Genomic DNA, 72,089 nt, shown 5'->3' on the forward strand with positions numbered 1-72,089 from the left:
CAATCGATATTGGATTTTCTCATCTACATCTTTAGGGAACAACACCAGGAAGTATCAAGAGCTAGAATTTGGATTTCAATAACTCTGCACTGAAGACCTAGATTTGATTGTTATTCTTAAATATTTGCTGGAGTTAGTATTTAAGTCTTCTGAGAATAAGATAAGATAAAGCATAGTACCTTAAAGATACTAAGATACCATAGTATCTTAAAATAAGATAAGCATAGTACCAGATCACAGAAACAGGGACAGAAATAGACATCTTTGGCTATGCCTTTGATAAATGCCAAATAAGCTAACAAGTACTAAATAAATATTGTATGTGTGTTTGTGTGTGTGTGTGTGAAAGTCTCTCAGTCATGTCCAGCTCTTTACGGCCCCATGGACTGTACAGTCCACGCAATTTTCCAGGCCAGAATACTGGAGTGGGTAGCCATTCTCTTCTTCAGGAGATCTTCCTAACCCAGGGATCAAACCCAGGGCTCCTGCATTGCAGGAAGATTCTTTATCATCTGAGCCACCAAGAAACACACAAAAGGTGCAAGGTAAATTTTTTATATTAATAACTGGTAAGGATTACAAAGACATGATGTCACCAAGGAGACTCTGACTCCCCAAGTCCTGTGCACAGAAGGTTTATAGTGGAACTGAAAAATGGTTCCATATTAAAATGTTCTCCCCTCTGGAAGTTGCTAGTTCAGATTCCTGAACATGTAATTCAAACCAAAAATATTAAATGGATATGATTGATGAGAATTGTGGTTATGTACCTTTAAGTTCCTATTGAAAATAATTATAAATTAAGATAGAATATTTTTAAGATGTAGGAATAAAAACAAGAAAATCCTACTTGATTAAGAGATATAATGTGTACACACTGCTATAATTAAAATGGATAACCAACAAGCACCTATTGGATAGCACAGGGAACTCTGGTCAATGTTATGTGGCAGGCTGGGTGCAAGGGGAATCTGGGGGAGAAGGGATACATGTATATGTATGGCTGAGTCTCTTTGCTGTCCACTTGAAATTGTCACAACATTGTTTATTGGTTATACTCCAATGCAAAATAAACAGATTTTTAAAAAAATGGTGTAGGGAAAGTGATCAAGATAGCAGAGCAGGGAGAACTGAGCTCCTCTCCTCCCATGAGCACATCAAAATTACAACTATTTACAAAGCAGCTATCGATGAGAATGATCTGAGGACTACCAGAAAATACATGGGGTCACAAAGAGTTGGACACGATTGAGCGACTGAACTGAACTGAACTGAACTGAAAGATATAAAAAAAGGAACAACAAGACAGGAAGGAGGAGTGAAGATGTGGTATAATCAAAACCCACACCCCTGCGTAGGTGACCCACTTAAAAATACACTTAGAAACATATTAAGAGGGTAAATCTTACTTTAAGTGTCCTTACCACAATAAGAGAATATGGTATCACACTGCAAGAATGAATCGTTAGCAGATCTGCATAACAAGAAATATTCAACTCAGTTCATAGTGAGAAGAAAAATAAGACAGAGAAAAATGATGAAATAAGACACAGGATTTCTCGAGTGTCTAACCAAAGAAAAAAATAATGATAATGGTAATAATAATAATCCATTATTAATAATAACAGTAGTGGTTTGCCACTGCTGATAGCAAATGACCACAAATTTAGTGATTTAAAACAATATTTATTATCTCACTTTCTTTGGTCGGTAGTTCAGGTATGGCATAGTTAGGTCCTCTGCTCCAGGTCTCACTGGTTCACAAGCTGCAATCCAGGTGTTAGACAGACTGCTTTCTCAACAAGAGGCTGAACTAGGAAAGAGTGGACTCCCAAGCTCATTCAGGTTTTAGGCAGAATTCTTTTTCTCTTGCAAAGTCCCAATTCTTTGCAAGTTATCAGCTGGAGGCCACCTGCAGATCCTAGAAGCCATATATGGTTTCTTCCCACATTTGTTTGCCTTATTAAGCCAACAAGGAGAATCTCGTGCTCTAGTTTGCTAAAATGGATTCTTATATAATAGACTGCAATTAGGGGATGACATCCCATCACCTTTGCCAATTCTCCTGTCTAGAAGCAAGCCTCAGGTCCCTCCCACACTCAACGGGAAAGGATTGCATAAATTTGTGGTTCCTGGGTGGACCACAGATTATTGGAGGGGTTACCTTAGAGTCTGTGTACCACATTCTTATGACTAAAATCCACTTCTTTAGAGAAAGGAAAGTGTATTTAATTTTACAACCATTCCTCCACCATTCTAATTAGGTCTTGGTAAATTTCAACGGGTGCATCCTGTCCAAGGTAAAAATCCACATGATTGTAGTGTGGAATTAACTTGTAATAAATGAGCCTGGTAATTGTAGGGAGTAAATTCTCAACATCTTTGAGATCAGCCACGCAGTCCTGTCCACCACTCCACACTGCTGTTGGCACTTCCATATTAGAAACGTTGTATAAAGGAGGTGTAAGCTAAATAAAATTAAAGAGAGAGAAAAATAGTTTTCACAGAAAATCATATTATAGAAGGAACATCAATTATCAGTTGTTAAGCAAGTTCTGTCTGTTCTAAATGTTACTGTGTATTATGTACATATATTTACCATTGTAGTACTATCTTAGACATAGTCTGAAAATGTAAGCAGCACTTGCAAGCAGAATTGAGAGAGAGTGACAGGGAGAAAAAGAGAGCCTGATGATTGTGTATATTCCTGGCTATTGTGAGCTTATCATTATACTTCATATTTCAGTAAAAACCAAACCATATTTTTTATAAAATTTAAAATAAAGTAATTTTTACTACTTGCATTGTAAAGACCTATAAATTCTATGGACTAAATTGTGTTCCCCGCAAATTTATATGCTGAAACCTTAACCCCAAGGTGATTGTATTCAGAGTAAAGGCTTTTAGGAAGTAATTAAGGTTAAATGAGGTCGTAAGGTTTGGATCCTAATCCAACAGGATTGGTGGCCTTGTAGGAAGGGGAAGTGAGAGACAGACCTCTTTCTTCAACCAGACACAAAGAGGTAAGGCTATGTGGACATGCATGGAGAAGGGGGCTGTTTATAATCAAGTAAGAAAGCCCTCACTAGAATCTGACCATGCTGGCACCCTTACTCTCGGACTTCCAGCTTCCAGGACTGTTAGAAATATATTTCTGCTGTTTAAGCCACTCATTCTATGGGATTTTTATGGTAGCCAAAGGCGATTAATGCACCATAGGTAATTTCAGCAGAAAGACTAAGAAGAAGAGGTAACATGGACCAACTTATAAATCCTTAGAAAACACTAACTTTGGCCAGGAAGAGGTTTCTAAGACTAGAAATGTGCCTGGGGAGACCCCTGACTCGGTTACTGCACCATGAGTTCTCTTAATAGAGTGATCTGCAGGCGGGGCATTGGTATAAGCATTCCACATGTCACCATCAGTAGATGGTCTTTGCATTAGCAAATAGCTTAAGCATAAGTCTCTTATAATACTGGGAGACCTTGGATATTGGGAGACCAGGTCATGCTGAGAATCAAAAACAATGATATGGCAAGTGGTAAGATCCCCCCAAATAGCATCTGATTTATACAAAGTATCTGGCATAGTGAATGGAGCATAGTGAGTAGGTGCTTGATGAGTAGATACTATTTTTACAAATTTCATTTGCAGTATGAAATTGGTGATTATTATTATTGTACCTGGTGGAAGTGCTTCATGTTCTGATCAGGGTTTCCCCAATCAAAAGCTTGGAACTGACCAGAATTGACAGCCTATAAAAAGATACAAATAATAAACACATTAAAATGATATATGAAAACAACATACATGTAAAGACAGTAAGCAAAAAATATACAAAAAGGATTGCCATAATATCCCATGCTTTAGCACATGAGCTAAAAGTCAAAGTTTAAAAAGTGAAATAATAAAAATGATAAAAATTGATACAAATTCATGGAACTATCTTTTCTTCCCTTTTATACTTTTCCAGTGAAAATCTTTGAGCAGTGATACCTTTAAATAAATTGTATGCTGTTTACATAGACATGTTTTTATTTCATTTTTTATTTTCTAAATATAAATTTATTTATTTTAATTGGAGGCTAATTACTTTACAATATTGTATTGGTTTTGCCATACATCAACAGGGATCCGCTACAGGTATACACATGTACCCTATCCTGAACCCCCCTCCTTCCTCCCTCCCCTTACCATCCCTGTTTTTAAAGATGCTACATTGATTCTTGAACATCTTGGCTTCAAGAATTTTAATATTTTTTAAAAAGCACTAGCTATACATTATAAAATGACTGCTACTATTATTACACTTTATACTTTGTTATCTTCTCAGGTGGTCTAGGATATCATGACTATATTCCTTAATCAAACAGTTTTGCTACATTTGAAAGGAATGCTCACTCAAAGTACATCTTCAAGGCTCTCTGAGGTGTAGTGTCTGCTGTCTCCTGTCTGTATGACCCAGCAGCCTGCCATGTGGTCAGTAACACGGCCACAGGCTGAGTGTCTGAGACACTGTGTGTGCCCTTTTGTTATTTTAAGTTCTAGACTTCAGATATTAGGACAGAAACATTAGCACTTCTAGGGGTTCCTTTTTCTGGTTATTTGCCACCCATTTGGATTGAGGAGAAATAATGTCTACCTTTACCTCAAGCACTTCATTAAATTATTTTCAGACTACTCCAAAGGTTTTTTTCCCTTTAACTTGATTTTTTTCACATGAACTGATTTAATTCTGATTTTTTTGTTTCAAATGTTTCCCATTGTGATTTATGTTCACAGAGGCAGTAGTCTGCTGTGGTTGAAATTCTGTAGGTTTTCAGCAATGAGAGGCAATAGAATGTACTATATAGTTAGGAACTTGGGTTCTAGCATCAAGCAGACCTAGTTTTAATCCAGGCTTAACTGATTATTAAATCTGTGATCCAGGCTGTATATGCATCTTCTCTAAACCTGTTTTCTCATCTGTGCAATGGAAATGACAACAGCATTCTGCTTATAGGGTTACGAAGATTAAGTAATGTATGAAAAGCATGTGGCACCTAGGAACGTCAAGAAATCACTCTTTTTATTGATATTGTTACCATCATGTCATTATCATCATCCTTGCTTTAGCTGTCTACGTAACTTATAACCAAATATTTTATCTCCCCACCCCACTCACTTATTTCTATTCTCAAGAGAACTTTCTATCAAAGGAGAAGAGATGGCTTTAAAAAGAGTCAACTATGAGAGGTAAGGATTGGCTATGACATTTTTAGAGTGTGGAATATCAATGGCATTGAAAGATAGGAGAATTCAAAACGACAATGAGATATATATCTGGAGAATAAGAACACATTGTAAGTGCTCAATGAATATGGAATCAAAGTTGTATTATCTGGAAAACTATGCCTTTCAGAGTCTACCTGTCTCCTCACCAGTAGGAAGCCCTAAATCTGGAATATCTGTCTTCCTTTAGGAACTTGAACGCTTATCTCTTGAAGGTGGAACTCTTCAAAGAATTTCAGAAATCTTCAACTAGTATTTAAGACTATCTATAGCAGTGATTGTCAACTTTGAAGCAGGGAAGAAATTTATCAGGGTGTACGTTAAAATTCAGATTTCTAGGGATTTCAGATTCTTATTCAACTTTTTAAAGTATTTTAAAATTAAGATATTTAATTAAATATTAAATATTAAACCTCCCCCACTTGTACATGTGCACACACTCAGACATAAGTGGCTTAGAAAGCTATACCAACTGAATTTGACTTATTGCTGAGCTTACCAAATACTGAGAAATATAGTAACACACACAAAAAACTTAAATGGAGAGTAAAAACAGAAACCCTTAATCCATTTTAAACCCACTCAAACATTTAATTTCCTCTGAATTAAGCAGTATTTCCACACTCTGAAATCGCCCATATCCCAGTTGGAGGGTAAAAAGATCTTTTTAGAATAGCGTTTATCATATTATGTATAGCTCTGTTAGAGTGAATGATTTCCCGAAAGAAGAAACACAGACTTTTCCTAGACAAGACAATTAGGAGTAATCTGAAGATCAGAATTCAGTCAGAATATCTAGGAATACACAGAGGACCTGGAGAATAGATGAGAGTAAAGAAGATCGACATGAGTTTATCTGACTCCAGAAACATCCCACTGACAGTGGCATAACCCGCAGAGTGAGCTCTCCGGACGTGCTCCGCAGCGATCTTGCAGAGATACGTGTGTGTTATATCAGGAACTGGGAGTACGTACCTGGGCCCAGTGCAGCATGGTCTGAACAGATGTTCCTGCAGAGCTCTGTGCAAAATAAACATCTAAGCGACTCTGCAAAGTAAAAAGATTATTTCATACCTGAAGGCTAATCATGTAATCACACCACAAGTGAATCTGAGTATTTTCTTTCCCTCTCTCACCTGACCCAATCTCTCTCTCTCAGAATAAACATGTACCACATCCTCTGAAGACAAACTAAGCCAAGAAGCCCATCTAAGAATTTTCTTTTCCCTCAGCTCTATTCTCCTGCCTAGGGCAGTGTCTGTGTAAAGCCCACAGAGGACATCCTGTCCTCAAAGACAAACGGCAATGCACTTTTTCTTTCCAGGTCCAAGAATATAGTCAAGAGATATTTAATGAAGCCTCAAATCCTTCTACTCAAGCAGATGGACTCTTAGCTTGGGTTGGAAGCCAAGAACATGCTAGTTGCATTCTAGGAGACAAAAAGACTTTGAAATGTGATTTCCATGCAATTCAGAATGAACTCTCCTTATCTCTGTTCAACAAAACAATTGCTTTCCTAGATCTGACTTCTTACACGTACCATGTTTAAGTTTTTTGGATCAAATCCGCTCAAAGTAAATATAAAGTTGCTGCAAATACGACGAAATATCTTCCGGTTGCATACCTTGGTGGCAATGAATTGATCAAAAAATGTGTGAGGAGAGAACATCTTGTCACCGAATAATACCTGCAAGATTGATTTAAGACGCCATCAACTTTCATGGATGTGAATGTCAAGTGGAAAACGAGTGGCAATTCAGTCAAGCACTGGACATGGGTGACATCTGCTCACTACTAGTCCTCAGTGAAACCACAAAGCCCATTAAACTTTGTCTTTATAGTCCTCCTAACTCAGCTCTTGAAGCTTTTTCTTCCAAGATCCTTTAGTTGAAGTGTTTTATGGAGCATTCCTTAAAAACCTAGGAAATTGGTAAGGCTTTGGGGTCAGTGATATCTTGGTTTGATTCTAAACTCTGTCTCATATTTAGTTTTCTATTATCCTGGATTTCCTCAACTATAAAATAGAAAATCAATGTGCACTAAGAATTTCTGTGTAGATAATAGATTACATGTAAAATACACCTAGTGCAAAGTAGGCAAGGTGGTAGAGTGGAAAGACCCTAAGCTCATCTGCCCCACAGGCACACTAAAATTAGAACTATTTACAGAGCAACTATTGATGAGAAAAACTGGAAGACCAACATTTGGCTAATAGGAGAGGAAAAGAGAGAGAGGAAAAAAAAAAAAAAAACCAAAAATCTTGACTCTCTAAAAGTTTATACCATGCCTATCATTTCATTGTCAAATCCTATAAAGTTTGTCTTCTTTTTGGACAACCCTGGCTCGGTTTCTCAGCTGAAGTGTAACAATAATTCTATAACCATTTCCTTCATCTTTTGCTCTTATATCTTTTACTCTCATTCACTTCCATTTGGTCCCCAAGAGAATTTTTCTAAAAAGAGCATTATGCATGTCATTCCTTTATGTAAATACCTTCCATGATCACCCACCATATATCTAATATGTATCTAATATATCTAGGCTTCTTAACTTGGCATTTAAATCCACATTTCCAATATTCCTACATTTCCTACAGAATCTATTAATATATTTCCAATATTATTTCTCATACCTTTCACAAATTTAAAGCTAAATAAAGTCAATTACATGTGATTTCGCATGGCTTGAGCTTCACCCCTTCAATGGTACTCAGGTTTCCCTCTTAGTTTGGAAAGACTTTCTACAAGACATTGTCAATTGAAATCTTGTCCTTTAGCCCAAACTCAGAAATGCCATCCAGGAAGTCTTCCATGATTCCAATGACTAGAAACATTTTCTCTGAGTTTGTCTGGCAATTTCTTTGATCTATCATTATGATTTTGCTGGAATTTCTATTAGGAATTAGTGAGTTAGTCACATGTGGTAGCTTCTCTATTGGAGTTAAAACAACTTATGGGTAATATATCTAAAACTACAAAACTGACCAATCCTTTTCTCTGTTCAACATTCTTCAATGACTTTGCATCACCAACAGAACAAAACTCTTTAACATGACATAGCTGCTGTCTATAAACTGTCTGTTATTCTCTTCTTGGTCAAGTCTTCCACCATTCATACATGTACCCCAATTTTCAGTCATGCTGACTGGCTGAAAAGTAGCTTTATAGGCATAGCTGTTTCCCGGTGCCATGCTTTTGAAACAGTAGCTCCTAGGTTATCTTTTTTTTTTTTTTTTTTTTACAAAATTCAATTGAACTGCACTACACTATAGGTAGATCAAAACATTGAATGTTGAAGCAGAGTTGTGCAAATTGAGAAAGTGAAGATCCTACCATCTCAAAATATCTCTTAACTTAGTGGGAATGCTGAAATAATTTAACAAGAAGTCTGGTGCTGTTTGCCTGATAATGTAGGACCAGGTTGGACTGAAATATCTGTGGTAAAAGATGCCCATGTACTATGAAGGATCTGTGAGCATTTTTCACATTGTTAAAAGCAGAGACATTACTTTGCCGACTAAGGTCCATCTAGTCAAGGCTATGGTTTTTCCTGTGGTCATGTATGGATGTGAGAGTTGGACTGTGAAGAAAGCTGAGTGCCGAAGAATTGATGCTTTTGAAGTGTGGTGTTGGAGAAGACTCTTGAGAGTCCCTTGGACTGCAAGGAGATCCAACCAGTCCATTCTGAAGGAGATCAGCCCTGGGTGTTCTTTGGAAGGAATGATGCTAAAGCTGAAGCTCCAGTACTTTGGCCACCTCATGCGAAGAGTTGACTCATTGGAAAAGACTCTGATGCTGGGAGGGATTGTGGGCAGGAGGAGAAGGGGATGACAGAGGATGAGATGGCTGGATGGTATCACTGACTCGATGGATGTGAGTCTGAGTGAACTCCGGGAGATGGTGATGGACAGGGAGGCCTGGCGTGCTGCGATTCATGGGGTCGCAAAGAGTCAGACACGACTGAGCGACTGAACTGAACGAACCATAGGTTTGCTGCTACGGTCTTTCTTGGTTGTTTAGGTATGGAATTAAACCACCCTGGGCTAGTTTGCTTATCTCTCACCGATCAGAACTCCTGACTTCTATAAAAATTCTTTCACTTTCATATGCTTTCACTGAAATCACTAAACAGTCTAATCACCTTCTGTCTGTCACAGGAGAAGCCCATATTACTATGTAACAGGAAAACACATCAACTCACATAGAACAATTCTCTCCATTGAGCAAATAATCGTTTAGTTAGCTGGCAGCTAGCAGAAGTCATCTGAGGTCTAGGATACTGCATAGGTTTTGAGGAGTTGACAAACAGAGCTGACGAAGTGTGGGCAACTTTGGACTTTTAGTGTTCTACAGAAATCATGACCACAATAACAATAGCTAGAATTTATTAAAGGCTGACAATGTGTAAAAGATTTACACGTATGTACTCACTTAATCCTCAGAGAAGACCTTCAAGTAGAGACTACTATTATCCTCACTCAATAGATGAATAAAATATTTCCTAGAATTAAGGTCTTGATCAAATTCACCCAGCTATCTAGGATTCAAATTCATGCCATCAGACTCCATACAGTCTGAAATACTACATTATGCTGCCCTTGATACACTAGGGGGCATGGGAGAGAAATTTAACCTACTAAATTAAACCACTGATGCTTTTGAACTATGGTGCTGGAGAAGACTCTTGAGAGTCGCTTGGACTACAAGGAGATCAAATCTGAAGGAAATCAACCCTGAGTATTCATTGGAAGTACTGATGCTGAAGCTGAAGCTCCAATACTTTGGCCACCTGATGCAAAAAGCTGATTCATTAGAAAAGACCCTGATGCTGGGAAAGATTGAGGGCAGGAGGAAAAGGGGATGACAGAGGATGAGATGATTGGATGGCATCATTGACTCAATGGACATTGTTTGAGAAAATTCCAGAAGATGGTGAAGAACAGGGAAGCCTGGTGTATTGCAGTCCACAGGGTCACAAAGAGTCGGACATGACCGAGCAACTGAACAACAACAAATTAAACCAATTAATCAGCCCATCAATCAAATCAGCTCTTGCTATATCTGTGATTGAGGAATCATGTGAGAGAGAAGCCTCTAAATAAAAAATGAAGATGGTAGAGTAGAATGGTATCAGAGTGAGCATCTTGAACTCAATTGGCAAAATTGTGCATCATCAGTAAACCTATGCGTGTACTTCAAGCATCTACTTTATTCTTTCTAGATGCTCAGTTGTGTCAGACTCTGTGTGACCTCAAGGACTGTAGCCTGCTGGGCTCCTCTGTCCATGGAATTCTCCAGGCAAGAATACTGGTGGGGTTAGCCATTTCCTTTTTCAGAGGATCTTCCTGACCCAGGGATTGAACCTGAGTCTTCAGCATTGTAGGCAGGCTCTTTACCACTGATCCACTTGGTAAAACTTTATGTCTCATGTTGTCTTTTCTTGAAATCAGTAGACATAGAGCTAGTTTTAGTTACTACAGGCTGAAACCTGGGGAAAAGTTGTCACATACCTTGACTGCTTTTCTGGAAAGATTTGTTAATTTTTTCATAGGACTTTGGGTGTATTTCACGGTGGTGACTGGAGCCAATGCAAAAAATATCTTAATCCTTTTAGCCAGCTCTGGATTAGTGGAGAATGCTATGAAACCTGAAAGGAAAGAAGATACTAATTCATGGATTTAGAACAATTCTTACTTAACTCATTTTAAGTGATAGTAAAAGTAGTTATATTAAAAAAGAAAACAAAGACACTCAGAGTAAGCACCATTTGGGGTCAATAATTTTTAGATTTCCAAAGATGAAACTGGCTAATTCAGAATAGAGTGAGTTTCCTGTTTCTGAAGGATGCAAATCTACTTACAGAGAATATTACAGAAAGGATTCAAATTCTTTCAAAAGTTAGATTTTATATATATGTAGAGTTTCTAATGGCATTATCAACATTAGAAAGGATTTCTAAGTTCAGCCATTTATGAATATGGATGATAATGCTCTCAGATGTCTGGTGTAAATGCTGTTAGCATTGTCAAGGTCTCTAGCTGAAAAGACAACAGAAAAGAGAATGGAGAGCGTTATGGCACTGCCAACGTGGCCCATCCACATCTAGCCTACCCTAGCACCCACTGGGAACTAACTAAAAGTCACATTGACTGTGGCATATGATCACTGAGATTGGTAATTCTTTGCTTTCTTTTTAGTTTCCCTTACTAGACTGTGAGCTCTTCAAGGGAAAGATGTATACCATATTTATCTTTGATTTCCTGGTATCTAACCCAGCGTCTGGCAAGTGTTTGTTGGATACACAAACGAAGAACTAAATAATTGACTTTCTTACAGTCTTATCCATTAATCTCCAAATTTAGTCCTGAGGGGGCAGGAAAATCCCTTAGTCATCCTCACTTTATTTTCTCTTCAGAAAGACAGCCAGATGTGTTTTTCCAACTCAAAGTTCCCAAGCTAGAGACTGCACAGAGGGAAGAAATCCTGACCCCTTTCATGAATATGAAGAAAATCTCCTGTCACCCTCAGATCACATCTGCCCCAAACACACCAATGGTGGTGCCTTGGGAGTGGCCCACGTAGTAGAGTTGCTCTTGTCTGGTTTTCTCTATGATAAAATTGATTGTGGCTGGAAGGTCATATTTAGCCATCTCATCCAAACTGCCAAAGGAAAAAACAAAGCAAAACAAAACAGAGTTAGAAAAATATCCTTCTCATTGTTAGGCTTGTTTTTTTTTTTTTTTTAGCATTTTTTTTTTAAATTTTTTTTTAAATTTTAAAATCTTTAATTCTTACATGCATTCCCAAACATGAACCCCCCTCCCACCTCCCTCCCCACAACATCTCTCTGGGTCATCCCCATGCACCAGCCCCAAGCATGCTGCACCCTACGTCAGACATGGACTGGCGATTCAATTCTTACATGACCGTATACATGTTAGAATTCCCATTCTCCCAAATCATCCCACCCTCTCCCTCTCCCTCTGAGTCCAAAAGTCCGTTATACACATCTGTGTCTTTTTTCCTGTCTTGCATACAGGGTCGTCATTGCCATCTTCCTAAATTCCATGTATATGTGTTAGCATACTGTATTGGTGTTTTTCTTTCTGGCTTACTTCACTCTGTATAATTGGCTCCAGTTTCATCCATCTCATCAGAACTGATTCAAATGAATTCTTTTTAACTGCTTGTAATACTTAAACATATGCGTTGCAAATCTAGATGCTTAGCTTTTGTTAAATATAAGACTAGAATCAACATATGATGTCAGGCATCTTCTGAGGATCTTGTCTTGATCTAAGAGTAACTTTGTGTTAAGAAACTGAAAAATCTGACTTACAAATCCCGCAGAGTTGTTGTAGTTGTTTGGTCGCTAAGTCATGTCTTTGTGACCCCTTGGTCTACAGCATGTCCTCTGTTCTCTACTGTCTCCCGGAGTTTGCTCAGATTTCTGTCCATTGAGTTGTGATGCTATCTAACCATCTCATCCTCTGCTGCCCTCTTCTCCTTTTGCCTTTGATCTTTCCCAGCATCAGGGGCTTTTTTTAATCCAATCTACAAAGGCTTTTCCACTTAATTCTATAGCAGATTTACCAAACTCCTTTGAAAAGAAAAATTACCTGGAATACTTATTTTACAAACAAAAAGTGAAGAGACTTGCAGATCTCAGCCCAGACAGACTGAATCAACATTTCCAGGGAAGAGGCCTCAGGGGCTTTCTCTCCTGCGTGTAGTCAGGAGCACATTCATCTAGGGAAACAGGATGCTGTTTGCAATGGTGCTATGACACAACTGCACTGGGATGTGGAATCAGGGAATGACAAATGGCTTCCAGGAATGAGGCGGGAATGAGGTCAAGGAACAAGCAACTTTAGTGACCTTCAAGGCACGGTTCTTAGCTTCACTACAAATGCCAGGTTTGCTTCTGTGACTCAGCTGGCCTAACTTCTACGGCAGACAGCACCCCCAGGGACTTCTGGCAGACTGGCTCCACGGAGAGATTTTAGCACCCTCAGTCTATGGAGGACAGAGTTCCTTCACTCCTCAGTGAATAAACATTGGAGTGTCATCTCTGCTCAAGTGCTTGGCTCATTTTGACTTAGCACGAATGTCTGGTTCTCAGGATTTTCAACCAGAACATTGTTTCTGTTCCCATATCTTGATCAGTGTCATTATTCCTCTTCATTAAGCATACCATGTAAATTTCTGGACTGCACACTGACAATGTGATAGTCCTGGAATTTGCATTTTGATTGTTTTTTCCTTTCTTATATACACAGAGGCCAAGTGGGGTGTTTAAAACAACTATCAATGCAATAATAAGGGCATTTCTTTAGAGCTTGTGAAGAAAACCTGGGTAGAGGAAGGTATGTTTATTTCCATCTTGTGGATTCCACAATGTGCAGTTGGACAAAAAGGGAAAATTCAAAAGGCTAGTCATCCATATAAAAAGGTAATGTACACACTTTAGTCATTAGTAGTGTTCTTCTTACCTGAAGGCCCAGAATTCTGGTGATTTGGGTGAAAATTTCAAGTGTTTTCTGGAAAAAGTATTTCCCCGGCTATTCCCCAGCCACACATCATAACCAACATCTGCCAGAAGGAAAGCCAAGCTGTTGTTGGGCAGATTGCAAATCCAATTACTGGCAGATGCAACTAAGCCATGTTGCAAATACACAACAGGCTTTGGAGCTGCAAAACACAGGCAATGAGAATTTTTTATCTGAACTTCCTTGGTGCCTACAAGAAAATTCTCTCTTCTGACTCCCTGTAATACAAAAGAAAGGTTAAGAAAGGAAATTTGACACCACCAGGCAAGTTTAGATTTTAGGATTTTGAACTACTTCTGAAGCTGGTCAAGTTATTTATCTTCTCCACGACTTGTTTTTCTCTCTGTAAAACTGGGATTATGTCCAATGCATTGAATTGTTAAATAGCTGTTGGAGTCAGAGTGCCCTGCTTCAAAAATTTCTTCTGCTATGTATCAACCTCTTTGTGCCTTAGTTAACTTATTTTGTAACAGGGGATAATAAAAAATGTTATCTTATGGTGTAGTTATAAGAATTAAATTAAAATTAAAATACATATAATTTTGTTCAGCCACAATAATTACCTGCTCTATAATTATTCAGATTAATGACAGTTTATTTCTCAAAAAGCATCTGATAACAAAGCTAATATTTTTCCATGATAATAAAGACAATAAAAATTCCATTTGTTAAATATTTCACTGAATGCCAGGTACTATGCTTGTTAATTTGCATTGTCAGAAAGTGAAATGCAAGGTTTTAAGTGAAATGTACACAAGGTAAAATTGTTCATTTGACATAATTCTGCTTACAGTGTAGAACTGGAACAATTTGATTAAAGAAAGAGAAAAGAAAAAGAAGGAAATGGGGAAGTGGTGCTGAAAACATCGAGAAGAGAAAGAGAAGTGACTAGGATATTTTTCTTTTATAAATGGTTCATGATGCTGTGTTGGTGCCAAAAGGCTTTCCTACAGGTCCCCTTTGCGACTTGACCAGCTTCCTGAGATTGAGTAGGCGAGACTGGAGTCTCAGAGAGCCTCGGCTATCTGGAAGCAAGGACCAAAATCTATATCCATTAATCCACCTTTTGAGAAAAAGACAGAAGGAAGAGGTGTTACTAATTCTGCTAAAATACCACCAAAGTGCAGTCACAATCTATAGCTCATCTCTAATCTGAGCCCTCAGGCAGCTTCTCATTGTAGAGACAGCTTTCCTTCCATGCTTTTTGGCATTTACCTGGCAGAACTGACAAGGTGAAAGTTTGGGCAAGTAAAGTTCTCATGAGTATTTCCAAAGGTAATGGAGTTATTTTAAGGAATGATCAGTTCTATAAAGTGAGCAACACTGTTCCATCTAGACTGCATAATTTTTTTTTAATCTTCTAAAAAATAACCCTTCTAATATTGGAAAGTTTGTTTATACAAATCTCCAAAGAATAAAAGGTACTAAGAAATGAGAGAAGAAGCAAACAATTCTTGCCAAGTGGATCCTGTCTCCTCTCAGATACTAACCTGTATTGTAGGGAGCTAGGAATGGCTCTTTAGTTACAATCAAGTATAGAACTAATAGGGTCAGGTTTACTGTAAAAAATAAAATCCAAATGACTTGTGCACAGAACTAATTACAAATGAAACAAAAGCAGTTAGAAAGCTATTGCAGTAGCTTAAAAGATAACTGATATTGCCAAAGATAATGGTGTCTAAGCCTGGACTTGAGTGACGTTGAAACTGAGAGTTTTCAGATTAGAGAGACATTTAGAAGGCAAAATTGGTAGGTCTTGGTGATTGGCTGGATATAGAAAGTGAGGGGAGAAAACATCAAAATGACCCTAGAGTTCTGGTTTTAAGCTGAAAAGTGAGTATTCCTAGAATAAGACCACATTTTCTTTTGTTTCTCTGTTTGTTGGGAAAGAGGACAAGATGATGGAGAAAAGGAAAGACTGAATAGTGTATGTCAAACTGATTAAAAAACTCCAGCATTATACAAATGAAATGGAATAGTGGAGGTGATGGTGATGATTTTCCTTCACTAGAAGGAGGAATAGAAGAGAATAGGCTCTATTTTGGAATCATAGCTGTCCTGCTGCTATCAGCACATCCAGGAATCTCTCCTTAGGCATGATTCCTTTCATAATGAAATAAATCCTACCTGTTTTTGGACATCCTCTTCCATGAGGAATCCTGTAAATTCCGAGGATATAACCATCTTCTGTGACAACGTCATATTTTTCATAAGGATAGCCCCAGTAGGAAATAATCTGGCTCTAAAAAGGGGAAAGGAACAAGTATACCTTCATGATATAATGCCTAGATTTTTACCCACATTGCAATATAATACTTTAAGTCACAACCTACTGTTTATCTATGTTTTGGAACAGAATAGAGCAGGAAAATCAGGATAATTTGAGGAGGGTTTTAAAAGGAAGATGCATGTCAAGGTGTTGTAAGGTAAGGTGGTAATCATACATGGTAGTTTTCTTGGCATGGTATTATTAATGCACTCAGGTTCACTCTCTAAATGGTTTTTGAAAAATTATATCATTGATAGTTCCATTCTTAAAGTTCTAATACAAATGGGTGTGGGTGAGGACATGATGGTACACAACGTATACAAGAAATATGTTTTCCATTGGAATGAAGCATATAGTAAGCATTTGTCACTGGTCTTTTTTTTGGTTGTTTTGGTTGTTTTCATAAATCTATTTCATTCCACTTTGTTCTAGTCCCCTTCTGATATGAATTTCTGCATGCTAAGATATTTTTGTTTATAAGCAGCCCAAACCAAATCTGGCTTACTAAACTTAAAATGTACATGAATGTAGTTTATAAATCAGAGAAACTGCTCTGGTAAAAACCTCAGGAGGAGCCCAAGTATTCTCTAAAAATATCATCAATAGGAATTTGTGAACTTTCTCTTCCGGAAACCACCATGAGTTGGTAGCTCAAACCACCAGCAGAGGGAGCCTTATTGCCCCAAACTGGGTCAGGTCTTGAGTTCTTTGGTTGGTCAACTATGCCAAGGAACGAAGATTGGCAACACAGATTTAGTCAATTTAGAATTTTTAAAAACTAGACAAGCATGCCAGTTATATCTAAAATGACACCAGGAAAGCCCCTAAGATGACAATAGCTTAATAATTCCTTATCTTAGATATTTTTCCTTAATGAACAACTTACAATATTCATATTAGCCTCAGGATTTGTGGTGCTTCCTTTCTTGTGACAACCGTATACAGGTCCAAGAAGAAGCATCCAGCATGTTGCTGCTAAAAGCTGCCACATTTGGAATCTACCTGTAAAAGGAAATATTAATATATTTGTCATCAAAGAGAATTCTAAAAGTGAAACTCTGTGTAAACTTTCTATAAGACTACTGTTGGAAGGAGTGGGAAAATCCTTCTAGGTGGTGTCTTAACAAATAATATACTTAATTATTCAAGATCGATCCCATAAAAAATCTGAACTGGCGACTTCTTAGTGAGAAAAGAAAGAAAGAAGAAAGAAAGGAAAGAAGAAAAAAACAAAACCAATATCATTTAAATCTACAATAGACAATTGAGCAAAAGAAGGAAATGTATATATAATTCACAGAAAAATGTAAGACAAATATATGAATCAAAGCACATTTATTATCTCTAGTTATCAGATAAATTAGTACTCTTCTTCTGATGGTGGAAGTGAGTATTGGTACAACCTTAATGGAAAGACATATATTAGCACATATTGGAAATGTAAAAATATTTATACTCCTTACTCTACAATTCTAATTCCAACAGTCTAAAAGAAAAAAAAAATGAAAGCATCATCTGTAAAATTTACCTTATTGTTTATCTTAATTTCCTAAAATAATAGAGTGTTAAAATAAATTATGGGGAAGGAAGAATGGAATTATTCAACAGTCAAATATTATCTTTTTGCATGATATGTGAATTCCTATTATATAATACTAAGGGCAAAATAATGCAATTTGTGCATACATTTTGATCTCAGTGATATAACAAACTATAAAGGGAGAGAAAGGATTAAGCATCAAATTTTAATTATGGTTATATCTAGATGGTAAATTTTTTCTCATTTTTAAAGGACTCTCCATTTTTAAATTTTCTGTGTCCAGTATTACTTTATCATAAGAAAGAAGCTGTTTTTCAAATAGAAAATTATGAAAATTATGAGATGAAGTATATTCCTCATTTGGCTTTTAAACTACTTAAGTTGAAAAAACAAATAATGACTGCGAAAGTAACAGAGGGGGACATTTTGCAGGCAATCTCCCATTAACCACTATATAAAATGAATAAAGTTATTATAAACATTCTTCAGTCCATCCAGAGTTAATTTTTATGTATGGTTTGAGAAAAGGAATGAGTTTCTGTCTTTTCCTCCTCAACTAATAAAGATGTATAGTTGTCCTGGCACCATTTATTTAAGTTTCTCTTTTTCCCCATTGAAGGTCAACTGACTATATGGAGTCCATTTCTGAACTCAGTGTCCCTACATGGCTTACTTTTAAACCAATCCTCCCATTGTTGATTGCTATAGCTTTCTAATAAAACTTAAAATCAGGTAGTGTGAGTTCTTTAAATTCTATTTCAGATTCTTTTCATTTCCATGTGAATTTTAGAGTCAGTTTGTCAGTTTCTACAAATAGGCTGCTGAAATGTTGATAAGGGATTACATTGAATCTGTAGATTAATTTAGGGGAAATTGTTAAGGATTTTGAAGGATATTGAGTTTTTTTGTAATATATTTGTTTGGTTTTGATATTAGAATAATACTGGCTTTATTAAATGAGGTTAGATCTTGAAGAGCTGTATACAGCTCTCTGTTCATTGCAGTATTATTCACAATAGCCCAGATATGGAAACAAACTAAATGTCCATTGATGAGTGAATGGATAAAAAACAATATTTTATATATATACAGTGGAATATTATTCAGCTATAAAAAAGAAATCATGCCATTTGCAATAACTTGGATCCACCTGAAGGATGTTATGCTAAGTGAAAAATTAACTCTGGTTGGACTGAAGAATGTTTATAACAACTTTATTCATAATAGAAAATATTTGGAAACAAAAAACCAAATCATGTGAATGTATCAACAAAGTCTTGTCTATCCAAACAAAGGACTGTCAATTACTCAGCCATAAAAAGGAGCAAACTAATGATAAATTCATTAATAATAAATTCAACAACATGAGTGAACCTCAAAAACATCACACTAAGCCAACTCAGATACAAAAGAGGACACACTGCATAATTCTATTTATTGAAGCTCTAGAAAGGGCAAAGCTAATCTGTTGTCCAGGAAAGCAGATCAGTAGGTCTGGGGCTGGGGCTGAATGCTGGGAATTGATTGCATGAGGGAGAAGTCCTTTATCTGAATTGTGATGATGGTTACAAAAGTGTAAACATTTGTCAAAGCCCTTCAAACTGTACATTTTAAATAGGCCCATTTTATTGTATGGAAATTACACTTCAATAAAGTTAATCTTTTTTTTTTAATATGTGTCTTTTTCTTTTTTTTTAATTTTTATTTTTACTTTATTTTACTTTACAATACTGTATTGGTTTTGCCATACATTGACATGAATCCACCACGGTGTACATGCGATCCCAAACATGAACCTCCCTCCCACCTCCCTCCCCACAACATCCCTCTGGGTCATCCCCGTGCACCAGCCCCAAGCATGCTGTATCCTGCGTCGGACATAGACTGGTGATTCAATTCTTACATGATAGTATACATGTTTCAATGCCATTCTCCCAAATCATCCCACCCTCTCCCTCTCCCTCTGAGTCCAAAAGTCCGCTATACACATCTGTGTCTTTTTTGTTGTCTTGCATACAGGGTCATCATTGCCATCTTTCTAAATTCCATATATATGTGTTAGTATACTGTATTGGTGTTTTTCTTTCTGGCTTACTTTGCTCTGTATAATTGGCTCCAGTTTCATCCATCTCAACAGAACTGATTCAAATGTATTTTTTTTAACGGCTGAGTAATACTCCATTGTGTATATGTACCACGGCTTTCTTATCCATTCATCTGCTGATGGACATCTAGGTTGTTTCCATGTCCTGGCTATTATAAACAGTGCTGCGATGAACATTGGGGTACATGTGTCTCTTTCAATTCTGGTTTCCTCGGTGTGTATGCCCAGCAGTGGGATTGCTGGGTCATATGGCAGTTCTATTTGCAATTTTTTAAGGAACCTCCACACTGTTTTCCATAGTGGTTGTACTAGTTTGCATTCCCACCAACAGTGTAGGAGGGTTCCCTTTTCTCCACACCCTCTCCAGCATTTATTGCTTGCAGATTTTTGGATCGCAGCCATTCTGACTGGTGTGAAGTGGTACCTCATTGTGGTTTTGATTTGCATTTCTCTAATAATAAGTGATGTTGAGCATCTTCTCATGTGTTTGTTATCCATCTGTATGTCTTCTTTGGAGAAATGTCTATTTAGTTCTTTGGCCCATTTTTTGATTGGGTCGTTTATTTTTTTGGAATTGAGTTGCATAAGTTGCTTGTATGGAGATTAGTTGTTTGTCAGTTGTTCTGGAAATAAAAGCAAAAATAAACAAATGGGATCTAATTAAAATTAAAAGCTTCTGCACAACAAAGGAAAATATAAGCAAGGTGAAAAGACAGCCTTCTGAATGGGAGAAAATAATAAAGTTGATCTTTAAAAATTAAAAAAAAAAAAGAAAATCTCAATGATGATGACAAGTCTCACTCTGTAAGAAATGGAAGGAATTTTCAGACTATGCCTTCACTATTCTGTTACAGAAAATTCCATGAACTCCTTTCTTGGATTTGTCAAAGTCATAATCTTTGTTGAGTTCATCAGTTCAGTTCAGTTCACTCAGTCGTGTCCAACTCTTTGCGACCCCATGGACTTCAGCAAGCCAGGCCTCCCTATCCATCACCAACTCCTGAAGTTTGCTCATACTCGTGTCCACTGAGTGGGTGATGCGTTCCAACTATTTCATCCTATGTCATCTCCTTCTCTTCCTGCCTTCAATCTTTCCCAGCATCAGGGTCTTTTCCAATGAGTCAGTTCTTTGCATCAGCTGGCCAAAGTACTGGACTTTTGAATCTATACTATAATTAATATGATTAATAATACATGGATTATGTATGTAGTACATGTGTGCTTAGTCACTCAGTCGTGTCTGACTCTTTGCAACCCCAGGGCCTGTATCCCACCAGCCTCCTCTCTCCATGAAGTTCTCCAGGCAAGGATACTGGAGTGGGTTGCCACTTTCTGCTCCAGGGACCTTCCCTGACCCTGGGATTGAAGCAAAGTCTAGTGTATCTCCTGCATTGACAGGCAGATATTTACCACTAATGTCACCTGGGAAGCCCACATAATACATATCTAAGTTTATGTTAATATATTTATATATAATGAATATTGATTAATATAGCCAAATTCTGGTGAAACACTGTAATATGGTAGAGATAATAATGCCACCACCAACAGTGATAATTATTGTAGCTAATACAACTTGTTTTGAACACCTATTATGTGCCAAGTAAGGTGTCAGATGTGATTGTGATTATCTCATTTTATTTTTAAAGTAATCCCAAGGGTTAAGAAGTGTTATTACAACTGTATTTCAAATGAAACCTGGTGTTGAGGTCAAGTCGTTTGCCTGAGGTCAAACATATAGGGATGGAGCCAAGGTATAAACTCAGGTGGCTTTATTGTAAAGGAAATGTGAACCATTAGGCTGTTAACCTTTCAGTCTGAGTTAGGAGATATATGGGCCCCACGCTGAGCAGCTGGAATTTGTCCCCTGTGGACAGATGCTCCAAGATGAAGAGGAGGCGGAATTGAGCCCTGTCCAGATAAGACATCACATATTTCTCATTCTCAAGATCAAGGAGACTTTCCTGACTATGCATGTGCAAAAAGGCCCCTTGGAGATCAAACAGGGAGTGATGTCATGTTCCCATCGGCCTCTTCACTAGAATCCACTTTGGCTAAGAGAGGGGTGCGCACACATGGGAAGAGCCTGAGATATATAAACATGGACTCAGAACCAGGCAAAGCAAGATAATTGGCTAAAGAAAACCCCGAAAAAAAATGCCCCATATAAGTGATTCAAACTACCACAAGAGCACGACTCACTCAGAGCCCGTGTGTTTGTCTATCCACATGTACCCTTTTCTTTCTAATAAGCACTTAACATGTTTCACTACTTTCCGTGTCTTCGTGGGAATTCATTTCTGCAAGGCGAAGGACCAGGCCTCGTTGCTGATTCTGGTCTAGTGGCTAGGATTTAATGTTCTCACTGACGTGGTCTGACTTCAGTCTCTGGTTGGAAACCAAAATCCTGCTTCAAGCAGCTGCAGGCTGAGGCCTTCTGAGACCAAGACAATTCAGAATAGACTTACTAGGACCCTCTGCTATGTGCCTGCTTGGTATTACATGTGGCCATGGTTCACAGACATCATAATTACTGTTAAGAAAATGAAGACTTTTAGAACCCACCCCAGCCAAACCAGATGAGAATCTATGGGTATATGGCTAGGCACCTGCATTTTAAACCCTCATTTCAAGTGATTCATGTCTATTTCCACATGTGAAAAACCGACTGGATTCCTTGGGAAAAGAATAAGTTTCATTCTCATATCTGTCTCTTTGAGACCTAGCGTGAAGGTTCTGAGAAGTAAAATATTGCCTGCCATATTAGTAAACAAAGGATGTCACAGTCATCAGTGATTGTAGCCCTTCAACAGTGAGCCCTGCGGGAACTAAGGAAGGAAATTAAAAACACCTGCCATCTAGCAGTCATCAGACTGTGGCCACTCCCTACAGTGAGCCCGGAGGAAACTCAGGTTGTGAAAACCCAGGATACTGGTCCCAGACAGCTGAGGTATATATCAAAGGGATGATTTCAGTAAGCCCATATTCTGACATCTTTCCATACACAGAAAAGCACTACATTCCTTAACCTGAGATATCTAGTTTTCTTTCATTAACAATAATCTTGTGTTCCTACCACCTACCCTTTGTTGAGAAACTCCTATGTGTTTCAGCTGCTCCCTTGCCTACTGGGAGAAGTTTTCTCAGGATTACTTGAGATGCTGCCTCCAGGGCTTGAAGTCTTCAGTATGTCCACTGAATAAAGCATATAATAACTCAACTTTTAGTTTGTGTATGTATCTTTTAGTCAATAGTGCTTATAAATGTTTGCCAAATATATAGATGGGTGAAAGAAAGAATGAGTATGTCATTTAATTTTAAAGTGAAAGTGAAGTCGCTCAGTCGTGTCCGACTCTTTGTGACCCGTGGACTGCAGCCCACCAAGCTCCTCCGTGCATTGGATTCTTCAGGCAAGAATACTGGAGTGGGGTGCCATTTCTTTCTCCAATTTAATCTTAAAGATTATTCCAAATTGACTCACTATTTTGTATCACATTTTTCTTGGCTGTTTTCATCTTACCCCACTGAATTGGTCCTCTCTTTCTGACAGTAAGTTTTGAGAGTTCCTTGTGTCCTTAATTCATGACTGTATCTTACAGGAATTTGCGTACTTAGTCGCTCAGTTGCGTCTGAGTCTTTGTGACCCCATGGATTGTAGCCTGCCAAGCTCCCTTGTCCACAGGATTTTTTTCCAGGCAAAAATACTGGAATGGGTTTCCATTTGCTCCTCCAGGGGATCTTCCAGACTCAGGAATCAAACTTCTGTCCCTTGTGTCTCCTGCCTTGCAGTTTGACTCTTTACCACCAAGTGATCAGCAGAGCCCCTACAGGAAGGTAGTAGGGCAATTAAAAAAATTAGTCTTTTCTCTCAAGACATTGACAATTTAGATGCTCCAGTCTCTGCTGAGTGATTAATACTTGAGGCCTCTGAGTCGCAATCACTGGCAAGTGACTGGGGTTCCTGAATTAGAGGAGATTGGACACTCTTCTGAAATGGGCAGACTGGAGAGTTTGTGGGGCTTATAGTGATGCAGGAGGAAGGCTGTGTGCTGCTTAGGAGAAGAGCCCTAGTTGTGCACAAGAATGAACTAGTCATGACAGACTGTATTTTGCAGCCATGACTGAAGGAAGGCCCTTTCAGCTGCCTTTGTTTTGTTCTTCTGTGTGTTGGATCTGGGTATGGGATGGTGATACACCCAGGCAACAGGTGTCTTTGTGTTATATCTTTATAAGAAGTAGCAGATCCTAACCAAACAACCTTTCTGTAGGTACTTCTCACCAGGACTGTGCTTACATGTGCTTTCTGGGCATGTGTTTACCTGCTCTGTGTAATCTGAGTCTCACAATATTTAGTGTAATTGTTGGGTAAATCTACCTTATTTAATCCTCCTTAATGATACTGCAGTTCAGTTCAATTCAGTTGCTCAGTCATGTCTGACTCTTTGCGACCCCATGAATCACAGCACGCCAGGCCTCCCTGTCCATCACCAACTCCCGGAGTTCACTCAGACTCACATCCATCAAGTCAGTGATACCATCCAGCCATCTCATCCTCTGTTGTCCCCTTCTCCTCCTGCCCCCAATCCCTCCCAGCATCAAAGTCTTTTCCAATGAGTCAACGCTTCGCATGAGGTGGCCAAAGTATTGGAGCTTCAGCTTTAGCATCATTCCTTCCAAAGAAATCCCAGGGCTGATCTCCTTCAGAATGGACTGGTTGGATCTCCTTGCAGTCCAAGGGACCCTCAAGAGTCTTCTCCAACACCACAGTTCAAAAGCATCAATTCTTCGGCGCTCATCCTTCTTCACAGTCCAACTCTCACATCCATACATGACCACAGGAAAAACCATAGCATTGACTAGATGGACCTTAGTCGTTGATACTGCAACAATCTTATAATTTCTTTGATCCATTTCTAGAATAGGTTCCTGATGAATGTGTCCTACATTGACCGCCTGCTGATTCTATGTAGGACTAAGAAGAGAGAAGACATTGTAAATTCCAGGGAACTTTTAATCCTTAAACATAAAACCTTTAGCTTCAAGAACCCAGACTAAATCAATATAGATTATATTTATTATTTCCATATTATATGAATACAATTTTTATTTTATTTTATATGTAGTTAATATAATCTGAACAGATTATATTGATTTATTACTCTAAAGCATTCATGTTGTTTTGCTGTAAAAGTGACTTCCATTTTAATAAAAAATGCTATTTTTAAAATCAACTCATGGAAAATGTTATAATATATAGACATAAATGTATGTTTTTAGACTCTCTATATATGTATACATATATATAAGCTATATACATGATTGTTGGAGAGTCTTAAAATATCATAATTAAGGCTCAGTATGGTTCTACAATCAAGATTCTGTTTAACTTTTTATTTTTCCATGGTCTTATTTGCTCTTAGAATTTTATCATTTGAATGACATTAATTAAACATACTTGACCCAAATTTTCCAGGGAAAACCTTAGGAGATGCTTGTTTAATATTTTTTCTTTTTCTCTTCATTGTACACTCTTGATGACAAGGGAATGGCTACTCTTTCCAATATTCTTGCCTGGAGAATTCCATCAACAGAGGAGCCTGGCAGGGTCCATGGGGTCACAAAGAGTTGGACATGACTGAGCAATTAGCACTAACATATACACTGTGATGAAGGGGAGGCTAAAGCAAGCAAATAACCAAAAACTGGAACCTCATCTTTGAAAGCTTTCCTATAGGCAGATGCCACCCATGACTGTGGTGAGAGACTTAATGAAACTGGTTTTAAAAATGATAACACTGAGAATGATAAGACTCTCCTCCAATGTTCAAAATCTCCTTTCTCTAATGATCACTTTCTTTCTTTCTTGTTACAGTGCCCGGGAGTACTATGAGACTTCCAAAAACTTGTTGGTGTATTTTCTGCTTCATATTGGGCTTAACTATTTTATGTCAAATGCATGTGGGTTATATAGGTAGCTCTCATAAGCCATGCATTTTGCACTGACAGATACATTGATGATGAAACCAAGAATAGCAATTACTCAACAAAGGAAATAATGAAGAATTTCCTTCTATTTTTCTCATTGTTCAGTTATAGTCACTGTCAGCTTATCAAGCAAACAAATAACCAGGGATTATGCTGATGCATGGACACCATTTTCAATGAATCCTCACTTCAACCCTTAATGACGTTGCAGAAATGGAAGTGAAAGTTAGCCAGATTATACACTTATAAAGACTCCACAGGTAGCTCTAAGCAAGCTTTGGTCCTGAAAGCACACAAAGGCCAGTCTCTCTGTATGGTTCTTTGATGAATCTCAGCCAGCTCAATGGTAAAATAAAGCCAATGATGAGTCCTGAGTGCTTTGTGAAAATTTTTAAGTTAAAATTCTAGATCTGTGCTTTGGAGGGTGTGGAGGCCATGAGAACTTGATCTCAGATCTGTGGCTACAGGGAGTAGAACTAGTTATCAGCCGCAGCTCCTGTGCTCTAACGTCCATCATTGTGTCCCCACTGAAGCCACACATTTTAGGCTCTCCCTAAGTATTGGCTATCACTGTTAGCTGTGCTAGTCATGTAACCTCCCTGAAACTTAGTTTCCTGGGAAGATTAGTTCAAGATGAAAAATGGGATAAATGATAACTAAGATGATAAATCATGTCTATAAAATATCTAACAGCATTTGGCACTTAATAAACAGTAGCTATTATTACAACATGTCTTCTACTATTCAGTGATTGCTTCAGATGTGTAAGTCTTGGCTGTGAAACTAGTCCACAACTTCTTAAAGGTAAGAACCACATTTTATATTGTGCCTATATTTAAGCTTTTATATCGTTCATTTCTCTACCCTTGCTCATGCTACATATGATATAACTTTTTGAATTGAGTTGTGAGTAAATGACAGGTTATAATATACTAACACCTCTATTCTAATAAGAACATGTCAAAGCTGTTAAAAAAATTTCTGTTTTCAGACTCATCACAAGCATGAAAATCGAAACTCTAATCAAAAATCTTCCAACAAACAAAAGCCCAGGACCAGGCAGCTTCACAGGTGAATTCTACCCAAAATTTAGAGAAGAGCTAACACCTATCCTACTCAAACTCTTCCAAAATTGCAGAGGAAGATAAACTGCTAAACTCATTCTATGAGGCCACCATCACCCTAATACCAGACAAAGATGCCACAAAAGAAGAAAACTATAGGTCAATATCGCTGATGGACATAGATGCAAAAATCCTCAACAAAATTCTAGCAAACAGAATCCAACAACATATTAAAAAGATCATACATCATGACCAAGTAGGCTTTATCCCAGGGATGCAAGGATTCTTCAATATTTGCAAATCAATCAATGTGATATACCACATTAAAAAACTGAAAGATAAAAATCATATGATTATCTTAATAGATGCAGAGAAAGACTTTGACAAACTTCAACATCCATTTATGATAAAAACCCTCCAGAAAGTAGGCATAGAAGAAACATACCTCAACATAATAAAAGTCATATATGATAAACCCACAGCAAACATTATCCTCAATGGTGAAAAATTGAAAGCATTTCCTCTAAAGTCAGGAACAAGAAAAGGGTTTTGTTCAATATAGTTTTGGAAGTTTTAGCCACAGCAATCAGAGAAAAAAAGAAATAAAAGAAATCCAGATTGGAAAAGAAGTAAAACTCTCACTGTTTGCAGATGACATGATCTTCTACATAGAAAATCCTAAAGACACCACCAGAAAATTACTAGAGCTAATCAATAAATATAGCAAAATTTCAGGATAAAATTAATACGTAGAAATCCCTTGTATTCCTGTACACTAACAATGAGAAAACAGAAAGAGAAATTAAGGAAACAATTCCATTCACCATTGTGATGAAAAGAATAAAATACTTAGGAATAAATATACCTAAAGAAAGAAAAGACCTATATATAGAAAGTTATAAAATACTGATGAAAGAAATCAAAGATGACACAAATAGACTGAGAAATATACCATGTTCGTGGATCAGAAGAATCAATATAGTGAAAATGAGCATACTACCCAAAGTGATCTATAGATTCAATACAATCTCTATCAAGCTACCAATGGTATTTTTTTACAGAACTAGAACAAATAATTTCACAATTTGTATGGAAATACAAAGAACCTTGAATAGCCAAAGCAATCTTAAGAAAGAAGAATGGAACTGGAAGGATCAACCTGCCTGACTTCAGACTATACTACAAAGCTACAGTCATCAAGACAGTATGGTATTGGTACAAAGACAGAAATATAGATCAATGAAACAAAATAGAAAGCCCAGAGATAAATCCATACACCTGTGGACACCTTATCTTTGACAAAGGAGGCAAGAATATACAATGGAGAATAGACAATCTCTTTAACAAGTGGTGCTGGGAAAACTGGTCAGCCACCTGTGAAAGTATGAAACTAGAACACTTTCTAACACCATACACAAAAATAAACTCAAAATGGATTAAAGACCTAAATGTAAGACCAGAAACTATAAAACTCCTAGAGGAAAACATAGGAAAAACACTCTCTGACATAAGTCACAGCAGGATTCTCTATGACCTGCCTCCCAGAGTAATGGAAATAAAAGCAAAAATAAACAAATGGGACCTAATTAAACTTAAAAGTTTTGCACAACAAAAGAAACTATAAGCAAGGTGAAAAGACAGCCCTCAGAATGGGAGAAAATAATAACAAATGAAGAACTGACATAATCTGAAAAATATACAAGCAGCTTCCAGCTCAATACCAGGAAAATAAATGACCCAATCAAAAAATGGGCCTAAGAACTGAACAGACATTTCTCCAAAGAAGACATACAGATGGCTAACAAACACATGAAAAGATGCTCAACATCACTCATTATCAGAGAAATGCAAAACAAAACCACAATGAAGTACCATCTCATGGTGGTCAGAATGGCTGCTATCAAAAAGTCTACAAACAATAAGTGCTGGAGATGGTGTGGAGAAAAGGGAACCCTCTTACACTGTTGGTGGGAATGAAAAGTAGTACAGCCAATATGAAGAACCATGTGGAGATTCCTTAAAAAGCTGGAAAGAGAACTGCCATATGACATAGCAATTCCACTGCTGGGCATCCACACCGAGGAAACCAGGATAGAAAGAGACATGTGTACCCCAGTGTTCATCGCAGCACTGCTTACAATAGCTAGGACATGGAAGCAACCTAGATATCCATCGAATGGATATGAAAGCTGTGGTACATACACACGGTGGAATATTACTTAGCTATTAAAAAAAGAATGCATTTGAATCAGTTCTAATGAGGTGGATGAAACTGGAGCCTATTACACAGAGTGAAGGAAGTCAGAAAGAAGAACACCAATACAGCATATTAACACCAATACAGCATATATATGGAATTTAGAAAGATGGTAACAATGATCCTATATGCAAGACAGCAAAAGAGACACAGATATAAATTACACTCTTTTGGACTCTGTGGGAGAAGACGAGGGTGGGATGATTTGGGAGAATAGTATTGAAACATGTATATTACCATATGTGAAATAGATCACCAGTCCAAGTTCGATGTATGACACTGGGCACTCAAAGCTGGTGCACTGGGATAACCCTGAGGGATGGGATAGGGAGGGATGTGGGAGGGGTTTCAGGATGGGGGACACATGTACACCCATAGCTGATTCATGTCAGTGTATGGTAAAAACCACTACAATATTGTAAAGTGATTAGCCTCCAATTAAAATAAATTAATTAATTTTAAAAATTTCTGTTTGTTTATAACTTTCCAAGAATTCTTATTTTTTACCATATAAAATACCATAGTTATTAAATATTTAATATATATTTCTTAAGCCATTGATTGAGCATGTATATGCTTAATCATCATAAATTATTATTTTTCCACAAGTAGAAAATGCCAGTTTAGGATTTGAACAAGGTCTATTTACTCCTTGTTCTTTTCACTGAATTTTGCCTTCTCTTATGAAATTATTCTATAGTGAAAGTATCTCAAAGTATTAAGAGGTGTCTTAACATATGCAGAGTACATCATGTGAAATGCTGGGCTGGATGAAGCACAAGCTAGAATCAAGATTGCTGGGAGAAATATCAACAACCTCGTTTATGCCGATGGTACCACTTTAGTGGCAGAAAATAAAGGGGAACTACAGAACCTCTTGATGAGGGTGAAAAAGGAGAGTGGAAAAAGCTGGCTTAAAACTCAGCATTCCCAAAATGAAGATCATGCCATCCAGTCCCATCACTTCATGGCAAATAGATGGGGAAACAATGGAAACAGTGACAGACTTTATTTTTTTGGGCTCCAAAATCACTGCAGATGGTGACTGCAGCCACAAACTTAAAAGATGCTTGCTCTTTGGAAGAAAAGCCATGGCAAATCTACACAATGAAGCAAAAAGTGGAGACATCACTTTGCCAACAAAGATCTGTATGTCAAAACTATAGTTTTTCCAGTAGCCATGTATGGATGTGAGAGTTGGACCATAACGAAGGCTGAAAATGAAAGCATTAGTGGCTCAGTCGTGTCTGACTCTTTGCAATCCCATGGACTGTATCTCACCCATGCTCCTCTGTCCATGGAATTCTCCAGGCAAGAATACTGGAGTGGGTTGCCACTCTCTTCTCCAGGGGATATTCCTGACCCAGGGATCAAATCCGGGTCTCCCACATTGCAGGCAGATTCTTTACCATCTGAGCTACCAAAGAAGGCTGAGCACTAAAGAATCAGTGATTTTGAATTGTGACACTGGAGAAGACTCTCAAGAGTCTCTTGGACAACAAAGAGATCAAACCAGTCAATCCTAAATGAAATCAACTCTGAATATTCATTGGAAGGACTGATGCTGATGTTGAAGCTCCAATCCTTTGGCTACCTGAGGCAAAGAGCCGACTCATTGGACAAGACCTTGATGCTGGGAAAGATTGAGGGCAGGAGGAGAAGAGAACAGCAGAGGATGAGATAATTGGTTGGCATGACTGACTCAATGGAGATGAATTTGAGCAAAATCCAGGAGACAGTGAAGGACAAGGAAGCCTGGCGTGCTGCACTCCATGGGGTCTCAAGGAGTCAGACACGACTTAGCAACTGAATAACAACAGAAAATCTGGGCACAGTGTAACTTAGTAGAAGATTTGAAGAGAGGAATAATTCTGATAACAGATTTGAGTGTAAAATTCTCATCAACAGAGTTGAAAATGAGATAGGGACAAGAAATATGAAACTCTGTGTATGGATGCTGCTTGGCAACCAAATGAAAAATAACAAGAGAAAGCCTGTGTTCACAAGCACAATAAAATGTAACTTAAATGTGTGGTATTCTCACAGCCCAAGGGAGAGGTGAAAATTGTGATGAAAATTATGTATATGTATATAGAAAAGGCTCTGATCCTGGGAGGGATTGGGGGCAGGAGGAAAAGGGGAGGACAGAGGATGAGATGGCTGGATGGCATCACTGACTGGATGCACATGAGTTTGTGTGAACTCTGGGAGTTGGTGATGGACAGGGAGGCCTGGCGTGCTGTGATTCATGGGGTCACAGAGTCGGACACGACTGAGTGACTGAACTGAACTGAACTGATACAAAACTCCCAGTAAACTCAAATGACTCTTAATCTATGTTCTCTATATATGTTCCAGTGAAATATTAGTATATGGCAATGAAACATTTGTTTATATTTATTCTGTCATCAGATAATACATCCTTATTTCACCAGCTATGCACAGTGTGGGGAAGTTTATTATACTTTTCTCTATCATAATGTAGAATTATGAGATGTACTGGGGGTTAGTGAAAGAACTTTGGAAGAGTGGGAAGACAAAAAACCTCTTGGGCTTTTCTTTTCCTATCTGGACAACACTCAAGGCTGAAAATATATGCTCTGTGCAGCCTATATCTGCAGGCTATTGTGAGGTTCCAAGGTGCTAATGTTAAATACATCATGTTTAAATTATGAAAAATTGTAAAATGCAAGAACATAAGGCAGCATGCCACCTTCTCTTTAGAAGGATCCAAGGGCAGAAGGTGAATGCCTTTTCCTGGAAGGTGGTAGAGAGACTTTCCAAGAAATCCAGTGTTGATAACCATATACTTAGCAGAAGCTTTGAGAGCTTTCCCCTGTGTTTACTATTAAAATGAACTGACAAATCTCACAATCAAAACCACCTGTGAGATTTCTCCTGCTGTCTTCCTCATAATCCATCCTTTTCTTCACGACTGGCGTCCTAATTTCCAGCTCCATCCTTCTCTAGCCACGTCCACTGGTTGTCCCAGTTCCCCCGATTCAACGGCACCGTGTATTTTGTCCGCTGCTCACTCTTCCTTGTCCCATTCCCATTCTCTCCCTAACCAAGTGCTTTCATATATTCTAGGTGAGAAAGAAATCCAAATCCATACAACCTACCCTGACCACTCATCTGAGTTCTAATTCAATATTTCCTTGAGTATTCAGGATGTATCCACTTTTTCTTTTTTAAACCTTTAATCCAGCATGTTTCCAAAGAAAATCACCCTCTTTTTTTTTTCTTTCTCAATTCCTCTTTTGTTTCCTCAATTTTAGACTCTGGCCCCTTTATCCTGAAAGCTGGACTCTTAGATATTTTCTTATATTCTATGAGTCTGAGTGAACTCCGGGAGTTGGTAATGGACAGGGAGGCCTGGTATGTTGCAATTCACGGGGTTGCAAAGAGTCAGACACGACTGAGCGACTGAACTGAACTGAACTGATAGCTTCTTCAAACCCTATCTCTAATCTTTAACTAAATAATAATGTTCTTCCTTCAAACTTTTAAAAACTCTCCTTCAAAACTTTGCTCAGATTTTCATTTTTGCTATTATTCTTTCAAAACTATTTTCAGTTACTTCTGCTGCCTCTCTAGCCCACAACTTCATTTCAAATACTGTATCATTTTACAGGGGTCCTGATTGGGCTTTCATTAGTCTTTATGACTCAAATCATTATGTATGTTGCTGACAGATTGATTTGCATAAAATTCATTTTTTCATGTCAAATTTCCATTCAAGAAATCATAATGAAAGACTTGAACTTATCCTATCATGCTGCAGTAACCTGTACAAGACTAGTTGTCTCATAGATAGATAGAAGTCAATTACTTTCAAATATCAGGCAACAGGGTACAGTATTATTAATAATACTCAGAAGCAGGTATATTTTACAAAGCCAATAGGAGAATCAAAACAGAATGCTAAAAAATCTTTGATCATCTTAGAAGAAGGCAGAAAAGGGATAAATAGATAAACAGAAACTGAAAGAAAGAAGGAAGGAAAGAAAGAGAGAGACACACACAGACAGAGAGAGAGAAAAAGAAATGACAACGGAAAACAAATGGAAAAGATGGCAGACAAACCCAAATGTACCAAAGATTATATTAAATGTTAATGCACGGAATATTCTGATTAAAAGACAAAACTTGTCAGGCTAAATAGAAAAGGAAAGCCCAGCTACAAGCTTTGCACAGAAGATACACTTTAAATATGCAGAAAAATAGGTTAAAATTAAAATAAATAAAGGAGTATGCCATGTAGGAGTAAACATATGAAAGCTGGCATGGGTACATGGGCATAACGATATCAGACAAAGTAGACTTTCAAGACAAAGAGTATTGTTTGAGATAAAGAAGAATGCTCATAGTGTTTATTCACCTGGAAGACAAAAGCCAGTTCATCAGAACAACAAAACAACCCTAGATGTGGAGGTACCTAATAATAGAGATTTTCCTTGATGACTCAGCTGTAAAGAATCTGCCTGCAATGCAGGAGACTTGCATGGGTGGGAGAGTTGGTTTCAATCTCTGGGTCTGGAAGATTCCCTGGAGAAGGAAATGGCAACCCACTGCAGTATTCCTGCCTGGGAAATCCCATGGACAGAGGAGTCTGATGGACTAGAGTTCACGGGGTTGTAAGAGTTGGATACAACCGTGTGATTAAACAACAAAAACCTAATAACAGAACTTAGGAATGCAAAAGAAAAAAACCTGATGGAACCAAAGGGAATTCAGCTTTGTAGTTGTAGATTTCAACATTTGTCTTTCAGTATTTGATAGAAAAAGTAGACAGAACATCAGTAATGACACAGAAAATCTGACTGATACTATAGCTAAATTGATCTAATTGACACTTGCAAAACAGGTCTAAAGACCACACAGCTGAAAAACTAAAAAGGAAAATTAGACAAAATGAATAATTGATGGGTAATTAAAACACTACTAATCAAAACCAGGGATGCTGCCAAAGTGGTACTTAGAAAGTTATTTATAGATATTTAACTTTATTAGGAAAGAGAAAGGTTTATAATCAGTAATCCAAACTTTTACTTTATTAAGTAGAAAAAGAAAGTTATATTAAGCCCAAAGTGACGCATCGGTAAAGAATCCACCTGCCAATACAGGAGACTTAGGAAGTGCAGTTTCCATCCGAGTCAGGGAAGCCTCTTGGAGTAGGACATAGCAACCCACTCAAGTATTCTTGCCTGGAAAATTCCATCGACGGAGGAGGCTGGTTGTTGAGAGTTGCAAGGAGTCTAACGCTACTGAACACACGGACACACACAGACACACAAAACGTGAGTAGGCAGGGAGAAGGCAATTATCAATAAAACAGCGAAGAGAGTGTTGAGAAAATTAGCAGAGTCAGAGCCGGTCATGAAGCATGAGACAGATAGTCCTCCCAGGGTGAGCAGCTGGAGCTCCTTCCCTGTGGGCCGATACTCCAAAATGAAGATAGCAGGAGAGAGAGAGGAGGCTAAGCCCTGCCCAGATAAAAGATAAGAGACCACATATTTGTCATTCTCAAAGCCAAGGAGACCTTCCCGACCTGTCTGCTCCTTGGAAGTCGAAAGGGGAGTGATGCCAAGCTACTCATAAACCTCTTGGCTAGATCCATCCTGGCTGAAAGGTGCGTGGGCACACGGGAGGATCCTGAGATATACCAAATAGGCACTCAGAACCAGGCAAAGCAAAATGATTGACCAAAGGAAATTGGGAAGAAATGCCCATATAAGTGATTTAACCACCATGAGGATGTGATTCTCTCTCTGAGCCTGCCTCTGTGCCTATCCACATGAAATCTTTTGTCCCCTAATAAGCACTCTACTTGTTTCACTGCTTTCAATCTCTGTGGGAATTCATTTCTGCAAAGCCATGTGGGCCAGGGCCTTGTCACTGGCCACTGGTCCCTGATGGTCTAGTGGCTATTATTCAAGCCTCTCACTGCTGCCACCTGACTTTAATCTCTGGCCAGGAACCAAAATCCTACTTCAAGCGGCTGCAGGCCTAGGCCACAAAAGATGGATCAATAATTTGGAAAGGTTAATAAAACTGATAAGCGTTAGCAAGACTAATCAAAGGAAAGCTGTTTCCGGTAGAAATAGAACATTTGACTAGCCCTATATCTATTAAAGAAATTAAATCTGTTTTGAAAAAACAAATTTCAGACCCCATGATTACATTGGTAAATATCTTATTTGATATTTGAGAAATAAATTATTAAAATTTGGAGAAAAAATTAAAATCTGTATTGTTATATTTATGGGATTTTAAAGAAAATATCCAGAGCTTCTGCTCTATAAATTTATACTAAGAGGACAATTCTCAAATTTGAATGCAGGGGAGATTTCTTTTTACAAAATTGCTTTTGTGCTTGTTATTTATCTTAAAAAATGAAAAACATTTAAATTAGAAAGCGAAGCTTAAACTATAATACTAGTGAAATTTTATAGATCTAGCCATTAAAATGTATATGAAAGTGAAAGTGTTAGTCGCTCAGTGTCTTACTCTTTGTAACCCCATGGCCTGAAGCCCACCTTGCTCCTCTGTCCATGGAATTCTCCAGGCAAGAATACTGGAGTGGGTAGCCATTTCCTTCTCCTGGGCATCTTTTCCACCCAGGGATCAAAACTGGGTCTCCCCCATTGCAGATGGATTGTTTGCTGTCTGAGCCCCCAGGGAAACTGCTATGTAATGTGTATAAGGGATACATAATAATGAGAAAACACACATGGAATGTTATGCTAAATGGGAAAAAATTACTGTTGGGAGGAAACATGATGTAGTTTTCATGCTAGGGTATGCAAGGACTTTCCAACAGATACATAGACAATTAAACAGTTTTTAAAAAAATCAAATTCTAGATCTTTCATTCTCATGTATATTCTCTCCTAAAATTGATATGGCTTGAGATTTCTACCTTCAATGAGATTCTCATTTTTTAATGTTACAAACGAAATGCATAACTCTCCTCTCTTGAGTTCTTAACTACGATGAATTATCTGAGATTGTAAAAAAAAAAGTTGAGGCCCCTAACAAAAGATATTGGGGCCCCTAACTTCACAATGGGAGAAGGTGATGGCACCCCACTCCAGTACTCTTGCCTGGAAAATCCCATGGATGGAGGAGCCTGGTAGGCTGTAGTCTGTGGGGTCGCTGGGAGTTAGACACGACTGAGTGACTTCACTTTCACTTTTCACTTTCATGCATTGGAGAAGGAAATGGCAGCCCACTCCAGTGTTCTTGCCTGGAGAATCCCAGGGACGGGGGAGCCTGGTGGGCTGCCGTCTATGGGGTCGCACAGAGTCGGACACGACTGAAGTGACTTAGCAGTAACTTCATAATATTAACACAGGTATTAGGAAAGGGAGAGTTTAATAAAGTATCAATCCTTATAAAAAAGCAATTAACCTCCACAAATCATGTAGTTTCAAATTATTTGCTTTCAAAAAATTGAAAAAGCGTCTACTTGAGTTGTTAAGAGGTAAATCATTAAAAATCATTTTTTGTAGATGCATCAGTATGACTTGTGAAGTGGAGCTTCAAAAAGTTAAAAGAGGTGAATGGTATTAGGTAAATATGGTTTTCCAGTACTCACATTTATCGAATAAATGGAAAAGAATTCATTAAAAAATTTTGTCACCTGTGAATAAATAATAATTCTCACTGGGTGTATGAATTAAAGGGTAAAGTTCCATTCATATCAGTAAGAGAGTCATTGCTATTAAGATTTGATTTTCAGACAATAATTATTCATTGAACTTTTAATATATTTATGATCCTTTGACCAAATGAATTCTACTAAAATTATAATAATAAATAATTTAAAAATTAAAAGGAAAATGAAACCTAATACTCAAGTGAAAACAGCTTAAATTTTAATGTATATCCACTTTTTAGTCCTAGAGAAGAAGTATCATTGATCAATAAAATAATTTTTAAGCATATAAATAAATGCCACTAGGATATATATTTATGGAAATATGTAAAACATCTGTGAAAAAAACTAGGATGGAAATATGAATTCAATAAGAAAATAAAAGGCAGATAAAATTTAATCCATTAAAAATATTTTAATGGATAATTTTAGATATCAAAAAACTATTCTATTGAATATATTTTAATAATTTTATAGCAATTTCAATTTAAACTGGCAATATTTATGAACTACCTTTAAATACATTCTTTGTAACTATTTAATGGCTGCGATCCAAAAATCTGCAAGCAATAAATGCTGGAGAGGGTGTGGAGAAAAGGGAACCCTCCTACACTGTTGGTGGGAATGCAAACTAGTACAGCCACTATGGAGAACAGTGTGGAGATTCTCTTAAAAAATTGCAAATAGAACTACCTTATGACCCAGCAATCCCACTGCTGGGCAGACACACCGAGGAAACCAGAATTGAAAGAGACACATGTACCCCAATGTTCACCGCAGCACTGTTTATAATAGCCAGGACATGGAAACAACCTAGATGTCCATCAGCAGATGAATGGATAAGAAAGCTGTGGTACATATACACAATGGAGTATTACTCAGCCGTTAAAAAGAATACATTTGAATCAGTTCTGATGAGATGGATGAAACTGGAGCCAATTATACAGAGTGAAGTAAGCCAGAAAGAAAAACACCAATACAGTATACTAACACATATATATGGAATCTAGAAAGATGGCAATGATGACCCTGTATGCAAGACAGCAAAAAAGACACAGAGGTGTATAATGGACTTTTGGACTCAGAGGGAGAGGGAGAGGGTGGGATGATTTGGGAGAATGGCATTGTAACATGTATACTATCATGTAAGAATCGAATCGCCAGTCTATGTCCGACGCAGGATACAGCATGCTTGGGGCTGGTGCACGGGGATGACCCAGAGTGATGTTATGGGGAGGGAGGTGGGAGGGGGGTTCATGTTTGGGAACTCATGTACACCCATGGTGGATTCATGTCAATGTATGGCAAAACCAATACAGTATTGTAAAGTAAAATAAAGTAAAAATAAAAATTAAAAAAAAAAGAAAAGAAACTGCCAAAAAAAAAATAAAATAAAAAAATAAAAATAATGATGACACCAAAAAAAAAATGATAAATATTTTTCATACATCAGCCTAAAAATATGTTAACATTTATAGAGTTTTGCAAAATTTGTTTGGGCCTATAGAAACAATACCAAATTTTAAGCAACTACAATCTTATTTCTTTAATATCTCAAACAAACAAACAAACCAAAAAAGTATGATGTTTGGAAATTCTGAAAGGATTACTGCAAAATGGTTATGGTTACATTCAAGTACTAGGATTAAAAGTATTCCTTCTTCTACTAATTTGCTTCTTGGTTACGCATTTTCCTCAATGACTTTATTAGTTTGAGTTATTCTTTTGATTAAAATGTACTAAAATGTTTATTATAATGAATATTTATGGTATAAAATATAATAATAATGTATTTATACTGAATCAAGATACTTAGAAATAATTAGCTATAAATTTAAATGCAGTGAGCTCTGAATAAAGGCTCTAGAAGTCTTCTTGTGGGGCAAAGTCCACAAGTTTTAGTATTTCCACCTTGTAATAACCTTTTCACAGTTTCCCAGTTTTTCTTTATTATGAGATTTTTGTCAATGACACAAATAACTGGGTTTTCCAGAAGCCCATTGTCTGTCAATTAAAATATTTTGGCCTCTGACACAATTTCCCTTTTTATTTGACATTTTCAATCTGATACTGATTAAAGTGTTAGTCACTCAGTCATGTTCGCCTCTTTATGACTCTGTGGACTGTAGGCCACCAGGCTCCTCTGTCCATAGAATTCTTCAGGCAAGAATACTGGAGTGGGTAGCCATTCCCTTCTCCAGGGTATCTTCCCCACCCAGGGATAAAATCTGGGTCTCCTGCATTGTAGGTGGATTTGCTATCGTTGTGTTTACAAAATGTTAGATTCTGTTTCGCCTTTATCTCAGCAACCTTCACAAAAGTCTGATATTCTCATCTCTTACCAAAGTATAGTGACTCATAAGATTACACAAACATTGGGAGCAAAGTTAAACAGAATCTAGATCTACATTTGTGTCTATTTTTGAATTCCCCCTCCCATAGAGTGAAAGACTTAGTGAATCAGAAAGACTAATGAGGTTATTAACAAGTGAAAGAAAGGAAATCATTGCCCAATCAGATGTCTAGGCCTGCAAATTTCAGATCTGAGGATTAAGAACCTTTCTGTCAAAGGAAGAAGGACTAGGCAACTGTGACAAGATCTTTAAATAGGGTGGAGAGGCTAATAGCTCTGTGCTCCAACACCAAAGGCAGCAGAAGAGAAGGGAGTTTTAGAGTGAATGGGAAGAGCCAACCCAAAAGAGGAAAGAAAAGTAAATAGCCTATATTTTCATGACTCTTCTACAATATGAAGAATGAAGCACCGCTCTACATGGCAAAGTAGCCTCTGAAAGATTGATGCGTCAAAATCTAAAATAATAATAAATAACCAAGGAAGAGATGTTAAGTGAACTGTGAAATTTGCTCAGTCATGTCTGACTCTTTGTGACCCCATGTCCATGGAATTCCATGGACAGTCCATGGAATTCTCTAGGCCAGAATATTGAAGTGGGTCACTGTTCCCTTCTCCAGGGGATCTTCCTAACCCAGGGATCAAACCCAGGTCTCCCACATTTCAGGCAGATTCTTTACCAACTAAGCTACCAGGGAAGCCCAAGAATATTGGAGTGGGTAGCCTATCCCTTCTCCGGGAATCTTCCCCATCCAGGAATCGAACTGGGGCCTCCTGGATTGCAGGTGGGTTCTTTACCAGCTGAGCTACCAAGCAAGGAGGAGGTGTGGAGGAAATATTTTTTCCCAAAGAACTATTAAAGCAAGCCACATTAGAGTAAAATGACTCATTCCATATTGTCATATTTCCTGCTTGAAGTGTGAAATGTATTGTCATGATTATTTATTTGATAGATAAATGATTATATATATATATATTTTAAACAAGAGGAAAAACTGGTATGAATTTCTTTCTTAATTCTAGAAACAGAAAATAAAGAATAAGTATATTGTAAAAACAAACAAAACAACTTTCTGACTTTGATATATAGAATTAAAGGACAATCGTTCGATCTCTCAGTGTCTGGGTGGGGGGCGGATATTAGTCCATCAAATTGGCTCATCTTTATCTCCCTAGCTTTGAATGCAGGTCTGTAATCATGAGGACTGGAGTCCTTACTCTTAACATCAATATTAATATAAACCACTTTTTCACTCATTCAACAAGGCTATTCATTATGAAGCAGCAGCAAAAAGTGGCAGGACCTTCAAAAACTCTTAGAAGGGTGTTCATAATGTCCAGAAACAGGCATATGACTTAGTACAGTGACTTCTGTGAATCACTTGGTCCCACATTTCCCAGGAGGTGACCCTACTCATAAGAAAGAGTATTCGGGCTTAAGACCTTCCAAAGGAGACAATAAAGGGCTTTAAATGCTGAATAGTTTTAAAAATGTTATATTTAAATATTACTTCTTAAACCTCTAGATACACACTCCCAAGGAAAGAGCTCTTAAATTCTTAAAAAAGTATCAGTCACTAGCATTTCCAGGTACAGATTTGTGATACCACCTCTCTTTGAGTTTCAAAAATAGCAATGTCTGCTTTGTAAGTGCTACAGCTTTCTGAAAGTGAAAACTCACCCTAATGTGTCTAGAAAATGGCAATCATCTTCTCCATTTGGAGTGGCCATGTTTTATTCTTGCTGTCTTTTGCTATCAATATATGATATTCCTTACCAACAACTAAAGTTCTGTACCTCCAAATATGTCCCATGTCTCATTGAAATATCATGATCCAGGCTCTGCAAATAAATAAATAGTCATTACCCAATCTCTGAAGTGTCCAGGGATCTGTCTTCAAATCCTGGGAGCTTCAGATAGATTTCAGCTTCTTTCAGAGACAGCTGTCAATGGAACATGATCTCTTTGAAACAGCTCAGAAGATGTTGCAACCAGAAATTTCTCAACTGGAGGCAGATTAATCATGCCTTGAAACACAATACATGCTACCCAGTCAACCTTGTTAGGTGAGTTCTTAGGCTGTGATGAGAAAAACAGTTGTAATGGACCAAAGTCCCTGCTTCTGCCAAGTAGTGCCTGAATTGTGTGCTTCCAGGGATAAATGGATTGAGAGCTTCTCAGCAAAATATAGACTGTCCATTCAGAAAATAATTTTCACCCAAGGATGGTTGCAATGCCCCAGTCATATGAGCATCTCTGTAAACTACCTAATCTCCTGCATCATCCCAACTACAATACCTGTAATTTTACTTATTTCCAATTATTGCTTTAGCTTTCCTAGATTTTTTCTTCTTGTTCAGTCACTAAATTGTGTCTGACTCTTTGCAACTCCATGGACCATAGCCCACCAGGCTCCATGGGGTTTTCCAAGCAAGGATACTAGAGTGGGTTGCCATTCTCTTCTCCAGGGAATCTTCCCAGACCAGAGATCAAACATGCATCTCCCACATTGGCATGGGGATTTTATACCACTTCACCCCCGGGGGAGCCCCCAAATTTTCTCTACCTTGTTCTATAAATTGCATACTATAATTGGCAGGTAACACAGAAAATGTTATTTCCAATCCTTTCAACTGAACCCTAGAAAAACAGTATCTGATTCAAGATTTCCAGCTGGCTAAAGGCAACAAATAAACAAAAGAAAAGACAGGAAAAAAAAAAAAAAAAGCTTTTTCTCCTACTCTCTAACCAGTCATTCCCACTAAGTAAGAAGCTCCTGTGTCTACACTGGGCAGAGGAGGCTTGGTGTTCAGTTCAGTCCAGTCTCTCAGTTATGTCCGATTCTTTGAGACATGTCCATCCAGTCAGTGATGCCATCCAACCATCTCATCTTCTGTTGTACCCTTCTCCTCCTGCCTTTAATCTTTCCCAGCATCAGGGTCTTTTCCAATGAGTCTGTCCTTCACATCAGGTGGCCAAAGTATTGGAGCTTCAGTTTCAACATCAGTCCTTCCAATGAATATTCAGGACTGATTTCCTTTACGATGTGTTAGATAGGGGCTTAGATAGGGGCTTTATGAGGGAGTTTTAAATATTATAGGGACTTGGTGTTAGATAACCTATAAAAATGTTAGAATTGCATGTTTGTATTTTCCACTTTCATACTTGCAAGAATACAGTTCTAATTTGTCTAAAAAAACTAACCAAAATTCTAAAATGACCCCAAATTAACATTTTACAAACACTGAGTCATCTGAAGAGGAGAAAGAGTATTTTTGTTAGTTTGTGAATTTTCATCACTGAGTCAGGAATATCTGTTTCCACTCAGCATATAGGAGATGCTTTCAACACCTTGTCTCAGAATTTTGGTCAGGAAGCCAGACTCAGTGGCATGAAACTAATTTAAATATCTTCAGATTTTTTAGGATTGTGTCAGTTTGTAATTGGATTGGAGCTGATTTGATTCAAAATTGGAGTTGGAATTGGTTTCGCTTCTGTGACTCTGTTTCAGCAGTTTAATTATAATTATTTAGAGATTTATTTGATTTATTAGAAAGACTTTTGCATCCCTATATTTTTAACAGGAAATTACACTTTCAAGCAATGCATTCTGCTAACATGTCATTTTGAGTCTCAGAATGAAAAACAAATCCAACTGGAATGATAGTATACATGTTGGCAATACATAAATAACTGGAATCCAGTCTAGGCTAGAAAATCAGATTATTCTTGAGCAAAAGAAATGGGAAGGTGAAGTTTTCAAGTATTGTACAGTTGATGTTGAATATATTATCAAAAATTTTCTGCAGTGCATCCTCAGCAAAGGAAATCCATACCGTTCTGGTTGGAAAGTTTTTAGAGTGAGTGACTTATTCATCCATATAAAGGGTCTCTATTGGTTTGCTATTATCTCATGTAATTTGGCTGTAACTTCTGTCTCTGATGTTCACTCCCACATATTCACCCTCCATTTTATCCAAAAATGTTGCAACATAATATTGTATATAAGGTTTTCACATGGTATTTTATAATAAATCTCATCTGTTTCCTACTTTTCTTACTCTACACTATGTTTGGTGAAGGGGACTGATTATTATGTAGAGTTAAAACACTTGCTTGCTTTGTACCATGAAGTGAAACCACCTAGGATTTTGCAAACCCCAAATATCTCTTCTTTAAATTTTATGTGCTGTGTGCTAGTCGCTCAGTTGTGTCCAACTCTTTGCGACTGTATGGACTGTAGCCTGCCAGGCTCCTCTGTCCATGGGGATTCTCCAGGCAAGAATACAGGAGAGGGTTGCCATGTCCTCCTCCAGTTAAATTTTATAGGGTCTTTTTTTAAACAACTTTTGTTTTGATGATAGCCATTCTGGCAGGTGTGAGGTGACAGTTCATTGGATAATAGCTGTGATTAGCTTTTCTCTGATGGTTAGCTACGTTGAGCATCTTTTCATGTGCCTGTTGACCATCAATGTCTTCTTTGAAAAAATGCCTATTTAGGTCTTCTGCTTTTTTCCTTTCACCACACAGCATACAGGATCTTAGTTCCCTGACCAGGGACTGAACCTGTGTTCCCTGCAGTGGAAGTGTAGCATCCTAATCACTAGACTGCTGGATAATTCACCTATTTAAAAAAAAAATTTTTTTTTTCTGATGTTGAGTTGTATGAGCTGATCATGTATTTTGGATATTAATGTCTTACTGGTAGAGGTGAGGTGAGGTGAAGTCACTCAGTCGTGTCTGACTCTTTGTGACCCATGGACTGTAACCTACTATGCTTCTCCGTCCATGGGAATCTCCAGGCAAGAATACTGGAGTGAATTGCCATTTCCTTCTCCAGGGGATCTTCCCGACGCAGGGATCGAAGCCGGGTCTCCCACACTGGAGGCAGACGCTTTAACCTCTGAGCCACCAGGGAAGCCCTTACTGATATACCCTTACTGGTATATCATTTGCAAATATATTCCCCCTTTCAAACCTATGGTAACTGTCTCTTTGTCCACTTCTATCCCACTTCTTCTTTCCTAGCTTGAAGTGCAGCCAGTCAGGGAATCTCTAGATCCTTAGTTTTCCAGGTGAAGTTGGATACCAGGCTGTTCTTTCCCAAATGGCAGGGTATATACCTTGAAAGTGAAAGAAAGTGTTAGTCACTCAATCATGTCCGACTCTTTGTGACCCATAGACGGTAGCCAGCCAGACCTCTGTGTCCATGGGCTTCTCCAGGCAAGAATACTGGAGTGGGTTGCCATTTCCTTCTCCAGGGGATCTTCCCAACCCAGGGATCAAACCCGGGTCTCCTGCATTGCAGGCAGATTCTTTACTGTCTGAGTCACCAGAGAATACCTTACACTCTCCAAGTTGCTCTGTTGAAGTCCCTTCCTTGGTCCTGAATTGAGAGGCAGGCACTCACATCTCTGCTCCTGGGAGGAGAGAGAACGTGTAGGGAAAAGAAGAGGTAGAATTCACAGCATAGTAATAGGTTTCTCCAAATACCCTCTCCTGAAACCCACAGTTCCTGACCTTTTCAGATCCTTAATATCTTTGTTGGAGGAAGTCATTGAGAGGAAGTCACTGTTGCTTGACCCATGAGCTGGATCTGGGTATCCAGAGGCTCCTCACCCGCCCCTCTGCCCTTGGAACGTGTCTTCTGCTTGCTCTTTCTGCATTAGAAGCTGCCCCAAAAACATAACTTTGAGATAGTAAGTTTGTCTGTTTGTTTCACTTTTCATTTGTATTGGAGCATTGTTGATGAACAATGTTGTGTGGGTTTCACGTGTGCCACAAAGTGATTCATTCACATATATACATAGTAAGCTGCTGTTGAGGCCATCTGGGCTATGTATGTGACTGAACCCAGGTAAAATTGCTATATAAACTTTTAAGATTCTAGTGGACAGGTGCAGAGATAACCTGCCTTGTGGCCGTCCAAGACAAGCCTCCTAAGTTCCTTTGCTTATCAAATTCTGTCATCTGCCAATCTGAAGAGACCTGCCTCTTTCTTCAATCTCTCCTTATTCTTAATGTATGGACCCAGTTTATGAACCAACAGTGTATGAGAATCAAAGAAACATTTTCTCTTACCTTTGTTATTAGTCTTGCATAGGAGATTGCCCTTCACTTTGGCATACTGTTTTTATTGCACTGAGTCTAAATAGAACTTTCCATGTTATCTCCCTCAAGAGCTACTACAAATCTAAAAATTGATTAATTAATTTTAGCCCAGTGAAACCCACTTTGGACTTTTGACCTTCAGAACCATAAGATAATAATTCTGTGCTGTGTTGTTCCTGGTGTCCAGCAATAGAAAATTAACACATTATCTATCCATTTGTTGTATGTTCCTCCCATTAGATTCTGAGATCTCTAATGTTGGGTTTCCCTGGTGGTAAAGAATGGTAAAGAATCTGTCCACAATTCCAGGAGACACAGATTCAATGGCAGACACATCTGCCAGATGGTAAAGAATCTGCCCACAATGCCAGGAGACTCAGATTCAGTTCCTGGAATGGAAAGATCCCCTGGAGAAGGGAATGGCTACCCGTTTGAGAGTTCTTGCCTGGAGAATTCCATGGACAGAGGAACCTGGTGGGCTATAGTCCATGAGGCTGCAAAGAGTTGGACATGACTGAGTGATTAACAATTTCACTTTAAGAGTAGGGGTATTTTTAAATTTAGTATATAAAATATATAAGGGCTTCCCTGGTGCCTCAGAGGGCTTCCCTGGTGGCCCAGCTAGTAAAGAATCTGCCTGTATTATCGGAGACCTGGATTTGATCCCTGGATTGTGAAGATGCCCTGAAGGGATCAGCTGCCCACTCCAGTATTCTGGCCTGGAGAATTCCATGGACTGTATAGTCCATGGGGTCACAAAGAGTCAAACATGACTGAACAACTTTCACGTTGGTGGCTCAGTGGTAAAGAATCTGCCTGCTGATGCAGGAGATGTGAGTTCACTCCCTGGGTCGGGAAGATCTCCTGGAGAAGGAAATGACAACCTACTCCAGTATTCTTGTCTGGAAAATCCTATGGACAGAAGAGACTGGAGAACTATAGTCCATGGGGTCACAAAACAGACACACCTTAGTGACTAAACAACACCAGCAACAACAACAAAGTGCAAGCAAAAATATATAAAATGTTAAAGTTTGACCAATTTAAGTTTATTAAAGAAAGAGGTTAAATATAATTCTAATGTATTAGCACTCATTTCAATTTTTTGAAGTACTAGTAATAAAACTGTTTATTCCTATTGGCATGTGGTTTTTACTTCAAAAAATAAATGAGAATCGTTTCCAAATTCAGTTGATAGTTATATTAAATTTTCACTTATTCTCTCTCTTCAGGTACTTCATTAAATTTCTTCATAAAATCATGAAATTTTAGGGCTCATGGGATCTTCAGATATTATGTATTCATACTTTTTCATTTAAAGAAAAATTGCATTTAAAAAAGTTAGAATTAACTAAAGGTTGTGATAGAACCAAGGGCAGAACTGATTTTCTGTGCAGTGATAATTTTTCCTAAATTACTGTTTTCATTTACTGAAAGTCACAAGGAACTTTAATGTATATATGTACATGTACATATAACTACGTACACACAGATTATTTGCAAAATATTCACAGATTCCAGAGATTATGAGGCAAATATATCTCTGAGGGACCATTTTTTCCCCTTGTCAAACACAAGCACACAGGTGGACACAACAGAATTGGTAATCTTTTCTTCTTATGCTTCATTTGAATTTAGAGCGTTAGATTTGTTATGCTTCATCAATACACATAGGCTGTATACATTCTCTGTAATATATCAACTATTATGTGACAGCAATGTTTTTAGAAAGGATTTACTCATTCGGAAACTTATAGTTTAATGGTAGAAGTTTGAAGTGTACACAAATAGCTAAAAATGCAGAAGGCATTTGTATTTATTTTTGTTTGTTTGTTTGTTTTTCAGATAAATACTATGATCCCTCAATGGAAAGGAACTCATTCAAAACACTGAGTCCATTTGATAATGAAAAACCACCCTTTCATGCAGGGGTTCATTTACTAAATAGAATTTAAACATCTTCACGACTAAGGTTTTCATCTGAAAAGTGACTGTGGAAGCATTATGAATTCTTTGCAAAAGCTTAATGCAATTTTAATCAAAATTCCAGTAATTTTTGAAAACTTGCTGAGAATGTAAGTTCTACTAAGAATAAATGGGCAAGACTATTTAAAATATTTTAAAATAATATTTAAAATATTTAGAGTAACTAGATAGAACTTATCCAGCTTTATTTTAAAATATATTTTAAAGCTATTGAAAATTTTAAAAGTGTATCATAGTACAAGAATTGACCACAGATTTACAAAACAGAATACACAAACCAAAAGCAATCACCAAATTAAAAAAAAAGTGATATATAATATATCACATGTGTGTGTGCTCAGTTGATCAGTCATATTCGACTCTTTGTGACCCCAGGGACTGTAGACCACTAGGGTACTCTGTTCAAGAGGTTTTTTGGTCAAGAATACTGAAGGGGATTTTCATTTCCTCCTATAGGAGATCCTTCTGACACAGGAATAGAAGCTGTGTCTTCTGTGTCCCCTGCCTTACAGGTGGATTCTTGACTTGCTGAGCCACTGGCGAAGCCCCTAATACATTGCATTATATACAATAAAAATAATCTCCATTCAGTCGAGTAAAGAGGTACATGTATGTTAAAGATTAGAATGGGAAAACTAGTTGGATAGGTCTCGGGATCTTAGAGGAAAAGCATTCTATTTAGAAAGAAGGAATCATTAAAAACATTCTTAAATTTTGAGATGATATTAATAAAAAACCTCCAAAACTAACACTAATGGGGAAGGAAAATAATTTTCCCTCGAACTTTCTAGGTTCTTGGCTGAGACACCACTGTAATAAAAGACAAATTAATAAGAGAAAAACCAAACAAGTTTCACACCATGTATGCCTCCTGTATGAAACATAGAAGAGATCCCGGAAAACTGAGTCATTCCCAGAAATGGCCTAAGCCACCACCTTAAATACCATCTCCAGCTAAAGACAAAAAAAGACTTGGGGTGCGGGGAGCAGTTATGAGAGATGAACAAGAAAACACAGTAAACAGTTGTGCACATTTAAGGCACTGTCTTCTCCATACACAAGGATGTCTAGAGATTTAAAGTCATTCTTCTCTTTCTAAAAAGACATAGAGACTGCCTTACAGTGGGATTTCACTCATAAACTTGTGTCTCTTACCAAATGCTAATTGGTACTCAATTAGAGCCTTTCCTCTGTGTGCTGTTTCTTAAAAGAGAATCAGACTAAAATAATCATTATGCCAAAGAAGCATGTTTTAGGGTGACACAATTTGCTCCCATTCAACACTATTAGTCATAAATTGAAGTCTGGATTTAGATCCAACTCTAAAGCATATGTTCTAATATTCTGTCTTGCAATAAAGAAAAAAAAAGGAATAAACAGTGGGGGACAAAGATCTTCTCATGAGCCTGTGTTTATTTCCTCTGTACAAATTAACCAAGACTTTAAGATTAGTGTTTTAAAACAGTTTAATGTTTAAAATTCTTTTGTTAAGAGCTCAAATATTTGGCTGTGCTGTTTGGCTCAATAACTTCAGACTACAGTGCAGTTACACCCCAAAGTGCTCAGTAATCAGCCTAAAGGTATTTCCCTAATTGTGTCATGCATTGAGCTCAACTTTAAAATACAGGAAGAGCTATACCTTGGATCATGTATGACTAGGGTCCAGGATATACTTTTGATTGAGGACATTTGCCTTAATCATTTGAAAACACATACAAATGACTTTGTACTGGAATCTTGCAGCACTTGCAGAACAAGTGGCAGGTGTTATTAACCACCTGCCTGTGTCCTTGATGATCACGGCTTCTCTGGAAAGATTTGTCTTTCTTATTCCACCGTGCTGTTTATTCAGTGGATACAAAAAGGACTCCAGAAAGAGCTTTTAATTGTTATTAAGAATAGTTTGCTCACAGGTGATACAAAGGACTTCCCAAGTGGCGCTAGTGGTAAAAACCAACCTGCAAAGCAGGAGATATAAGAGACTAGGTTTCAATCCCTGAATTGGGACGATCCCCTAGAGAAGGGCATGGCAACCCAATTCAGTATTCTTGCCTGGAGAATTCCATGGACAGAAGAGCCTGGTAGGTTACAGCCCATGGGCTCACAAAGAGTTAGACACAAGTGAAGCGACTTAGCATGCATGCATGTGATGTAAATGAAATAAAATTCTGACCTGGGTAAACAAGTAACCAAATACATCCAAGAAGAAAAGCCTCATCAGTCCTAATTATTCCTGAAAGCACATCTTGATATTTTGATAGGAGGGTGGAAATCCAAGTAATGGCAATATATTCTTAAATGTTGTCAAAAAACAAAATTTAACTGAGTGAATTCAAAGGGTTTACTCAATGATTTACGAGTCAGCATCATTTTCCCTAAAAAAACAGAAAGGAATTCCACAAGCTGGGAAAGATTTTTAAGGGCGGAAAGGAAGTGGGACAAGAAAGTCATAAACAAGAGAAAGAATTATTTCAGGCCAGCTCATTTCCCTGTAGGGGAAGACAGGGGTCTGCCAGGTCAGTTGCCTCCTTACTGCTGGCCATGTAATTCCAGATCGACTGGTTAAATTTCATATTCCTGGAAAAGGTTGAAACTGCAATTAAGTCTTGGTTTCCTGATGTAGAATTTGGCACAAGTGACTTCATTTTGAACATTAAAACAAAACAAACTAAAGCACTTCCCCACTTTTGATCAGATTCTCAAATTAGTTCAGAGATGTGATCAAAATGTAAGGCACTACTGCAGCTGGCAGTTACTGCTCTGGAGCTCGGCCAGTTTCTGCTGATTCTCAGTGTGATACTGACATGTACTGAAGTTTCTGTTGAGCCTCTGTTGCAGTCATAGGTCACAATTTTGGGTTCACTCTTCTTGTTCATTTGATCATTCCCTTTATTCTATTTTTGATGTTCCTGTCTTAGGAGATCATATGCTTGAGCTTATACATGCAGCATCTGGAACATGCATTTAAAGCCCTTGAGAGAATACAAGGCACCAGGAGAATTACCATGATTGTTAAAAGCAGGATAATTCTCAATGTCTGGAGTGTGCTTTGAAGCCATGGTTGGTGAGACCCAAACCAATCAAAATCAAATAAGTCAAAGAAAGATCCCATTGAGGGAGTAATCATTTTAAGCCAGATGGCTGCTCAGTGATCTTATGTAACTCAAGTTCAATGTCCCCAGAGGCATCAATCCAGGTACAGAACATGGTGTTGATCACAGCATAGATAACCCTTTGCTCAGCTAAAGGATAATTCAGGGTTATCATATTACAGGGCTTCCCAAATGTTTCAGTGATGAAGAATCCACCTGCCAATGCCGGAGACACAAGTTCGATCCCTGGGTCTGGAAGATACCCTGGAGAAGGAAATGGCAACCCACTCCAGTATTCTTGCTTGGGAAACCCTGTGGACAAAGGAGCCTGGTGGGCTACCATCTATGGGGTCACAAAAGAGTTTAACACAACTTAGCCCCTAAACAACAAGTTCTCCACATATTATTATTCCTATTGTATTATGAGAACAACTTTTCTAGTGAGTCTAAGGGTTTTGTTGGGTAGCTATTGTTTTATCTATCCCCAATACTTTCAAGAGTCAAGGAAGGCTTTCTGATTATAGATTTATTTGCAGGCATACCTCAGAGATATTTCCGGTTCAGTTCCAGATCACTGCAATAAAGTGAATATCACGATAAACTGAGTCACATGACTTTATTTGCTTTCCTAGTGCATATAAAAGTTATGTTTACACAATACTATAGTCTATTAACTATGCAACAGCATTATGTCTAAAACAATACTGTACATACCTAATTTTAAAGCCTTTCATTGCTAAAAAGTGCTAACCATCACCTGAGCCTTCAGTGAATTGCAATATTTTTGCAATAGTAATATAATTTCATTTTAGCTTATGGGAAAAGGCTTAAAAACTTTTAAAAAATTCTTTTAAATATCTTTCCAGTTCTCAGCTGGGAAAAACAATAAATATTTCTGCAGTACTGAGAAACTTCTTGAACTCAACTGATATCCTCAATAAGGGTGCTAAAGCTATATTATTTTCCGTCTTCTACCTTAGTACTATAGAAGGATCTGGGCCAACTCACTCTGGTAAGAATTCTCACCCTTTGCCAGTTCTTCTAGTATTCCCAGGATCCTATCTGTAGCTTAGATATCTATCAGAGTTTGGAAAGGTTTTAAAAATTTATTTTAGTTTTCTCTTGGCTGTTTAAGGAAATAACATAGCAGTTTATTAGAAAATCTCTCAGAGTCCATTGACCCTGGGAGGGCTCCATACAGGAGTTGTCCTTTAAGGGTAGATATAAGGGTAACCCAATCAATGGACATGAATTTGAGCAAACTCCAGGAGATAGTGAAGGAAAGGGGAGCCTGGCGTCCTGCAGTCCATGGGGTCACAAAGAGTTGGACATGGCTTAGTGACTGAACAACAACCACATAAGGGTAACCATAAGGTCACTAACTTAGCAACGTTTTGTTTAGTCTTGTAGTCTCTTTAGAATGGAAAGACAAGACAGGCAATGACTAGAATGAGTACGCAAATAAAAGGTGGTAGAAGAGAGCAGTAGCAGTCACAACATTTATTGTCTTTTGTGTATTTTTTGTGTCTTTAATTTTCATTAGCATTTCCAATAAAGTTTTTTAGGAAGCAATTTCAATACTGAAGAATTTCATTTGGTTTACTTTCAGGATCCTATTTTCAAGCATGCTTCTTAGATGATCTTATTTAATTGGAATGCTTCTCATGATGGCCATGGTAATTTCCCTGAGGACTGCGTGTGATTCGGTAGGATCTTAGCTGCAATTAAGGTGAACCTATATTTCTGTCTGGCCATATCTGGGGGCTCCCCACCTGGTGGTTACCAAGCTAAGTTCTGAGGACACAAAACAGTGATCTTGACTAAATCTACTTGTTTTGAGTAGGATTTTGTCACATTCATAGACATTTGTATCTTCTAAGACCACAGCTCTTGGAAATAAAATAGGTGTGCTGGGAGGTGGCTTGCTTAACTCTTGAGAATTCAAAGTTCCCATATTTATGGATGAGATGGTTGGATGGCATCACCGACTCAATGGACATGAGTTTAGGTAAACTGTGGGAGCCGGTGATGGACAGGGAGGCCTGGCATGCTGCAGTCCATGGGGTTGCGAAAAGTCAGACAGGGCTGAGTGACTGAACTGAACTGAGCTGAACTGAAACCTATTTATTTATCTATTTTAGCAAAGGTTTGGGGGCTGTTAGAGCCAAACTAATACTTAAAAGTTATGTGCTACTGGCTTGGGAATTGTGGTGTGTTTTACAGTGTACCCCATTGCACAAAACTTTTCTTGAGGTTGGTGAGCTACCTAGTGTCAATTGAACCCAGTCAATGACCAATATATCCTAACATGGGAGTCTTTAGATAGGTGGTAAGTGCAATACTCAATCCACGCCCACCACTTTTTGACTTTTAAGATTCCCATTGGTAGTAACCATTATATTTACAATAGAAAGCAAACATGTGCATTTTAATATATCCAGGCAGTTAACAAGAGATGCTGCTGTATCCTGGCCATGAGAAGGCCCTGGGTGCACCACCAACACCTCCCATCATGGAACCTTGGAATGCAGAGAAGATGGACTGGGGACTGAAAACTAGTGGCTCTACATTAAAGGGGAACTGGGAAATGCCACTAACAGTTCCCAGGTGGACCTTGGGACAAAATCAAAGGTTAAGAGTTTTCATTGATTAATGACAACTGTGATCCGAAGTAAAAGTTAGAGGCTTGGCTCCAATCAGAACTATTTACCAGCTCAAGCTGACCTGCCCTCTATTGAAAAGTAGATTGTATCAGAAACTCCATACAAAGAGTCTGGACCTCAGAAATGAGAGGAACTTATCTAGGGCCCTTAGAAATGGTGAGAAAGACAAAGAGCGCAAAAGGGTTTGTAGGTGTCACGTCTGTGTTTAACCAAATCTGTTAAAACAAACAAACAAATTCAAATAAGTAAATTTGAATATTTAATTGGCTTTATTCAACAATTCATGAATTGAGCAGCATCTCATCTAGAAAATAGAAGTTCCAAAGTGTAGCAGAAAAGGAAAGGTTTTTAAAGGCAGAAAGAGATTGGGATAAGAAAGTCATAAACAGAAGAAAGGATTATTTCAGGCAAGATCACTTCCTTTGGGTGAAGGCAGAGATCTATCAGGTGGATTGCTTCATTAATGCTGGCCAGGAAATTCCAGACTGTCTGGTTAAAGGTCTCATTCCTTCATGAGGTTACAATTGCAATTAAACTGTCCTTTCAGACAAGGGGCTTAGCACAGTTAATTCCATTTTGAGTCCATTGTTTCTTTTTAAACCATATACAGGCATATCTTGTTTTCCTGTACTTGGCTTGACTGTACTTTTCAGATATGGTGGAATTTTTTTGTTGTTTGTTTTGTTTTACAAATTGAAGGTTTGCAGCAATTTTGCTTTGTCAGATGATGGTTAGCATTTTTTTAAAGCAGTAGTGTATTTTTAAAATTAAAGCATGTACTTCTTAAGATATTATTTTATTTTAGTATCTTTTAATATTACTTTATTATTTATTTTTAGATATTCTTTTATTGCACTATAGTAGATTACAGTATAGTATAAACATAACTTTTACATGCTGTGCTAAACAAAAAAATTCCTGATTCACTTTATTGTGATGTTCACTTTACTGCAGAAAGTGAAGAGGAACTAAACAGCCTCTTGATGAGGTTCATGAAAGAAGAGAGTGAAAAAGCTGGCTTGAAGCTCAACATCCCAAATATACCAAAACCCTAGCAAAAGATGAAAAGGTAAAGGGTACCTACTGTGGTAGGTGTTCAGAATCTAATTTGGAATACTATTTCAATGAAATAAAATATGTCTGAGATTTGAATAACACACACACACACACAAAATCCAAGATCATGGCTTTTGGTTCCATCCCTTCATGGGCAAATCAGTTCAGTTCAGTCGCTCAGTCGTGTCCAACTCTTTGCGACCCCATGAATTGCAGCACGCCAGGCCTCCCTGTCCATCACCATCTCCCGGAGTTCACTCAGATTCACGTCCATTGAGTCTGTGATGCCATCCAGCCATCTCATCCTCTGTAGTCCCCTTCTCCTCCTGCCCCCAATCCCTCCCAGCATCAGAGTCTTTTCCAATGAATCAACTCTTCGCATGAGGTGGCCAAAGTACTGGAGTTTCAGCTTTAGCATCATTCCTTCCAAAGAAATCCCAGGGTTGATCTCCTTCAAAATGGACTGGTTGGATCTCCTTGCAGTCCAAGGGACCCTCAAGAGTCTTCTCCAACACCACAGTTCAGAAGCATCAATTCTTCGGTGCTCAGCCTTCTTCACAGTCCAACTCTCACATCCATACATGACTACAGGAAAAGCTATAGCCTTCACTAGACGGACCTTGGTCGGCAAAGTAATGTCTCTGCTTTTGAATATACTATCTAGGTTGGTCATAACTTCTCTTCCAAGGAGTAAGTGTCTTTTAATTTCATGGCTGCAATCACCATCTGCAGTGATTTTGGAGCCCCCCAAAATAAAGTCTGACACTGTTTCTACTGTTTCCCCATCTATTTCCCATGAGGTGATGGGACCAGATGCCATGATCTTCGTTTTCTGAATGTTGAGCTTTAAGCCAACTTTTTCACTCTCCTCTTTCACTTTCATCAAGAGGCTTTTTAGCTCCTCTTCACTTTCTGCCATAAGGGTGGTGTCATCTGCATATCTGAGGTTATTGATATTTCCCCCGGCAATCTTGATTCCAGCTTGTGTTTCTTCCAGTCCAGCATTTCTCATGATGTACTCTGTATAGAAGTTAAATAAGCAGGGTGACAATATACAGCCTTGACGTACTCCTTTTCCTATTTGGAACCAGTCTGTTGTTCCATGTCCACTTCTAACTGTTGCTTCCTGACCTGCATACAGATTTCTCAAGAGGCAGGTCAGGTGGTCTGGTATTCCCATCTCTTGAAGAATTTTCCACAGTTTCTTGTGATCCACACAGTCAAAGGCTTTGGCATAGTCAATAAAGCAGAAAGAGCTGTTTTTCTGGAACTCTCTTGCTTTTTCAATGATCCAGCAGATGTTGGCAATTTGATCTCTGGTTCCTCTGCCTTTTCTAAAATCAGCTTGAACATCAGGGAATTCACGGTTCACGTATTGCTTAAGTCTGGCTTGGAGAATTTTGAGCATTACTTTATTAGCATGTAAGATGAGTGCAATCTTGTGGTAGTTTGAGCATTCTTTGGCATTGCCTTTCTTTGGGGTTGGAATGAAAACTGACGATTTCCAGTCCTGTGGCCACTGCTGAGTTTTCCAAATTTGCTGGCATATTGAGTGCAGCACTTTCACAGCATCATCTTTCAGGATTTGAAACAGCTCAATTGGAATTCCATCACCTCCACTAGCTTTGTTCATAGTGATGCTTTCTAAGGCCCACTTGTCTTCACATTCCAAGATGTCTGGCTCTAGATTAGTGATCACATCACCATGATTATCTGGGTCGTGAAGATCTTTTTTGTACAGTTCTTCGGTGTATTCTTGCCACCTCTTCTTAATATCTTCTGCTTCTGTTAGGTCCAATAGAAGGGGGAGAAAATGGAAACAGTTACAGATTTTATTTTCTTGGGTCTCAAAATCATTGTGGACACTGATTGTAGCTATGAAATGAAAAGATGCTTGCTCCTTGGAAGAAAAGCTATAACAAACCTAGACAGCATATTAAAAAGCAGAGACACCACTTTGCCAATGAAGGTCCCTCTAGTCAAAGCTATGCTTTTTTTCTGGTAGTCCTGCATGTATGTGAGAGTTGGGCCATAAAGAAGTCTGAGCTCTGAAGAACTGACACTGTTGAATTGTGGTGCTGGAGAAGACTCTCTTGGACAACAAGGAGATCAAACCAGTCAATCTAAAGGAAATCAACCCTGAATATTCATTGGAAGGAATGATGGTGAAGGTGAAGCTCCAATACTTTGAACACCTGATAATAAGAACCAACTCATTGGAAAAGACCCTGATGCTGGGGAAGATTGAGAGCAGAAGGAGAAGAGGGTGGCAAAGGATAAGATGGTTCGATAACACTGACTTGATGGACAGGATTTTTAGCAAAGTCTGGGAGATAGTGATGGCATGCTGCAGTTCATGGGGTCACAAAGATTTGGACATGACTTAGTGACTGAATCACGATAGTGCTTCATTGCAGTTGTCTGGAACCAAACCACAATATCTCTGAGGTATGATTGTATAAGGATATTATTAATATCACAGGTCTGTCATGTCATGATAAACATTAAAAAGAAAAAGAAATTCAGAAATAAACTTGATTCTGATTGAGACATTAAGCTTCTATTGGTTAAATCCAGAGGTGGAAATTGTGAAAGCCTCATTATGTTAGACAAAATAAAAACAAAACAAAACAAAAAAACTAAGCGTTAAATAGTGTGAGGTTAAAGATGGGATCCTGATACTACTGTAGTTATATGGTAGGAAAAGATAATCAAAATGGATTAGGGAGTGTAATTCTAATAGGAATATATCACTTCTTTAGATTGAGCTTAGGAGAACGAAATGGCAGCCCACTCCAGTATTCTTGCCTGGAAAATCTCATGGACAGAAGAGCCTGGTAGGTTTCAGTCCATGAGGTTGCAAAGAGTCTGACATGACTGGTGACTTTTCCTTTCTTTCCTTTCCTAGATTGAGCTTATGTGGACATTTAGGGGGAAAAAATAGAAACATTAAAAAGAAAAACAGGATTATAAATCTATTATACCTTTATTGTTTTAGAGGAAAAGAATTGCAGTTGGTTAAAAAAAATTAATATAAAGTGTTCTCAAGGATAGACTGTATTACCAGAATTGAAAACTATATGCTATAATATATGAGACTGAAGAATAAATATATGGCAAGAAAGAAACGAGAAAACAGGAAGAACTGGGATATACAGAGTCTTGAGATAAACCAAATACAACATATGGAAGTGTTTATGTCCTGACTAGAACAAACTAATTGTAAAACACACATTTATGAGACAATCATGGAAATGTGAGCATTACGTGGATATTTGATAGTACTGAGGACTTTTTGATCTGCTTGGTGTCTAGGTGCAATGTTTATATTGTGGTTGTATTTTTAAATTGTCTTTATTTCCAGATGAAATGATATGATGTCTAGAAGTTTGCTTTAAAACAATCTGTTGCTGGTGTGGTGGGATATATATTCAGCAAACTCAGCTCTGGATAATAATTGTTTATGCTGGATGGTAGATATTTGGGAACCATATTAGATTCTCAATTTTAGCACGTGAAAGCTTCAAAAAGAAAAGCTTTTAAAAAATAATAAGAAATGAAGTGGATCAAATTTAGAGAATTGTAAGTTTTGCGTTAATTTTTGGAAACAGTGTTTTAATGATTAAGCCAATTCCAAGTGTTTGCTATTTACATGTGATTTTAAGGCAATCTGGCATATTAAAGAAATGGACGGTTTAGGCGCACAGAGAAAATCTTGTTCAATTCTTTGTTGTACAAAATTAGAAAAGGCATTAATTACAGACACACATAATAATAAGCTTCAATCATTAAACAGAAGCTCCCATTTGTCTGCCTGTGCCACACATAAAAGAAGATATACAAAGAAGCAAACTGGGTTCCCTGAATTTACAGACTTTATAGACACAGACGTGATTAAAACACATCAAACATACATCCTGGACAAAGGAAAGTGGTAAGAGCCATAACAGAGGTAAAAATATAGTTTAGCATGCAATCATATGAAAGACTTTTTTGTGTTAGGACTTGATCTGAAGCGTGGAATTGGTGCTGTGGAATATTAAACAAACTTGGGTTTTCAAGTCAGACAGAACTAAGTTAAAGTTTTCTTTCCACCATTTTCTGTGAGATTTTGCATGAGGAATTTATCCTCAGCATCCTACTTTCTAAGATTGCCATAATATTGTCCAGTTTGTAATATTTTTGTGGGAATTGTGATGCCATTGTAAAGAACTTAGCAAAATGCTCATTTTCCCTATCTTATGTTTTGTGAACTTCTATAGGACTCAATTCCTATTTTTTGAGATAAGTTTTCCACAATTTTTACACTGGGTGTTAATATGTTGCAGAAACCAGTAATCGAGAAACCAAGCACCACACTTGGAGAACTGGAGAACTCAGGTTTATTACGCTGGCAGTCCCAGAGTAGTTAACACTCCAAGCTTTGAGCCCTGAACAAAGTGGTTTCAGAGTTTTTATAGACATACTACAGTGGGCAACACTAGTTGTTAATAGGCTGGTCTCTTTTTACTTTTAAAAAATTTTTTTTGAAAAATATAAATTTATTTATTTTAATTGGAGGTTAATTACTTTACAATATTGTATTGGTTTTGCCATACATCAACATGAATCTGCCACAGGTATACACGTGTTCCCAATCCTGAACCCCCTCCTTCCTCCCTCCCCATACCATCCCTCTGGGTCATCCCAGTGCACCAGCCCCAAGCATCCAGTATCCTGCATCGAACCTGGACTGGTGATTCGTTTCACATATGATATTATACAAGTTTCAATGCCATTCTCCCAAATCATCCTACCCTCGCCCTCTGCCACAGAGTCCAAAAGACTGTTCTATACATCTGTGTCTCTTTGGCTTTCTCGCATACAGGGTTATCATTATCATCTTTCTAAATTCCATATATATGCATTAGTATACTGTATTGGTGTTTTTCTGTACTTCACTCTGTATAATTGGCTCCAGTTTCATCAACCTCATTAGAACTGACTCAAATGTATTCTTTTTAATGGCTGAGTAATACTCCATTGTGTATATGTAACACAGCTTTCTTATCCATTCATCTGCTGATGGACATCTAGGTTGCTTCCATGTCCTGGCTATTATAAACAGTGCTGTGATGAATATTGAGGTACACATGACTCTTTCAGTTCTGGTTTCCTCAGTGTGTATGCCCAGCAGTGGGATTGCTGGGTCATAAGGCAGTTTTATTTCCAGTTTTTTTTAAGGAATCTCCACACTGTTCTCCATAGTGGCTGTACTAGTTTGCATTCCCACCAACAGTGTGAGAGGGTTCCCTTTTCTCCACACCGTCTCCAGCATTTATTGCTTGTAGACTTTTGGATCACAGCCATTCTGACTGGCTTGAAATGGTACCTCATTGTGGTTTTGAGTTACCTGACCTGCCTCTTGAGAAATCTGTATGCAGGTCAGGAAGCAACAGTTCAAACTGGACATGGAACAACAGACTGGTTCCAAATAGGAAAAGGACTACGTCAAGGCTGTATATTGTCACCCTGCTTATTGAACGTCTATGCAGAGTACATCATGAGAAATGCTGGACTGGAAGAAACACAAGCTGAAATCAAGATTAACGGGAGAAATATCAATAACTTCAGATATGCAGATGACACCACCCTTATGGCAGAAAGTGAAGAGGAACTAAAAAGCCTCTTGATCAAAGTGAAAGAGGAGAGTGAAAAAGTTGGCTTAAAGCTCAACATTAAGAAAATGAAGATCACGGCATCTGGTCCCATCACCTCATGGGAAATAGATGGGGAAACAGTAGAAACAGTGTCAGACTTTATTTTTGGGGGCTCCAAAATCACTGCAGATGGTGATTGCAGCCATGAAATTAAAGGACGCTTATTCTTTGGAAGAAAAGTTATGACCAACCTAGATAGTATATTCAAAACCAGAGACATTACTTTGCCGACCAAGGTCCGTCTAGTGAAGGCTATAGTTTTTCCTGTAGTCATGTATGGATGTGAGAGTTGGACTGTGAAGAAGGCTGAATGCCGAAGAATTGATGCTTTTGAACTGTGGTGTTGGTGAAGACTCTTGAGAGTCCCTTGGAGTGCAAGGAGATCCAACCAGTCCATTCTGAAGGAGATCAGCCCTGGGATTTCTTTGGAAGGACTGATGCTAAAGCTGAAACTCCAGTACTTTGGCCACCTGACGTGAAGAGTTGACTCATTGGAAAAGACTCTGATGCTGGGAGGGATTGGGGGCAGGAGGAGAAGGGGATGACAGAGGATGAGATGGCTGGATGGTATCACTGACTCGATGGACATGAATCTGAGTGATCTCTGGGAGTTGGTGATGGACAGGGAGGCCTGGCATGCTGCGATTCATGGGGTTGCAAAGAGTCGGACACGACTGAGCGACTGAACTGAACTGAACTGATAATGAGTGATGTTGAGCATCTTTTTATGTGTTTGTTAGCCATCTATATGTCTTCTTTGAAGAAATGTCTATTTAGTTCTGTGTCCCATTTTTTGATTGGGTCTTTATTTTTTTTTTCCTGGAATTGAGCTGCAGGAGTTGCTTGTATATTTTTGAGATTAGTTGTTTGTCAGTTGCTTCATTTGCTATTATTTTCTCCCATTCTGAAGGCTGTCTTTTCACCTTGCTTATAGTTTCCTTTGTTGTACAGAACTTCTAAGTTTAATTAGGTCCAATTTGTTTATTTTTGCTTTCATTTCCAATATTCTGGGAGGTGAGTCATAGGGGATCCTGCTGTGATTTATGTCGGAGAGTGTTTTGCCTATGTTCTCCTCTAGCAGTTTGATAGTTTCTGATCTTACATTTAGATCTTTAATCCATTTTGAGTTTATTTTTGTGTATGACGTTAGAAAGTGTTCTAGTTTCATTCTTTTACAAGTGGTTGACCAGTTTCCCCGGCACCACTTGTTAAAGAGATTGTCTTTAAGATAAGGTGTTCATAGGTGCATGGATTTATCTCTGGGCTTTCTATTTTGTTTCATTGATTTATATTTCTGTCTTTGTGCCAGCACCATACTGTCTTGATGATTGTGGCTGTGTACTAGAGCCTGAAGTCAAGCAGGTTGATTTCTCTAGTTCCATTCTTCTTACTTAAGATTGCTTTGGCTATTCGAGGTTTTTGTATTTCCATACAAATTGTGAAATTATTTGTTCTAGCTCTGTGAAAAATACTGTTGGTAGCTTGATAGGGATTGTATTGAATCTGTACATTGCTTTCAATGGTATACTCATTTTCACTATAGTGATTCTTCCATGAACATGGAATATTTCTCCATCTATTAGTGTCCTCTTTGATCTCTTTCACCAGTGTTTTATAGATTTCTATATATAGATCTTTAGTTTCTTTAGGTAGATATATTCCTAAGTATTTTATTCTTTTCGATGCAATGGTGAATGGAATTATTTTCTTAATTTCTCTTTCTATTTTCTCATTATTAGGGTATAAGAAGATCTTTTTTGTACAGTTCTTCTGTGTATTCTTGCCACCTCTTCTTAATATCTTCTGCTTCTTTTAGGTCCATAATATTTCTGTCCTTTATCAAGCCCATCTTTGCATGAAATGTTCCCTTGGTATCTCTAATTTTCTTGAAGAGATCTCTAGTCTTTCCCATTCTGTTGTTTTCCTCTATTTCTTTGCATTGATTGCTGAGAAAGGCTTTCTTATATCTGCCTGCTTTTCTTTGGAACTCTGCATTCAGATGCTTATATCTTTCTTTTTCTCCTTTGCTTTTTGCTTCTCTTCTTTTCACAGCTATTTGTAAGGCTTCCCCAGACAGCCATTTTGCTTTTTTGCATTTCTTTTCTATGGGGATGGTCTTGATCCTTTTCTACTGTACAATGTCACAAACCTCATTCCATAGTTTATCAGGCACTCTATCAGATCTAGTCCCTTAAATCTATTTCTCTTTTCCACTATATAATCATAAGGGATCTGATTTAGGTCATACCTGAATGGTCTAGTGGTTTTCCCCACTTTCTTCAATTTAAGTCTGAATTTGGCAATAAGGAGTTCATGATCTGAGCCACAGTCAGCTCCCGGTCTTGTTTTTGCTGACTGTATAGAGCTTCTCCATCTTTGGCTACAAAGACTATAATCAGTCTGATTTCAGTGTTGACCATCTGGTGATGTCCATGTGTAGAGTCTTCTCTTGTGTTGTTGGAAGAGGGTGTTTGCTATGACCAGTGCATTCTCTCAGCAAAACTCTGTTAGCCTTTGCCCTGCTTCATTCTGTACTCAGGCCAAATTTGCCAGTTACTCCATGTGTTTCTTGACTTCCTACTTTTGCATTCAGTCCCATATAATGAAAAGGACATCTTTTGGGGGTGTTAGTTATAAAAAGTCTTGTAGGTCTTCATAGAATTGTTCAGCTTCTTCAGCATTACTGATTAGGGCATAGGCTTGGATTACCTATGGGTAATGGGTCATATTAGTTGAGTGCTATCATGGATCATGCATTAATTATACTAAACTCTCTGGCATAGAGAAGACATTCAACAGATAGTTGTTCAAAATGAACACAGAAATCCTCACAATGCTTTGAGGTTGAAATATAGATCCATATTTACTTTATACCTTGCTATGTTACCAACCAGTTATATATAGTTGACTTGTTTATAGTTTATTTCAACAATAATTTAATACCTTTGATGAGATTTTGCATACACTGTTATTATGAGCAACCCATCTAAAAACTACTTAAGGTGGATTACCTAAGCAGACAGTTCTCATCTATATTTTAATTTGTTTCCCTAAGTGCTATTTTCAAAAGGAAAATCTAGAGTGGCATCCTCCTTGTATGCTTTAAATAATTTTTCCTGTTTGGTTTAGATTATACATGGCTCTTGTGATCTGACTTCTTTGAGTGGGGCTGCAAAAATGACCAGCTGAGACATAGCAAAACAAAAAAGTTTTGCATGTGAAAGCACAAATCCTTTCCTGTGTCTTCTAATATTTTCCATTCTTTACTTTTTTCTCACCTCTATTCCTTCTCCCTCCTTCTAACATCTACTTAGCTACTTCTATCTTCTTTCACACTAGCAGGGAAAACTCCCATTCAACTGGGATTTTTCCCTTACTAGATATCTATGTAGAGCCTGCTGCTGCTGCTGCTGCTAAGTCACTTCAGTCGTGCCCGACTCTGTGTGACCCCATAGATGGCAGCCCACCCGGCTCCCTCGTCCCTGGGATTCTCCAGGCAAGAACACTGGAATGTGTTGCCATTTCCTTCTAGCAACTCATTATTATTGAATTACCCAATAATTATTATTATTGAGTAATAATCTGAGTAATACTTTATAAAATCCTAAGCATCACCTTGTTCCATTTCCCCTCTTAGATAACTCTACTGCTGCTGCTGCTAAGTCACTTCAGTTGTGTCCAACTCTGTGCAACCCCATAGATGGCAGCCCACCAGGCTTCCGCATCCCTGGGATTCTCCAGGCAAGAACACTGGAGTGGGTTGCCATTTCCTTCTCCAGTGCATGCAAGTGAAACGTGAAAGTGATGTTGCTCAGTCGTGTCTGACTCTTAGTGACCCCATGGACTGCAGCCTTCCAGGCTCCTTTGTCCATGGGATTTTCCAGGCAAGAGCACTAGAGTGGGGGTGCCATTGCCTTCTCCCAGATAACTCTAGAAATATTTAATTTGAAAATGCAACAGAGCTGTGTAATCAATTTTGTGCAGAAGAGTATTTGAACTAGAATACGTGAATTTCAGCTCTGACAATGCCAATCATATATCCTTTATTTAAGTGCTCAACTTTTATGAACGTCAATATCCTCATTTGGAAAATGATGGGGATTAAACTAGGTAATGCTTAGCATCTTTTAATTTTAGATTATCTTGATTTTTTAAAATAGGAATTGCATCATATCTAATAAGTTTTAGATCACAACACAGTTCAGATATATTAGTCTTCTTGTGAGTTATACACAGAATATGAATGCATACTTGTAACCCCAAAATAAATTAGACCAAATTTTGGAGGGGAATGTGAGCAACAATATGATGGTGCAAAGTAAGATGTATATATGAGGCACACCTCAGGGAGGGTGTGTACTCAAGGCATCTGGTGAGTAGAACCTAGGGATGGTGCTAAATATCCTAGAATGCCCAGGACAATAAAATGAAACCTGTCCCAAAATGTCAACAATATTGAGGGTAAGAAATTCTTTACCTCGTAACTTCCTGAACTGGGGTTGCCAGTTGCTTCCTAGCCTACCTGTGTTCTTTTCTCCCTAGAAAGGGAAAGTGAGCTGGCCTCAATGCAACTTACAGTCTACTTGGCCTTTTCATGGAGTGTAACAGTCAAAAGAGCAAGTGATAGCCCCACTGCACAAGTGAAGAAACTAAGCTTAACGACAGAAGATGATAGAAAACAATCTACTCAATCTCCAAGTGTGCCGAAGAGGCATCAATAGTCAACCCCAGGACTGTCTCTTGGCAACACTCGTGATTCAAGGCTCATTGTCACTCTGGAGTTGAGAAGAAACCTGAATGGGAGGATTGAAAGAGAAGTTTCACCTCCCTTAGTTCACAGTCTCTCAAGAGTTTCTAGATACATTTCCAAGGGAAAAAATAATTGTAAGCATTTTTTTCCAATTAAAAATGACCAATGGAAAGTTTGTTGATGCTAATATATTTTGAAAGTCAACATTACAGAAAGAAGCATTGCATTTATAACAGTACAGAAATCATGTAGGTGAGAAGAAACTATTTTGGAAAAAGTAAATGAATAATTCTCTAAATCCAGAACTACTTTTTGTCTTCTGCCATCAAAGAAATAATTTCATTGTAAACTTCTTGAGGTGCATCCATTGCCCAGATAAAGTCCAAGTGATTGTAATTTGGAATTTCCTTGTGGTGAATGAGATTAGAGAGTTTTGAAAGCAAAAGGTCAACATCCTGAGGGTCAGCCAACAGGTCTTGGCCAGCACTCCATACTGCAATTGGGACATTCATGGCTGTTAAATTGTAGATGGGAGGTGTGGGCTAAAACACAAGAGGAAAAGAATCAGAATTTTCATAGGTAAATTCACTTGAAACTCAATACTTATTCAGTGGATAAATCAGATATCACTTAAAAAATTGAGATATAATTTATAAATAACATTATATTTGTTGCAGGTGCACAGCAATGATTCCACACATGTATACATAGTGAAATGATGACAACAAAAATATCTAGTTAGCATCTACCTCCATGTGTAGTTTTACTCTAACCCTAAACCTAGAGAGAGAGAAAGAGATAACTTTTAAGATTTACTGTCTTGGCAAGTTTCAAATGTACAGTACAGTATTAGTAACTACAGTCTCCACACTGTAATTGCATCTCTAGGTCTTACTTATTTTATGACTGGAAGTTCATACCTTTTGACCACCTTAATCCATTTTGCCCATGCCTCTAGCAACCACCAATCTGTTTTCCTTATCTATTAATTCCAGATTTTTCATGTTTTAGATTCCACATTTAAGTGAGATCATATAATATTTATCTGTGTATGAATAACTTATTTCATTTAGCATAATATTGTCAAGGTCCATCCTTGTTGTTACAAGTGGCATGACCCAGTTTCATAATTAAATCTTAAGAATTTACACACTCTAAATGTATAAGCTTCTCAAAATGGCCTGAGTCATTTATGTTGACTTTGTCTGACTTCCCAGTATAGTCATTGGAAAGGTAGTCAGTTGGTTAAATGAGTTGTATTCTAAATACTTGCCTGATTTTTACTAAATATAGGTTCAAATTCTTAGAAAATCTATTAGTAGCCCCGTTTCCTATTTTGACAAAAATCACCATTCACACAGATTTTAAAGGCATTCATAAAGCAGACCAATGGTAGACATAAAGCAGACAAGAAAATCACTACTAATTTTCCCACTGTTCACAGAGAATTTTGTTAGTTTTTAAAGATATTCTCAAGAATTCTGATTCAATACATTAATGTAATAGCTATATACTTATGCTTATAGCTATTATACTAATAGCTATATACTACAATATACTTATACTTATATAAGTATAATATATAGCTATATACTACAATATACTTATATAAGAAATACTTATACAATATACTTATATACTTATATAAGTACAAGCTATATACTTATACAAATAGCTACATACTACCATACTTATGTAATAGCTAATTCACAAAGAAATGTTTTATTATATGTATATAGTATTATATGTATAGTATTTTAATACTTTATTATGCTCCTTTACATGTTGGACAGAAGGGAAAATTGTAGAGAGCACCCATGAGAATAAACCCACTTTTCTTCACTCATATGCCACTGTTAGAAGTGTTTTCCAGGACCAGCTTCTGGATCTTAAATTATCATCACTTCCCCAGTTAGCTGACACCATCCTGAGTTGTGTTTGGCTTGGTTGCAGGGAGCATGGAGTTGGGGGTGGGTGTTTCACCCGCTTCTCCGTCCACGATGGAGTCTCTGGTTACTAGTGTTAAGGGCCCAGGACAAAGGCAGCCTCTAAGGTGCTGCTGGTTTCCGATTCTTCCGCTGAGCCTTCACGCTCCAGTGTCTGTGCTCATTCAGCTGCCCTCAAAGTACCACATGACTGCAGTAAGAAACTTCCAGAACTTATCACCCCTGGTGGCATTAGACAGACTTCTGAGGTCTGGACAACAACTTGACTTTGGAAAATACATGTACAGTTATCACAATTTCATCTTTAACCTTTTATATCTTTGTCTTTAAAATGTGAATAACTGCTACTTAAGATGCTTACCTGATTATAATGCATTAGGTTCTCAACTGAGGCTCCCCAGTCAAAAGCTTGGAATTTCCCAGACTTAATAGCCTAATGGAGAGAAATTTAAAAAACTAAGAAATTAAAAAAAATTACTTGGCTATGTGAATGATAACATACCAACATTTCCAAGTAGTTTACTTTTAATTTAAATATTATTTTTTCCTCATTCCAAGAATAAAGACTATTAATCCTAGAGAACAATTTATTCAAGTTTAAATGCAGCTCTGCTTGAAATAATTTTTCTTGCCACTCAAGTCATGAAAATCATTTATTTCTTGCTACCCAAAGCACCTATTTTTATAGGATTTTCATTCACATGGATTGATAATTTCACCTGGTAGTCCCATGCCAGAAAAATTCCCAGCTAGGAACATTTACTTTGACAGACTATTTTAAGACTTTGCTTTAGGTAAACTGGTGATGGTTGAGGCCCACAAGAAAGTTCTAACAGCTTGAAATGATACCTGTGTCCAGTGGAGGATGTTTTGAACAGAAGTTCCTGCTGGATTATGTGCTATATACACATCTAAGCGACTCTAGAAAGCAAGCATATAAGCACACACATACACTTAGATATACGTTCAGTTTCTTGGAAACACCCAAGACTTAAATTTTTTCTGATCCATATCAGGTTTTACCAGCAGCATTACTGGCAGGATATGAGCAAAAGAGTTGTACATCACTTTATGGCTGGCAAACTCTGATTATATGGGCTAATTTAAAGGATGCATAGCTAAACTAAACAATTTTGAGTGAGAATAGTTGTCAATGGATAATATAGAACATGAAAAATATGATATACTGTGAGCTAGATTGTTTTGTTCTATGATCTACATATGTTGGGGCTTCCCAGGTGGCGCTAATAGTAAAAAATCTGCCTGTCAGGGCAGGAGACACAAGACACAGATTCAATCCCTGGGTCAGGAAGATCCCCTGGGGTACAAAGTGGCAACCCACTCCAGTATTCCTGCCTGGGAGATTCTATGGACAAAGGAACCTGGTTGGTTACAGTCCATGGGACTGTAAAGAATCAGACATGACTGAGCACAGTACATACTTTACATATGTCAGCTCATTTAATCTTCACAATGACTCATTTCATTGATAAGGAATCAAAATGAAGGTGTTCAAGTGTGTTGGAAAGGTAGGATCTGAATTATGCTTTTAACCTGAATCCATATTTTTAACTTCTTTGCAATACTGCAGTATGTTGTATGTGTTTTTAAACATCCACTTGGTGCAAAGCAAATGAAATAGAAGGTAAAGAGTATGGACAAGATCTTACATAAAGAGCTGCTCTGAAAGAAGTTTTGGAAAGTTTATAGGGTTGACTATCAGCATTACAATATTTTAAATAATATTCATCCAATATCTAGACATATTTTTCCTGCAGAGGAACCTGATAACATGGTTCAATACCTCATCTCACAGAAATTAAAGTCACAGTGATTTTCAGGTGATCAGAGGTGAGCAGCGAGTTTTCTGTTTTTGTTTTTTCTACAAGCTGTTTACTTCAGGGCACAATGAGGTGATGGAAGGAACCTGGAGGCAACAAAACTAGGAGCCATGGCTTGTGATTTCTCTTGGGCTTATCTGCATATTGGACAGAATTTTGAAGTGACTCCTGGTTCTAATAAAGTACCATGATGATAAGACAAGAAATCAAGAGAGTTGCTCAAAATAATCAGAAATTTCAGGGCATACAAACCATGTTGAAGTTCTTATTGTCAGCTCCAGTAATGGCAAACAAGGCATTCTTACAAAGGACATTCAGTGTCTCACGAGAGCATACTTCAACACCAAGAAATTGTTCAAAAAAATTGTGTGGGTAGAACATTTTGTTACCAAATATAATCTGAAAAATAAAAGCATCATTATAGATTTGCAAATAACAAGCTACAGAAAAGACTTCTTAATTTGTCTAGTTTACTGACAGAAATGTCTATTTCAATATTTCTATATGTTGTCTTAGGAAGTTTAAATACTTTCTCTCATTGAATCCCAATGATAAAGATGTGGAATGGACAGGGCAGATATGAATACTGGGTATTTATTGTTGCATTGAGAACTATACTGGCTAATGAAAATTGTAATGCATAAAAATGTACAGTCTAGTTGGGGTAAGAGGAGCTATGGGATTAAATCATAAAACAACATTGTAGAATATCAAAAGTCGGTTCCAAGATGTGTGGTTTCAGCAATAAATGACCAAAAATCATCAGGGAAAAGGATGACTTCAAGCCATATTTTCACGAAAATGTTAAAAAGACAAAGAGGTTTGGTAGCTTAATAATTGAAAGGACTCACCCTCATTGTTCTTGAGGAAGGTTGACACTTTGTTATCCCCATTTTATTTTATTCATTGTTTATTGAAGCATAGTTGATTTACAATATAATATTAGTTTCAGTTATATGACTTAGTGACTCCATATTTTCAAAATTACACACAAAGTTTCAAAATTATACACATGCAAAGCTACTATAAAGTGTTGACCGTTTTCTCTTTGCTGGACATTTTATCCGTGTGACTTATTTATTTACTTAATTATTTAATTAAATTTATTTATTTATTTAATTATTACTGGTAGTTCGTACTCTGTCATCCCCATTTTATACAGGAGAACAGAAGGCTAATAAATAGTCAGGGTCTTGGTCTAGTGAGAACTGGATTGCAGCTAGAATCCTGATCCAAGCCTCAAGATTTTGACTTAAGGTCTAATACTATCTTTTTTTAAACCCCTCTCTCCACTGCCTGTCAGAAATTCTGAGTACAAGTGAAACATAAACATGTTCTGAATCAGGGCAGCCTGTAAATATATTCAGGGTCATCACACAATTTTACATTTTGAGTAAAAGTTTTACAAATATAGTTGCAGGTAAAAATCTTTTAGGTTTTAGACACCTGTGTTAGTTTAGTGAGAAAAAAATGAACAGCACACACCTGAGTGAAAAAAAAAAGAAAAGAAAAATACACAACCATAGAAGAGAATGGCATCAGTAAATTTTGTAGCCTGAGGCAAACTGTTCTCCTAATGGAGTGTGTGTGTGTGTGTGTGTGCGCGTGTGTGTGTCTGTTGGTTACAGTGGGTGGGAGAAGTTGGTGATTAAACTTTGGATACAGGAAAGATTATTAAATCCCTAACATATATGCCTACATAATATCTACAGTTTATTGAAATCTATCCTGCTGCCCTGCGAAACCCCCATTCACAGAGAAAAGCCCTCTTAGGAGTGAGACTTGGACAGCCGAGGGCACCTGATGAGGGTCTGCAAGCTCTTGCTTCACGTCTTCCCGGCTACCTTACCCTTTCTCTCCTTTTCCTGTCCCTCCCCTCCTTTCCTGTTCTCCCTCTTCCCACCTCTCATGGACTAGGTAGTCGAGGTATTTTATTTGACTCTTTTGTGTTGATTTTAGCTCCTCTTCCCCAGGCTGAGGGTGGAAACACAGCCTTGAAGACTTGTGTGGATACTTGGTAAAGAAACATCCATGAAGGAGCAAAAACACTGCCAGGTGTTGCTAGCACTCAAAGAAATGGAGAATTTAAAAAAGTGGGATCTCTTAAACTATAACGGGGATTCGAACATGGTCAGTGCTATTCAAGGTGTAACATAAACACATTCATTTCCATTCCTGGATATAAACACGATCGTCCACCATGTGTTTGTTCTCTATCACTTTGAAATACACAAACAATTCAATATCTTAGATCTGGGTAAAGGGAATCACATACCTTGAAGAGGAAGTGAGGAATAAGCGCAAGTTTGTTAAACAGGCTCTGGGTGTGCTTCACTGTGGCGACTGGGGCTAATGCATGGAAGACTTCGATTTTTTCAGCCAGTGTGGGATTGGTAGAAAAGGCGACAAAACCTGAAAGAGAACAAGGAATATGTGTAAAGGTAGGGGTGTGTGTGTGTGTGTGTGTGTTTTACAAGTAAGACATCATTACTTTGGACTTACTAAGGGTGCCATCTGGGACAACCTGAAATGAACAAAATGGTCAGATTTTAGTATATTTTATTTTCATAGATTCTCTCTGGGGACATGAGGTTTGCTGTTGTGTAGTTGCTAAGTCGTGTCTGACTCTGGCGACCCCATGTACTGGGGCCCACCAGGCTCCTCTGTCCATGGGATTTCCCTAGCAAGAATACTGAAGTGGACTGCCATTTCCTTCTCCATGGGATTTTCCCATCCCAGGGATATAACGCACATCTCCCATTTGGCAGGCAGATTTTTTTACCACTGAGCTACCTAGGAAGCCCTGGACAGGAGGTTAGAACTTTTTAAATGTTACATTTAACTCTTTTATCTGACTTTTGAAAACAGGCCAACTTTAGAATAATCACATGGTAATAAAAGTGTTATAATTTATGTGACAGCAGGTTTGGTTCAGCTTAAAATTATCTCATCTTATAACAATGAGATAATTAACACAACATGAATAAGGTATATAAATGGAAAGGTTAAAGCACAAATTTGAAATGTGTCGAAAGAGAGTTTGAAACTTAGTTCTGTGGTTTATTAGCTTTGTGACCTTGGAAAAGAGACCTGAACTCTAAAAGTTTTAGTTTCCTCATCTAAAAATAGGTATAATAATGACTACTTCCTTAGTTTGTTTAGGAAATGATTAAGTTGAATCATGTGAAATATTTACCAGGAACTAAGCCATGCCCGTGGGGCCACTCAAGATGGGCGGGTCATGGTGGAGAGGTCTGACAGAGTGGTCCACTGGAGAAGGGAATGGCAAACCACTTCAGTATTCTTGCCTTGAGAACCCCATGAACAGTATTGAAAGGCAAAATGATAGGATACTAAAAGAGGATCTCCCCAGGTCAGTAGGTGCCCAATATGCTACTGGAGATCAGTGATGAGATGGCTGGATGGCATCACTGACTTGATGGACGTGAGTCTGAGTGAACTGCGGGAGTTTGTGATGAACAGGGAGGCCTGGCGTGCTGCAATTCATGGGGTCACAGAGAATCGGACATGACTGAGCGACTGAACTGAACTGAACTGAGTCACATAGTAATGCTTAACAAATGAGTAGCAGAGATAATTCCAATATTTGTATACAATATTCTCAGCCCTTATCTGCTTTTAATTGTTTTCATGAACAGTACCATATAAAGTGAAAGTGAAGTCACTCAGTTGTGTCCGACTCTTTGTGACCCCGTGGACTATAGCCTACCAAGCTCCTCTGTCCATGGGATTCTCCAGGCAAGAATACTGGAGTGGGTTGCCATTTCCTTCTCCAGGGGATCTTCCCGACCCAGGGATCGAACCCGGGTTTCCCGCATTGGAGGCAGACGCTTTTACCTCTGAGCCACCAGGGAAGCCCTACCGTATAAATAGA

General features: G+C 37.9%; 2 protein-coding genes across 4 annotated transcripts in view; both read right to left on the reverse strand.

Annotated features, from left to right (window-relative positions):
• LIPK (lipase family member K) lies at positions 1,699-41,026 on the reverse strand. Of its 3 annotated transcripts, none has more exons than XM_018041745.1 (10): positions 40,917-41,026; positions 16,976-17,091; positions 15,948-16,062; positions 13,764-13,962; positions 11,822-11,931; positions 10,782-10,918; positions 6,897-6,959; positions 6,248-6,319; positions 3,685-3,756; positions 1,699-2,468 (listed from the first exon to the last, which is right to left on the reverse strand). In XM_018041745.1, exons 2-10 carry the CDS (start codon positions 17,078-17,080, stop codon positions 2,235-2,237), a joined length of 1,107 nt encoding a protein of 368 aa, XP_017897234.1. In that variant the 5' UTR covers positions 17,081-17,091; positions 40,917-41,026; the 3' UTR covers positions 1,699-2,234. The 3 variants fall into 3 exon arrangements, with proteins under 3 accessions (XP_017897234.1, XP_005698241.2, XP_017897235.1); XM_005698184.2 differs by having other exon boundaries at positions 6,813-6,959; XM_018041746.1 differs by lacking the exon at positions 6,897-6,959.
• LOC108634007 (gastric triacylglycerol lipase-like) overlaps positions 64,713-72,089 on the reverse strand; it is an 11,821-nt gene continuing 4,444 nt past the window's right edge. Inside the window, 5 exon segments of the mRNA XM_018041120.1 lie at positions 64,713-64,949; positions 66,715-66,786; positions 67,203-67,274; positions 68,447-68,593; positions 70,470-70,606. Of these exon segments, the coding sequence (XP_017896609.1) occupies positions 64,713-64,949; positions 66,715-66,786; positions 67,203-67,274; positions 68,447-68,593; positions 70,470-70,606 (665 nt within the window).

This window comes from Capra hircus, chromosome 26 (assembly GCF_001704415.2).
Source record: "Capra hircus breed San Clemente chromosome 26, ASM170441v1, whole genome shotgun sequence".
Lineage (NCBI taxonomy): Eukaryota > Metazoa > Chordata > Mammalia > Artiodactyla > Bovidae > Capra > Capra hircus.

What these genes read in the sequence shown, in the direction of transcription:
- LIPK (XM_005698184.2), bottom strand. Translation starts at nt 17,080, where the DNA reads ATGTGGCAGCTTTTAGCAGCAACATGCTGGATGCTTCTTCTTGGACCT. An exon ending in CCAGAATTCTGGGCCTTCAG is followed by an intron (nt 11,932 to 13,763) that starts GTAAGAAGAACA and finishes TTCCTTTGGCAG; the next exon opens with TTTGGATGAGATGGCTAAAT. An exon ending in CTCCCAAGGCACCACCATTG is followed by an intron (nt 10,919 to 11,821) that starts GTGTGTTTGGGG and finishes CTTTCCTTTCAG; the next exon opens with GTTTCATAGCATTCTCCACT.